The sequence below is a fragment of the Lepisma saccharinum genome, chromosome 6 (genome assembly GCF_977018435.1).
Source record: "Lepisma saccharinum chromosome 6, izLepSacc3.1, whole genome shotgun sequence".
NCBI classification, from domain to species: Eukaryota; Metazoa; Arthropoda; class Insecta; order Zygentoma; family Lepismatidae; genus Lepisma; species Lepisma saccharinum.
The window spans coordinates 41,912,715-41,970,693 of NC_139234.1; the positions used below are offsets into that span (position 1 = coordinate 41,912,715).

General features: G+C 37.5%; 1 protein-coding gene across 2 annotated transcripts; it reads left to right on the top strand.

The window, feature by feature from the left end:
* The first annotated feature begins 5,099 nt into the window (after window positions 1–5,099).
* Window positions 5,100–20,790, top strand: LOC145989365 (uncharacterized). 2 transcript variants are annotated; one of them, XM_083124705.1, is made up of 2 exons: window positions 5,100–5,620; window positions 20,264–20,790. In XM_083124705.1, the coding sequence occupies exons 1-2, from the start codon at window positions 5,131–5,133 to the stop codon at window positions 20,551–20,553; spliced, it is 780 nt and encodes a 259-aa protein (XP_082980831.1). In that variant the 5' UTR covers window positions 5,100–5,130; the 3' UTR covers window positions 20,554–20,790. The 2 variants fall into 2 exon arrangements, with proteins under 2 accessions (XP_082980831.1, XP_082980830.1); XM_083124704.1 differs by lacking the exon at window positions 20,264–20,790 and adding an exon at window positions 11,890–12,809.
* Window positions 20,791–57,979: the final 37,189 nt, after the last annotated feature.

A 57,979-nucleotide genomic window follows, 5' to 3' on the forward strand; every position in this document is an offset into this window, starting at 1 on the left:
CCTCCTGCTCCGATGTAATGTTTTGTCTAGGAGATGGAGGTCCGCCAATCTCATTCTGCTCAGCCATGAATCGTCGTCTCGGAGGACTAGGGCTACTTCTACCTTCACGGATCCTTCTTGGGTCAGGAGATCTACGTCTTTGGTTTTGGTAAGGTCGGAAAGAGTTTCTTCTAAAATCACGCCTGCCTCCTCTTTCATTAGTGAAACGCTGAGGGCGCTGATAATTACCTTCTGACCTCGTTTCTATGTTCCGGACTTTATAGTTTCTTGAGGGATTCTGTTCTTTTCCCTTCGGTTCATCTTTGTTCCTCCATGCATCTGGCTCATCGTAGATTTCAAAATCCTTCAGGAAATGAGTTAGGTCATCTACCGTTCTAGGCGCATGTGCTAAACAAAGGTTTCGCATTCTATAAGGAAGTTGTCCGATGATCAAATTAAGTACTTCTCCCTCATTAAAGTTATCACTCAGGTTTCTATAGGCCGCATAAACGCTCCAGGCAAAGCTCTCCATACTTTCGTGGACAAGTCTGGAATATCTCCTGTTTCTCACAGCTGTTAGCTGCCGTTGTCTAGCCTTCTCAGAAGCGAATTCTTCTTTGAACCTGGCGGAAAAGTCAGCATAATTCACGAAACTATCAATATTTCCTGCAAGCCAGTGTTCAGCTTTATCAGTGAAGACTCTAGGAAGCAACTCTAGCCTATAATGTTCGGGTACCTGCATAAGTTTAAAGCTGACGTTGAGCTCCCGAAGATATTTTTCAGCTGACTGAGCCTCAATGTCGCCTTTAAATTTAGGAATGTGGGCGATATCCGCCATTCTAGGCATCTTAAAATCTGGCCTTCTTCTAGGTGGCGATCCATCTGAAGTATCATCGTATCGAGGCCTCTTTCTTCCGTCAGCCTTCATTCTGTTGACAGCGAATGGAGGTTTCTCAGCTAACCTGGGCGGCTCATAAGGAGTAGCATCCGGATTCAGATCTCTATCCGGAGTAAAAGGGCTGGAATGAACATCTGGAGTGGGTTCTGGCTGAACATTCAATCTTTGGAACTGAATCTGAAGTTCACTTACCCTCTGGACAAATGTTCCTGTCTGATCTTGCATTTCTCTTCGCAGAGATACTTCGAGCTTCCTTGTCTCTACCCTAAGAGAATTCACCTTCTCTTCAGCTGCCTGCTCTACGTCCTTCCGCAGAGTTGAGGTCATTGACTCCATCACTTCCTTCTGTTCCTGCACGACTTTCTCGATGGATTCGGTCTTGTCACCCAAGTTTTGGACAGCTTTCTCAATGGACTCCACTGTAATCTCTACTTGTCCGCGCCACTGAGATAATGGTTCCAGTCTTTCCTGAAGTACCTCTTTTACTCTCTCCTCAACCTTTGCTATCTCTACCTGAGAAGTAAGTTGGATACTTTCTACTCCGGCCTTAAGACCTTCTATGTCAGTCCTCTGCTGGGCAAAGAGGGCTTGCAGTTCATTCCTACGCTTCTCTTCTTCTTCCTCTTTCTCTCTCCGTCTTTTGGCTTCTTCTTCCTCTTTTTCTTTTTGTCTTTTGGCTTCTTCTTCCTCTTTTTCTTTCTTTCTTATTTCCTCTAGGCTCTCAATTAAAGCTCGGAGAGTTTCAAAGTCTTTTTCCCTTTTCTCTTCAATTTCTCTTCTTTCTAGCTCTCTCTTCTCTTCAATTTCTCTTCTTTCTAGCTCTCTCTTCTCTTCAATTTCTCGTTTCTCTAGCTCTCTTTTCTCTTCAAATCTCTCGTTTCTCAAGCTCCCTTTTCTCTTCATGAAACTCTATTAGGGATCTAAGTTCTATCAGTTCCTTTTTTCTCAGCTTTTCAGCCTGAACTGCCTCTCTTTTGCGCACTTTCTCTTCCTCCTGTTTCTCTTTCCTTCTGCGCTCTTCGTCTTCAAGTCTCTCTTTCTCTCGGCGTGTTTCTTCTTCAAGTCTCTCCTTCTTTCTGTCTTCCCTATCTTTCGTCAGCCATTCCAATAACCAATGGTCTGATGGAGGATTGGTCGGCGGACTTGGTTCTTGTATTGCGGTCTCCGCTACTTGAGTCTGCGGAGCAGATTCACACGTCTGGCATTTAACTCCTACAGCGGGGAAGGTTGCCACATCTTTTCCATCACAGCTCCAGTGAATTTGGCGCTGGCACTGGCAACACTGGAAATGTGCTGCCTCTTCTCCCAGTTCTTCACAGCAACCATATCCAGACTCTGAATCCAAGGTCTTCCTCCCTCTACTTCTCAGGTTCATACCAGTAAATTCTTGATCCATGTTTAATACAGTCCACACTTTCACTTTCACTGGACAGTCCTTTTAATGCACGGTTCGGTTGGCTTCACTTAATTACACAGTTCTGTCGGGGCCCCACGTTATGGCGCCAAAAACTTTTGCAACGTCCGTCACACACTTACACACAATTACCACACTCTAAACACTTTAATTAGTAGGACGGCAAAAGTCTACCCATATGCGCTAACTTTTTGTCAGCCGCAGAACATGGACTCAGAAATATCTCAGGGCTTGCTGGGTGTAAGGAAAGACTATACCAGCTTAGTATATATATATATTTATATATGTTTATTATAGTCTCAACACAAGGGTGTCCGTTTGCACACTTACACACGTGTCTTTACCTGAAACCTTTACCACGCTCGTGCATTTACTTGTACCACACACGTGCTTTTACCTGTTCCACGCACGTTCACCAAGAGATAAGGGGGGGGGCAGAGAACATCCAATTTATTCCTCGCTGTGAGGCGCCAGGGGGAGTATGGGGACCTAATTTTATTTAGGGCCTTGGTCGCCGCTGACGTCACGGGTTCCCCTGTAAAAGAGAGTAGGTTGTGCGTAGTACCCCAACCACAGCCGGGAATTGGCCGAAACCAATCGGTACTCCCGAATAACGGGCGCAGGGTAAAAGGATTAAAGGATGCCGCGACACCCCGGCGTTAGCTGGGAGTTGGCAAGCCAACCGGTGTCTCCTATGAAGGGACGGCAGGTTAGAAAAGGAAGGTCCGGGTGCTCCCAGACAAGCCGGGCAGGTAGAACCTGGGCACCTATCAGCCTAAGCGAGTGGACCAGGTAGGTAGGTTGCTGCTAGGCTCTTCTTCTTCTTTCTTCTTTCTCCGTCCTTCCTTCTGGGATGGCTTCTAGTTCTCAGGCTGGGAGGCCAGTTAACCCTGGATGTTTGCCTGTTGACATCAGGGAGCCAACTGAGCTCCGGTCTCGCTGCGCTGGGTTTTATAGTCGCGGTGGCGCATGGGTGGTGAAAATTTTAACTACAAGTACGCGTTGCTAACTCATTTTTTTACATATTGCAACCTTCGTACTGAGAAACATCCGAGAAGTGACATTAAGAAAACACTAATGGGAAAATTACTAGATGCACGTGTTAATATAAACTAAAACTGTGCGCATTCAGACAATACAATTAATAATGAGCCTCGCAGGACTCTGTAATTCTAAACAACGAGTTGAACAGTGTATATGACAATAATTGATAACATTTTCTGAATACAGCAACCACGCAGGGTCTAATAATAAGCTAAGCTAATAAACGTAGAGGTGGATCCGTTAGCGTTTACAGAACAGCGACCACGTAGGGTCAAATAATACGTAGAGGTGGATCCGTTAACACATTTAAACTAAAAGCGTACGCCTCGGAGGGACATATAGCATTCATTCTTCTTAACAAAATATAATATGGCGACCACGCAGGGTCGTTACAAATTATTACTTTCTTTCACTTCAGATCCAAGAAATGTAATATAAGCTTAGCTGAGCGCTCTCGTGTAAAATAAATACTTCTCCTATATGAAGAAATTAGAATGTAGAAATGTTCATGAATGTCGTCGTAGAGCAAGCTGTCCTTTTTCCCACAATTGAAGCATGCGCAGCATGCACCGCATGCGTTCACGAGACGCCTATGCCTTCCAGACTATTTCGTGTATCTTATCTTCACATTTTCCCATCATAGATCATACAAGCTGTTCTTTGACTTTAGGAGGTTTCAGAACTGAACTGGTATCTTTGAAATGTAGCGTACTTTTGGCGCGAATTGTGTCTATTTGCGTGGGTACACAGGCATGAAAATGTGGCGCGGAAAGTGTAAACATTTTCAAACGCTAATAACTCAGGACCTATAACTGGTGCAGTATAGAAACGTACACAATAAGTTTCAGTAACAAAAAATAAAGCACAATTTACATTACAATTAATGTCATGTAAACCTAGTTTGGTAATCCATTGTTTTGGTAACAGAAAATAAATCATACTTTGTATTTGAATTACAATTGATGCCATGTATGCCTAATGCATTTTATTTATCTGGGTGAGCCACTTGCTCAATGAAAATTTCCACTTTTCCATTGTAAGGCCATATTGAATTCCACACTTCGATTAAAATGAATAAAAATATATTTGTATATCTAACAGTCTCTGGTCCATATAAATTCTATCCCTGGTGTCACTAAAGTACCCTGGAATTTCCTTTCGGAAGGGACTGGAATTGTTAAGGAGGATATTGCATAATTGTGTTCTAATGCGAGTTTGCATTTACCACGTTGCCGCCCCCCCCCCCCCGAGTTCTTTACTGCTGTCACTTGAAAATATTGATTTTCTCCAATTTTTCTGTAGCCCCATTAACCCCCTCCCTTCGTACGCCAGTGCGTGGCGATTACCTTCAAAGCACTAGGAAGTTTCCACTTTCGTTTGTAGGTCGCTGGAACTAATTATAAGTGCTTGTTTTTAGAGACAAAAAAAGGTAAAATGGAAAAAAAGACTTCCCCTGGATATCGTATCATATTTGCAATCCTCCTCTTTGTGAAATGTACTTTTCAGACAGATTCGCATTTCATGGACTAATTGATAAGTTTATGCAGAAGAAAGCGTCCCGTTTCGCCCCCTTTATCACCCCCCTTCCCTCTGTATCTCCATGGCACGGTGACCATAAAAACGGCAATTAAGAACTTCTTTCCGTCTGACGTTCAAGCCCAATACATTCCTCACCCATCCTCCAGATGTTCCTCTTAACCGCAAAGCCATAACGGCACATTCATATATAACGCACTGTCACGTAAAATCAGATTATCAGTTTGTTGGTGCCTTCTCATCACAGTGGTGGTGCGAGATGTACAGGTTGTTGGTGCTTGTAGTTGCGATAGGAGGTGCGTGCTCGGCCGCCAGCCAGTCTGGAAGGCGAGTTGAGGTCGAGAGCGAGTACCAGGACTATGAGGACAATGTGCCGTACACTGGAAGGCGCTTGGCGGACTGTCTCGTGGATGGTGACATGAACTGCCTGAAGAATAAAGTTTTGTCGAACCTGGACAAGATTCTCCAGATGAGGTCCTACAGGCTCATGGATGGGGTCGTGCTGGAGAATGACCCCAAGGCTGCAGGCAAAGATCCGGAACTGGAAGCTGTGGATGGCAGGAATCTTAGGAGCGAGGATGGATCTCTGTTTATGACCCTTGTGAGCAAGTTTTACAATATCATCAGCCAGAAGTCGCTGAAGTTGAATCTCTTCCCTGGATTGAGCGCGAGGTTGTCCAGAAGCAGCAAATCCAATGGACTGGTTGATATTTCCATTGGCAGAGGGGAAGGAGGCGGTGGATTTGGTGGTAAGCTTCATTTTACAAATTTCTATTTTCGCTAAACTAAAATTTTCTATCCCATTAGTATACGACAGTGTAGTACTCGATAGGGCTAAAATATTGGTAAGATAGTTAAGTACCTTAAATCTTGTGCTTTTTGCAATCCCAACTGTTCAGTTATGTTTTCAAAAATATATAATAATTTCCTGAATGTTAGTGACATTAGCATGCAATGTTAATTAGACATTATGCATTGTCTAGTGGATTTAACTATACTTATCCTAATAATACGTTTCAAGGGGGACCTCTTCTCTCGTCTTCAAGCTAACAAACTACTCCACGGCGCATCGGATATGTAGTAAAATCACAGGTCTGTCGCGGGTTCGATTCCCACCACTGACAAGAAGACATTTGTTCATCTGAAAACCAGAGAGGAGGTGCTCACTCGAAATGTAGTGTTACAATAAGTCTAGCTTTAAAAAAGCACTAGACAATGGATAATGTCCAATTAACATTACATGTTAAAAATATGTTTCTGCAATAACCACTAAATTATTATTATGTTTCAATATTAGAAAAATGATGCCCTGAGAATACCTACCTTGGTCCATGAATTCCCTTCTTTTACACGAATTTTACTTATATTGATAACATGTAGTATTACAAGTGGAAAGTGTTCTGTGGGAGCGTTATTTATTATTAAAGTTTGGCGGACACAAAACTGTATGTTTCTAAACCAAAGGAAATGGATAGGAGGAGTACCTTATGCATATTTTTAACTTCTGTACTTCCTTCATTTTAGAGACTATGTTTGATTGATTGATTGATTTAGTGTTTTAAGTAAACTTTATGCACAGAAAGGCTAATCGGGACTGGCCTACAATTTAAAGAGGGGTCCGAACTTGTGCCTCCACCGGCTATCGAACCCGGGACCCCTTGATTACAAGGCGACGACGCTACCACTGCGCCATCGGGGAGGCCTAGAAACTATGTATTAGTGCAAGTACAATAAATAATTCAGGCAATTGTGAGAAATCAATGCAACTATACCTATCTCATATATACTTCAAAATATGCATCATCATAATTTGCCTTAGTTTTGTCATTTCATTTACTGTAGTACAGTGTGGGACTAAACTAAAGTAAGTAACGGCCTCCCCGATGGCGCAGACTTGTAATCAACGGTTCCCGGGTTCGATACCTGGTGGAGTAGTTGTTCTGATCCCACTTTAAACTGTAGGTTCAGTACCGATTACCCTTACTGTGCATAAAGTGAAATAAAAACACCAACTCAACAACAATAAAGTAAAAATGTGAGTGCATGGTGTACATACATTTGAAATAATGTTCTCACAGGATAAGGTCCCTTCAGTGTTCATCGTTTCTAAAAATAGAAATGCCAACATTAATTAATTTCAATAGCAATCAATTAAAACAATATTACAGTACAATTTCCTGTTTTGGTCACCTTTTTTGGCTTACTCTGAACTTGGCACATATACGCTGACTTTGGCGGGCAAGGTACTTTCTGTCGTCGCAAAATTCCTCAAGAAGTATATACATTAAAAAACTTTTGTTGTCAATCTTGCTCTCACAATTTTTATATAAAGTTGACATCTCTGGTTTGACACTCTAGGTATTCAGGTTTTCAGTGCATGTATATACCGCAATAGAAAACTACATTATTTTAAAAACTTTGTTCTTCAAATGTATTTTGTGGAACAAACAAGAAGTTCATATCAAAAGGTAACTTGTGATCTTTCAAGACGTTTAAAATTAAAAGTAATTACATTGGCCTGGTAAGAAACGCAAGTAACTTGAACTAACATTGTTCCCTGAAAACCGTCTTCTACGAGCTGTAGACCTGTACCTAACATGTTAGCTTCTAAGTAAATAAGTGACATTTCGTAGCCACCTTACTATTTACTACTTAGGGGAGGAGAAACGTTTAAGTATGTTCTCTTGAATTTTGACAAATATGTAGTAAATCAACGTACACAAGAGCTTTGCGTCTTTCGTTATGTTATTATAATGTATAAAATATCTGGAGTGTATTTAAACAGAAGGACAATTTCTGACTACCATTTATAAACGTTCCATAAAGAAAACTCTGCTGCTAACACTGAATTGAACCTCTCGGTAGTGACAAAGAAAACACTATCTTCAAGTTGATACTACTGTACTACAGGTAGTACATTTCACTATCATCATTACTTCGGGGCAATATATATGAAAACATATTAACTTACTAATCTCACTAAAATTAATTGTAAAGTTATGTCAGAGTTAAAAAATATATATCTCATAATAATATATTAATAAATTTGATACACTGCCGAACATTTTTCTTGGTGTGTCTCTCAGATGTTATCGTTTCATGTGAGAGTGCTATCTGCAGTTATTTATTGTCAACTGTACTTGCAATGTTTGGACTAGGTTCATAAGGATCAAAGGATATTTTGAGCATGAATGTAATTTGAAGTTAATAAGTTGACCTTGGAAATTACATGGTTTGTTGAATACTTTTTAAATATGAGACCAAAAATTGTAGGTATTATTCACTGTGTTACTTAAGTCGTAACGAAACGCACGAATAGAAGAAGATTAACTGGACTCGTGAGCCTGGTGAAAATAATTGTTTAGCTACTTCAGGAACGTACTCGCTGTGTTTTCTTTATGTATCGTTTACACATGGAGTCCAGTGGGAGATCAGTCCTTCTGGCAGAAAATAAACTCTATTGCAGACGTTGTTGCTCATCATAATCATAATTTATAAATAGTTAAGGCACACTCATCTTATGCATGTTGCCTCATGTCGCTTTCTGTTCAAATTTAAGTTGTATTTTTCGAAGTAGTACAGTTTGAAGCCACCGTGCAGGAGTGATATATGCAAACTGTAGACGATTTTCAGAGAACAAACCAACCTCCTAGTACCTCCGTTTCGTACCTGAAACATCACACTAAAATCTACTTTAGGGATGTCATAGAACACTTCACATCCTTCATGATCAGACTTAAGGAACAGCTAATTGCCATTACTCGTTTAACAGGTTGGCCTTCCCGATGGCGCAATGGTAGCGTCGTCGCCTTGTAATCAAAGGGTCCCGGGTTCGATACTCGGTGGAGGCACAAGTGGTTCGGATCCCACTTTAAACTGTAGGTCCAGTCACGATTAGCCTTACTGTGCACAAAGTGGACTTAAAACAACAAATCAATCAATCGATCAAATCGTTTAACGGGTTAAACTAGTGCGACTTTTGAATATTTCCACAAGGACTCACTACCTAAGCATATTTCAGGGTAGCTTTATTGTCGATACTCCCTCGTTAGCATGTTCCTAGCAACTGGTCAGTGAGAATGTTAAAATGTTGGCACTACGTGACAAATATTATTATTAAGTTGTGCATTGCCTCATATTTTAAAAAATCTTTGCTGTAAGTAAATCGCCAAAACGAAATGTTTAAGGACGAAATGGTACACCTCTTTAACGGTGGAGAAAAATTTATGCAAAATGGATAGGAGAATATGTGGGGAGACAGATGGAAATTAGAAATACCATAATGGAAGAGTATGATCAACATTCATGCTAACCGTTCAAACTAAAGAGAATCAGGAATAATTCAAGAAGGAAATGTTTAGGACTTCAGGAAATAGGAAGTAAGGTGACAGAGACGTATAGTCGTACCAAGAAGAGAAAGACCGCTGTATATTCCCGAAATAAAGTGAGCAGTCATTTTTTTTACTTCTTTCGTAGTCATCGCAGAAGCAAAAGTCTCCTTTGTTTGTGAGGCTAAGTGGCCCCGTGCTGCCATATTCATAACGCCCCACTATTGTTTTTCTGTGCACAGTTTTCCCCTTCCTGACAACACTTGGCACCGAAGAAATATGACGATGGCGTGTTGAACAACACCGTACATTTTTGGCAACGCAGAGGTGGGAATGCATGGAAAGCAGCTGACTGCATCACCCACGCTCCCTTCGCTCGCCAGGGTTGAAAATTCAGCTCCAGAAGGTTTCTCTTTTCTCGGTAGAGCAGTATACTCGGGAGACCTTGTGAAGAATAATTAGGTAGGATAGTAGAACAACATTGCATAGGAAAATATGACGGAATTGTGAATAAGACATGAACGATAGCCTAAGTAAAGAGTTTTAGTGAAGATAAAATAGGTAGAAATTGCATGTAGGGTAGGATTCTGATATTAGATTTATTGATTATTGGATTTGTTTTGAGGGGCTTGTCAGAAGATGAGTGATGATATGGTGAAATTGATGAAAAAGACTTTCCCTACGAACATCCATGCTCAGGTCAGGATTCTAAACCGGTCTCCTGGCGTCGTAGCGCTCTGAGCTAAATACCCCGCCGCCACACAGTTTGGATTTGAAATTATATAATTAAGAAAATATTCTTTACATCAGACTTTATTTAGTTTAAGATGGAAGAAGATGTAAGCAGAACAGAAAAATTTAAAGATTCGAGAATTAGCATTAGTAAGGTTACATTATAGGGAAATGTAGGAGTCAAATTGTATAAAAGACCTTGGCCTTTAAGTAAAATTTTAGATTTTCATAGCAAGGACACAACAAAAGTTGTCAAGCGCATTGTGCTAATGTTAGAAATTAACACAATGCATTTTTAAATGTTTTTAATTTTAGCGGTAAATTTTCTAATTAAAAACGTTCCGTAGCTTGGTATTCCCCCCCCCCCCTCGGTTTTGCGTGTTTTTGCGTTTACATGTTTTACTTTTTCGCTCTGGTACGCATTGGGAACACTGGGTGCTGCTTGCTAGATTTTAAGCAAAGAAAGGCACTAAACCAGAACTGAGTGTTGCGTAACATTCCGGATGTGTTGTGCATTCCACATTTGTTTTCATCCACGATTATACTGCAGGAGGCCTTAGAAAGAGCGCTTCGCGGGCTAACAGCAGACGTCGCTCGCACACTGTTGCCGATACTCTCGCGTCGTCTGCTCCTCAGCCGAACAAACAGGCCGAGGTAGCAAGAGGCAGAGGTCACTCACCCTTCCAGAAGGGTGCAGCCAGCTAGCTGTGGCAACAGGGCTCGCTCATTCGCGGACCTGATTGGTTCTCGCAGACACACCCCATATTGTTGTCTGCTGCAAGCCCGCGAAGCGATCTTTTTAAGGCCTCATGGAGTTTCCCGTTAACTTGCCATGTCTGTAACAGCAGTGCTCAAGTGTTTTCCTTTCTACAGATGCCTATATAGCCTCCACGGTGGAGCAGTGGTAAGATCGAACGCCTTGCAATCAAGGTTTCTTGGGTCCGATACAAGGTGGAGACACATACTGTTTCGGATTCTGCTTTAAACTGTAGGTCCAGTTCCGATTAACCTGTCTGCGGATAGAGTAACCTTGGAAACAAAAGTTCCTTCCAAAATAGCAACGGTAAATTTGGTTTACTCTAAAATTTCATTGCTTCAAGAAAAAAAATCTCCAGTTGTTCCACTTCAACATTTGAATGAAGAGAGCTCAGAAGTAGTATCAGAAGTAGTACGTGTTGAAATAAATGAGATTAAGTAGTTTCACATCCTCAAATGTACACTCGTATACCTAGATTCCCTACGTATATGTTAAACTCAATAGAATCAATTAATCCAATCACCTATTTATTTTGAGAGGAATAATGAAATATTCAGTAACTTATAACAGTGGAATATATTATTGTTAGATATTAGGAAATACATTTGAGTGGTTGGTGTAATGATGTTAAGATTTTATTAAACGAGTTGGTTCATAAACAATACATGTGGAAAATGGCATCTGCACAATATGTTTGCACAGTAGTGCATCTTAGAATAACAACACAATGGCACAGTGAAAATTAGTGAAAATAGTATTGAACAGTGTTATTTTCGTCCAAGTACTTGCTGAATAATTATTTGTCAAGATCACAATGCACAAAAATTGTGATATACAATAATAAACGATTATGAGTAAGTGAAATCTGCACATTATGTTAGCACCGTAGTGCATCTTAGAATAACACCAGGTGGTACTGTGAAAATTAGTGAAAACTAGTACTGACCAATGTCAATTGCGTCACAGGACTTCATAATACATTACTTATTAAGATCACGATGCACAGAAGTTGTTAAAAAAATAATTTAAAAAAACAAACAAGAATCACATCACCTAAGCTAAAGCAACACAGAAGAACCAAACCACATGCACAGTAACACCCGTGCACCACAGCAGAAAGACAAGGAGAAGCACCCCCTCACGGCACCGGTTTACAAGTGGACTCTTGATGGAGGTTGTTCATGAAGTTTTAACATTCTAGGCAGCAAGAAAGGAGGTCAAGGAGGAGGATTCTTGGTGATTGGAATGTTCGGCTACATGCTTCTCGCCATTGGAGTTGCTGGTGCTAAGCTTCTGGCCATGAAGGCTCTGTTGGTCGGTAAGATTTCTCTGGTGCTCAGTATAATCTCGTTCCTGAAGAAGATCATGCATCACAAGAAGAAGAAACACATCATCCATCATCATCATGACAGCCACGATTTCCACGATGAAGGAGGTGACTTTGCAGACAGGCTGTACACATATTCGCAGAGCCCTTATGAGTGGGAAGAACAATAGCAGTAAAATTCATTAATTTAAGTGCTAATATTTATTATAAAAATGCATGAAAAATGCATTTAAAACAGATGAGTAATTCAGTTCAACTTAAGAAGACTAATATGTTCGACATTTGTTGCCTCAAGTACCGCAGGCACAAGAGAAACGGACCAAATGGGAAAGTTTTATTCAGAGTGCATGTCTTTTTCTGGTACTGTCTCAAAAACAGTGCAACTTTTCATTCTTGGCCTTTAATACTTCATGTTGAAATATACAGGGTGACTATAAGGTCCCATTCCATTGTAAGTAACGATTATAGCTATATGTTCTCTAGACCTCTTATGGAAGTATAGACGTACCCTGGCAAGCATTATCAACACATTATCGTCTATTTAAGTCCATGTCTCGTAGATACGTCCCAGAATATGGCGCATGTTTTCACCTAATACATTGTTTCATGTGCCCCATAGAAAAAGTTCATGGGAGGGGCAAGTTTGGGAAACGTGCTGCTCACTTTATTTTCAGACAATGGCGAACAGGAAGGGCATAAAAAGCACTGTTGACAAGACAGCTCTATGGAATGGAACTTTATGGTCACCTTGTATAGTGTCTGAGAACGTATCTTACATACCTTGTACGCTTCTAACGAATATGTCTAGAAGGATCTGATGAATTGCGTTTGAATGTAGCAGTGCAAGAAAGTATGTGATTACTGATTGACACTAGATTCGAACAGTTACAGGTCTTACATATTATTGACCGGTACAGTCAGCGGCAATAAAAATGAAACACCCATATTCTAAAATACTCGCTGCTCTGCAAGGCGTTATGTGTGTTGCCTAACTCTACGGCGGTGGTAGAAGTTGCCATTGAACGTTTCCTATTAAAATCCACTTTATCGCCGTAGACTTAGGATTGCAGGAAAGCAAACATTTCAGAATGTAGGTGTCCCATTTTTATTACGCTGACCTTGCATTCTCATTAAAAGTATCAATATAACAAAATATACCCTAACTTTCTTACAATAATACAATCTTAATGAGATGAAAATACATTGTTTACAACATGTGGTACATCAACCAACATTCACCGACAACTTTAAATTCAAACATTACTAACTACGTAATCCGTATACGAGAGGAACCATCTGCAAGAAACTGATTGTGCATAGGAATAAAAGTCAGTTGCAAGTATTAATATGAACATTTAACCTTACATTTTATTAGAGCATTATATCTTTATTTTATTTCTTAATATATAAAGCCTACCTTTAGGATTTCAAGCTAATAATAAAACATATTATTTAACTGGCAACGCTGACACCTAACAATATTAAACGCAAGTAGCTACTATTGTCTGTTTTATGTTATGCATTGAATTCGCTACACCTGATAAAAATAACAATTTTAATTGCATATTATTGTTTCATATTAAATTTCAACATAAATGTAAGCTCACTAAACAAAATATTTAATTGCCAGATGTAGTAAATCTGACATGCATAACTAAATTCCGATTTTCTGTATTTTAATCAGTTTTATTCATGTCGTTTTACAATAAAAATACTTTAATATTTCACAATGTTTTTTAATATGTTAAACCACGCCTCCAGTAATTATAATTAAAGCCGCCCGTAAAGAATTTTGATAAGGTTTCTGATTAATTTCAATCAATAAATCCGTTTGTCAGTTTAGTTAACAGAATTAACCTTAATATTTTTCATCCTGTATGATAGTAATGAAGTTTAGATGTCGCTAATTATATTATTTCATAAATACTTCATCCTACATACAAGTTCCACAGCCTTAAGAAAATCGAAGTAAAAAGTTACATTAAGTAAATATTGGATATAAGAAACAATGATTAAATTGGAAACCTAGAGAACATAAGTAACTCCTTTATGTTACTTGTCGTTAATCTTTCCTCCTTTTAGGCAAAACTGAAACTTTTCTGGCCTTGAAAATAAAATATACGTATGTTCAACACATGATTTCAATATATATATATATATATATATATATATATATATATATATATATCTGTTCATTAATTCTCTTGTTTCTTGACTGCAATGTGGTTTACAATTAAAAGAACGTAATTATGAGGAACAATTTAATGCATTATCGTGTGTTGCAGTACAATTATATTTCAATAGACTTTGCTTGAAGTAAACAAAATGAGATATAGTGAGATCATTTTCGAAACATCTCCAGACGACTGCGCGAGTCCAGTTAGCGAGTCTATCAACAGTGAAGAACGTGAGCAAGAGAGTTAGCGATAGGTGCTGGACTGAGATGACGTCAGAGGCTCACACTCTGATTGGAGGTTTGGGGAGTTATGACTCGCCCACAGGCTGTAATTACAGAACAGCGAACATGTTATGGAAATAATCTTACTCTACATACATAGTGCTTCGAGCAAGAATACTAAAATCAGGTGATAAAATCAATATTATTACTACCACAATACAATGCCCTGGAGAGATAGTAACACATTTACAATCTGCAAGGTATGATATGAAATTAACACCTTGAGCCGATGCTGTCAAAAAGAATGGGATTTCCTAATATGATTTATAATACTCCGTACTTTGTAATAGTCCAATTAACGTATACTATTATTATTTTGTTTTGCAATGGAAGGGCTTAGAATTATCTCAATATATATCCCGCTGGGTATGTGTTTGTTCATTGTTGACCACAGTTACAAATATTACTAAATACATAGTAAAGTCTTATTTCTTTCTCATTTCTGAATGCAATAACAAATTGGTTGGGAAAATCTAGTCAAAATACATACTCCTTTCCGTAATTAACATTAATTAATTTATTTAATATGTTTATGTACATATATAAGCAATAAGAAAATGAAATAAACCATTTATAAGTTAATGTTTATATTCTTATTTTGTCGAGAGTAATGCAAGGAAATTTAAAATGTACCATGTATTCATGTAGTGTTTTAGAATTTAAAATTTTAAAAATTGTAGAATGTGTTACTATGTATACAGTGTGTAGATAATGATAAAAATAAGGTTATGTACTACCTACATTTATGCTTCCAATATTATGTAGCGCTATAAGTAATCATCATAAATTATAACTTAATATATATACGTATAATCAGTGTCGCATTAGGAAACGAGTTACAACAAAAGACAACATTCGCCACATCGGTAGCCGAGCGAGTGTTCCACGTTCGAGTCCTGTCTTGCGAGTATTCTTCATATCTTTCCTATCATCCAATTGTCATTCATGGGTGCGAATAGATTTAAGATGCAGAAAAGTGACGTAAAATAACAAAAGTACCAAAGAATCCAACTTTCCAACCTTTGTGCTAGTCACACACATAGGCGTAGCTACGGGGTGTGCCGGGTGTGCCTAGGCACACCCTAATGGGCTGCTTTATCAAAGAGAATTAAAGACAGATATTTCAATAAGAGAGAAAATAAGTGGCAGTTTGTAAGAAGTTGAAAATGTCATTACTTGGTACAAACGTGTGCATTATCGCTGATGAAACGAGTGTCTGTAGTTTTTCGATTTTTTTATGTCATTGGAGAAGGAAGATATTTACTGCATTCACTCTGTACTGCAGTGTTTTTCTTCTATACCTGTCACAAGCTGCACGTGTGAGAGACAGCTTTCTCCAAGCTTTCCGAAGTTTAAACTAAATTAAGAGCAACTCAGATGCAGGATAGATTGGAAGCCCTGCTCTTGCTATTTGTTGAACAGGAAAAAGCTTAGTCTATTGATGTAAATGAAGTTATTGATGAGTTTAAGAACATTGTACCTCTTGACAGACGTCTCTTGTTATAGATGACGTGTATTTTGATGTATTTGTTTGTAACATTTATGAACATTTTTTGTGTGTGTAATTTCTATGCAATTTGATTTTTTTCTACTACATATATTCAGAAATTTTCAACACTGTCATTTAGTGAATTTATATACCTTTACAAACATCAGTTCAGTTAAAGAGCCAAGCGATTGTGTTGCAAAATATGCTATTAAAAAGGTACAAGACCTCATTTTTTTCTTTGTGCACACCCAAATATAAAGTTCTAGCTACGCCTATGGTCACACACTTTCCCCTTTTACAGAGCCATTTGGGTTTCCTAACCAAAGAAGATTGCATATTTGACGCTAGCGCCACAGCTTCAGTGTCAGAATTACTGATATTCATCTGGATCTATTGCCCTTTACCACTGACCTTTCGCCAACGAGTATTATACACTCGACACTATCGACTATGGTAGACCGGGGGAAATCAATTCACTTGTTCAAAACAATTGTTTATCATGGTGAAAATTATATTTTCTTGTACAAACTATATAGTCAATACAAAAAGTAGACTTCGAAGTATTCATGTAACCTTAATTTATAACCCATTATAACACATGTTGAACAAAAGTCTGTTATGACCCGACGGATCAGCGCTGGGGTAAACCGAGTCACACAGCTATTTTATTGTTTGCACATACATATTCCACATACAAACTGTTTGAGACCAAAGGCATTAACGCAATGTTCGTGATGCCACACTCTAAATTCCAGACATTGAATTTAGTCACCTACCTTCTGACTTCTTGTATTACTATATGTTATTTTGCAAAAGTTGCAAAGTAATTCTTCTTTCTCCTTCCACTCTTCATCAACTGCTTCTCTGGAATCTGGTATAGTTCTGTGTTTATTGCCCTCATTCCTCCATTTCTTATCGTAGAATAAAATTACTTGGAAAAATACATGCTCCGGCGTGATTCGCTCGAATACATAGAATATCAAATATCATTTCAATGTGACAATAATCGTACAAATATGTGTAAAATTAATCCTGGTAGTTTCAGCCCATAATCATCTATTCATTTTCATATATTGCTATGTATTGGTAAGATAGACTGAATTACATGTTAACATGGAGATGATGACTATGTTCACTTCAGCTTCAATTTCACTTCGTCTTTCACTTCATGAAGCATATTTGAATGTCCACTACTACAGACAAATTACTGTCGTACGTGAACTACTGGGCTTCGAGCGTATACCGATCGTTTGCCTGTTCGAGCGTTATTCGCTCGAGCGAATAAACAGTAAATTCCGTAAGCCATCTAGCGTCATCCGTGCGAACTCTTAGACGATTGAGCAAAAAAGCCTCGATGCAGCACTGTAGTCCCTACATTAACTAGGACGAAGAGATGTTGAAGTTAAAAAAAAAAAAACAGGTATTAATAAAATGTATTCACTTAAGCAATATTTCGTGTTAATAATGGACTGATAAAAAAAATTAAAACACTTGAATGACAAATGACAAACAATCCTCTTACCATGTGCCAAAACTAACACATATTCCACAGTTCTCTTCTGGACAAGTGATATTTTAATATGATGGAAAGCTTCTTCTTCTTTCTCCCCCTCCCCGCTACTCTCTCTCTCTCTCTCTCTCTGTCTCTCCCCCTCTCCTCTCCCGAGGAAGAGGAGAGAAGAAGGAAGAAGAAAGAGAGATAGAGAGAATGAGATAGAGAGAGAGAGAGAGGTGGGTGGGGGTGGGAGAGGAGCTCTCTCTCTCTCTCTCTCTCTCTCTCTCTCTCTCTCTCTATCTCATTCTCTCACTTCCTCTATTCTCAATATAGAAAGAATGAAAGAAAGAAAGAACATGTTTCTACTTCTCTTTCTTTCTCCCCCAACCCCTCTCAAGAAATAAAGAAAAAGGAGGGAGAACAGTATCTTCCCTCTTTCTCTCTCTTTCTCCCTCATAAAGAAAGAAGGAAACAAGGAGGACGGGGGAGGGGAGGAGGAAGAGAGGGAGACGGAAAAGAAAGAGAGAGAGACAGAGAGAGAGAGATAGGGAGGGGAGGGGGAGAGTGGAAAAGAAACTTAAGACCAAAAATATGAATAAATAATTCTGTAGTAAAAAAAATGAATGAACCAATTTACCCCGCTAAAAGAGACCAGAATTACCCCAAATTACATTGTTTAACAAATGCAGTCAGTACATACTGATACCATACAAGAGATACCACATCGCGCTACGACACGAGGGGTACTGGGTTCGAATCCTAGCCTGGGCATGGATGGCATGGATGTTTGTGAGCGCATTCATCAATTTTATCACATCATCACTCATCCCCATCATCGCAAATTAGCCAAAAGTGGCACAAAGAGCAAAGTAAACTAAAGCAAATCAATCAATCAAGAGAGACAGGTCAGCATAATAATCATATTTGATTGATTCATTTGCTTTATTTTAATTCGCCTTTTGTGCCACTTTTTGACTAATTTTCGAACATGGAGATGAGTGATGATATGATGAAATTGATGATTGGACACTCACAAACATCCATGCCCAGGCCAGGATTCGAACCCAGTACCCCTGGCTCGTTGAACTTTGAAAAAAAAAACTATAACAAGTGCATTAAAAAGCTTAAGTTTGAACACATAAAACTTAGATAGGCTGGTTTTTCACAACCTGTTAGAGAGTGGCACCAACAACAACCTTAACTGGTGGGAGCATTATGTTGATACTGGAATGAATTGCCAGTTATAAGCGCGTAACTATAAAAACCATCCGATTTACCCTGTGACCCGATTTACCCCGGTCTACCCTACAGGATGAATGAGGGCAAAGGGATATTTTATCAAGTGCGTCCTCTGCTGATGTGAAGCGTAAGGTGTAAGATCTGAAAGTCTAGAGGTTATAGTGGAATCCCTGCTCATTGTACAGAGAACACTTAACAAATGAAAGAATCTGAAAGTATAATAGCTAGAACGATTTCCTGCCCTATATACCGAAGGGCTGTTGAATAGACGTATTCGTTTTTTCGTCTCTGATAACAATATATATATTAATAAAATGTCTAAGAAACCACAATTGTTAGAAATGTCCACATTAAATGGCTCTCTTACGGCCACATGAAGAGATTACATGTTCCTGAGATATTTACATACGATTTACTTTATAACCCCCTACATAACATTACTAGTTACGTTCTGAGGTAAAGTACCGGGTCGCGACAATTAAAGTTGCCCTAACCAGAGCCCTCTGGCGTCCGTTCGAAGCAACTGATTGCGCTGAAACTTAGTATAGGGCTGTGGAAACCTTGGGAGGCTGATGAAAAAAATAGTTCAAATTTTCACCACCAGGTGCAAATGTTGCGCTGAAGTAACAGCAACTAGTACTTTGAGTTGATGCAGGTACAGCATTGTTCAATGTGCCCCTGTACATGTGAATAACCCTTTGGAAGCTTAGGACAGTGTGAACAATGGTCGCATGGAGCGTTTCCCAGTCACTGTGCACCAGATTTCAGCACTTGAACTTTTTCTTTTAACTTTCTGGAACAATGGACATCTGGAGGAAGACAGGGGTTGAACTTCTGCGTCGACCTCACCCAGAGGCATCTTTCATTTAAAGTTACAAAAACTAGAAGGATTATTTTTTTACTGTTAATGACAGAAATAAAGTTAATTTTCGAACAGAATAGCTATAGTGAAAACTGCCTTGCATCGAAGAACAAATGGAGTGTAAAATACAAGGAAAAGATTGTATTTTCATATTGTACAATTTAATCCAAGGCACAAATGGTTCCATAGTTTAAAAAAATCCAAAAATTAGTTTCTCGTTAGAGGTTCTAGCTTTTCTAGTTTCTAGTATCCAAGTTTTATCAATGAACTAAACCCTCCTACAATAATTTATGGCAATGCTCATGGGGATACCCTATGTAGCAGAAAGGTCCTTTGATATTTGAATCATCACGAAGAGTATAAGGAATTAGTCAGAAGGTAATATCGGACTTCAATATCTATTTATTTGCAAATATGTAATAACAACGAATTCTCGCACTCTCACTCCAAGATTTGGCATAAAGGGAGGACAATAAGTACAGTAACGGACATTTCTGGATTGTGACGATACCATTGGAAGATAACGTTCCTTACCAGTCCATTCCTTTATCTTAAAAAGTGTTGAGCTTTTTTCACTCACATTCAGCACTAGAGTCACCGCTTCAAGGTAAGAACTACAAATATGTTGATGACTTTATTTTTAGTCAAGTAATCTTCTAGCTTCCCTGTTTAAGCATTAACAAAAATTATTATTTGTCTTATCAGGTGGTAAGAAGGGTGGCGGCGGAGGAATTCTCATTGCCGGTATGTTTGGATACTCCGTATTGGCTATGTGCGTCTTTGCGGCTAAAATGCTGGGTATAAAAGGTATAATAGTAGCCAAAGTTGCCCTCGTCCTGGCTTCAATTGGGTACCTCAAGAAGCTGTTCTCATCCGAGAAGAAGAAGCACGTCATTCATCATCATAGCCACAGCAGCCACGAACATGATGCAGATGATAGAATAATGACACCGTACCCACAATACCCTTATGAGTGGCAAAATCCTGTGCAGTAAATAAGATGGCGCCATTTGCCAATTTTGTATTCAGTGACGACGACCATTGACCGAAGAAGATATCATGTTGATTCTGGAAGATTTAATCACATTCATTTTTCACAGCGATAAACATTAGCGTACATTAAACCAGAAGATTCTTATTTTCTAATTGTTTGATATTTCTCTATGGCTTATCTGATTAATTAATAACTAAAATACTTTAAAATTATTAGGGATACTGATTCACAATAATGGAAGTTATAGTACTGCTTTTACCGTACATCTAAGGTTAATTTTCATTTGTGCCAATGTGGGGGGTAGTAATACAATTAAAATTGCACATACGTAATTTATGATTACATAATGAAATACAACTGGCTTTAACATTGTTTACCCGCATATAACATCTTACTATAATTTTATAAGATATAATAGTATTTGCTTGAGAAACTGTCTAAGATAAATACAACAAAAATATATTTTTATACTAATTGGTACAAATTCATGTAATTATATTGGCATACATATTAGCGTGCACTAAACACAGTGTATTAACGTAGTATTTTCACAGTAACACGATTTCAAGTATGATAATTTATTAGTTTACGTTGTAAAACGATTTCTTTCATTGCTTCGAAATTTACTGTAGTAATAACAATTAGTCATGCATTCCTAAAATAATTTGTTCCTTAGCCTATATAATAGATGATACATATATATTATTTATTACTATATTATTTATTACTATATTATTAGTTAATTATACTGTAGTTATTTATGCTTCTTTACAATGCTTGGCACTAAAACTTTATGCAAGTCAGGAAGAGCAATTAAATTATTTTGTATAGATGGCATACCAAATTTACCATTTGTAGACCTTGTAAAATCTACAATTTTACTTATTTAATTGTAAAAAAGCAACAAAACTTAAAAGTTAGTTTTTGAAATACATAACATGCAGTTAATTGCATGTACATTTTAGTAAGGGTCTTAGACATTGAATGGCTTATTAAGTAATTGGCGTATTTCAAATATTTAACTAATAGCACATGTATTGAGGATTGGTTATGTGCAATGAAGCGAAAATACTTCATGCATTTTGAAATTGAATATTTTATGTATCGTCAGTCAGTGAATAACTCATTACATTGTATTAGACATGAGGGAAATATGTTATTACTTAGGAGTTCATTCCCTCCGAAAATTCTCTCCATCAATCTGTCTGTAAAAATATTCATTTTCTAACGGTTGCTTCAATTCAAAGCCACTCCAATTGCCCCAGCATCAAATATAGATTAGGTAACTGGCCTTTAGTTGCTTCGTGATTACCATTTATCAAATCGCCACGATGTGATAAATATGAGTTTTAAAATTGACAAAAGAGCTTATTCTTATAAATCTGCCATCTATTGCTTCTCGTATTAATATGAATGTAGCGGTGACAAAATATCTTAATAGTTTATCACATTAAAATATTAACAATTTATTTATAATTGTATTTATTGTTTATATTACGTTAATGTTTATTGCTGCAAAAACTCACCTTCACTTTTTCTTATTATTATCACCTATCTAGTCAATGTAACTTTATTCTGTAATATTTATTAAAAGTATTAATTAAATAGCTATTGAGAATATATGTAAATATATATTTATTATCTTGATTAAATAAATAATTTAAAAATGATGTATTTCTGTGATTGTATTATTTTCATGCTAGAATTAACAAATATCAACTGAAGAATAAATGTTCCTGCTTTGAGTTAGAATAACATTGGAAGTTAGTAGTTTTTACAGACATTCTAAGCGTGGATTGTACCTGAACTCCGTCCCTGTTATCTTTGGAGCCACGCATAGCGGAAGTGAAAAGGGGAGGGGTGATCGAGTGCGCAGAGCGAAACAGTACAAGCTGCTGCGAAGGCTGGTAGCTACAGTCGCTTTCCCCCCTCCACGCAATCCCCTTCCCTCTGACGTGTTCATTGGTGGAGCCGTGTCGCGTCACTACTTGCGCAGACTTGTTTTCGTTCGCCTGCTCCATAGATAGCCTGGACATGGTATAATTCCTTTAATTTCTCATTCGTCCTCTTAATTAGCCCTTTGTGGTTAACCTTAATGGTTAAAAAGCGATTCCGAATGAATCATTACAAAAAATCAACATTTAGAAATGTATTTTTGTGTATGAATGGATAATAAACCTTTTGGATAATAAACCTTTTATTATCGTGTTGTGGAAACTTATATTGCGAGCTGCACAGCTATGGTCAACGTATGGACAAAACAACGCCTAAACTAACACATGAGAAAGGAACTATTTGCCAAAATTACCTACTTTTCGTTTACATTAAGTTCTTTCACTCTATGGATTTAGAATAACATATTTTTGACAGCTTGGCAACATGATTTGGTGCGCCATCTATATTGTTCTTGAGCAAGCAAGCACCTGTTTTATTGTGAAGATATACGAGGTCTGACAATTAAGTTCACGAAATTACCACCTTGCGCGTACGTTGGCAGCACTGTACAAACAGTTTGGTAAGATTTCATAACCTTGCTATATCAGCGGTGCATAGTTTCCCAAGGGATCAGAGGAGTACTTCGAAGGTGTCCATAGTGATATTCAGCAAAGACGTGTTGCGTTTTAACAATGTTAATTTGCAAATGCTTAATTCAATGTAATGAATCAAAACTACACTTTGCAACACACGTTTTAGTCAATACGGTTTTCTAGGATGAGTTCGCGAACTTAATTGTCAGACCTCGTATGTCAAAAGGATGTTTACATCAGGAACCAGCAAAGGCTGTCATGGACAATGATTCCAGACGTTGTATCAAATGCATCGACCGTAACACCCCATTCGCTCTCCAAATCTGGCGGTCAAGTGAATGGTGCATCCGGATTCGACACTCGGGAAGGTAAAAAGAGCGTGAAGCAAGCTAGTTACGTCAGAAGGCAGCTTCGACTCTTTTTCTTCTTCTTCTTTCACGCACGTGTGACTGTGTGCAATTAAATGACACCCTGTAACGTAACCTGGCGAATTCGACACGCGGCATGCTTCCAGGATTTAAACTGAGCACACGCCAGCAAGACGATGTGCTGAAGGAACAGATGTTGCTAGTTGGTGCTTAGGTAAGGTTAAGCGTCGCTTTACTTCCTTTTTTTGCTAATCGCGACGATGACGATTGGGTTAAATGGAAGAAGGGACATTCCCAAAGAACGCCCCTGCCCTGGCCGGTATTCGAATCCGGGAACTTCGGTGGTGAGATCGAATATTGACTGAGCCAGCAGAACATATATTGTGTAAACTTTTATGATTATAGTCGTAGGTTTTTCGTCTATTACAAGCATGTTCTAACTTCCAAAGCTACATCTTTTGCTGCTTCTAGAATAGTGTTTTAGTAGCATTATTTTAACTGTCTACATCTACATATACCAGGTGGTTATAATTGAAGTGGCGGTGTTCAGAGTGGTACAGCGCGGGCTGTAATGAGAGTAGCAGTCTGAAACTTCGTAGATATGCTAATGAAGCAATGCGTTCGCGAATTATATATATAAAAAAAAAAAAAGTTCCAATTCTCGCCACCAGGGTAAAAAAATGCTCTATTCAGTCTTAGTTCTTCCTTATTTTCTTCTACCTTCCTAACTGCATATTCTAAGGTTAAAGTAAAAAAGGTAAAGCGACAATGTATCTTATTTTGTTAAAATATAAATGACCGCTGTGAACCAATCGGTATGGCGTCTGACTGACATTCAGAAAATTCGGGTGTGTTTCCCTGTATAAACAACCTCCAGTAGGAATTTTCCAGATTATGTCTCTGCATAAGAGCGGCTCTGGGGTTCATCTAGCCTGTATTAAATGGGAACCTCGGGTCAAAGCTGTTAGTTAGAGGCCGAAGCGTAGTACTGACCCCATCACCTCCAAAATGGCCGAGATCAAAGAATGTGTGGGGTCCTACATACAGACTCGTAGCCAGGCAGGGACCAGGGGGCTCATCCCTCCCCTGGAACTGCTGTCAGCCCCCTGGCATTGAGGCCAGCCCCCTTGACAGTAGGTAAAATAATTTTGTGCAATTTTCGTCGTCACCATCTAATCAAGGGGTCCCGTTCAATACCCAATGGAGGCACATAGTGCTTCGGATCCTACTTTAAAACTGTAGGTCCAGTCCCGATTAGCCTTACTGTGCATAAACTGGACTTAAAACACCAATTCAATCAATCATATTTTGTGTAATTTGTTTGCAGTGAACAGTGAAAATGTAGACAGCAGAATTGATTTTGCTCATAACTTTGGTGAAATATAAATTAACAGAGCATGAACAGCATCTATTACATTCGTTCATCTTATTTAAAAGATGAAGTGTAAGTAGCGGCAAGTCTTTAGGAGATTCTCTTCTCTACACTTTAGAAACCTCCTTCACAGGGAAGCTTCTTCATCTGTGCCTTCACTGTCCCTGTTGCAACCTCCCGTTTATACAGAAATCTGTGACTTTGATGTCATCATGCAAATCCCCTCCGCATCTGAGTCAAAGGTCAACAGCTCCCAAGGTTTAGGAACAAAGGGGAGTTTTATTGTTTCTGCTGGCGGGGGGGAGGAGGGGTAAGCTAGGCTCTATGATTGAATACTGTCCATTTTTCTTGGGTGATATAAATATCTGTATCATCAAACGTAGTATGGAGTGTGTAGCAAGGTATCATTTCAGGCAATTAACACTTCAAGCGATAATTTAAAAGATATAGAAAAGAAAATGTAGTATTTGTGTGATATTTCTAAACTTTATGTAACTTAATGACCCCCCACGTAATTTACATTCATTTAAGACAAACTTCCGAAAAATGAACTTGGTTTACAAAGCCCCCCCTGATAACCTGTGAGCCCCCCGGAGAGCAATTCTAGCTACAGGCCTGCCTACATATCAAGTACCAGTAATTGTAACTGATTTACTCTTTCTGTAACTCAGTTACTTTTTGAACCAAGTAACTGTGAATGAGTTAATTTTTAAAAAGTAACTTTACTAACAATTACATTATGATGTATTATATATACATGATGTACAACATCATGTCCCCTCCTTAACTCAAACATAAGAACAATCATGGACCCCGAACACAGGATGTTTAAATATACAAAGTGGACTGGCGAACAGTAACGAAGTCCCCCAAAATAATGTTTAACACGAGGGAGAATGGGTGAGAATATTTTACGAGAAGGAAGTTAACCAGCACAGTTACTCGATATCTTGTCTTCCAATGCAAGATTGTGGTTTGCCGCCCGCCATTTTATTTGCATTTTCTTCTTACGTCATGGCTTGTGATATTTCCATCCTACAAATTTTAAAGTGAGGAAACTAAGAAAAAAAATATAAAGATTATATTTAAAAATTAGTAGTTTACATTTCTGATTTTAAAAAAGTTTAGCTATAAGAGTATTTCACTTATGTCTTGGTGTCTGAAGAAAATATTTCAAAACATACTACCTGGGAAACAGAAAATTCCAGCAGCGTGTTAAAAGAATATAGCTCTGTCAAGTGTAAAATTCTCCTCCGCACATTCTTCTCAATATATACGTATACATATGAACAAAAATGGATCTTTATTAAGTTGAATCATCATTTAAAATGATAGTATGATTTTACAATTGTATTTCATGAATAAGCATTTGCTTTTACTTTCAATTGGGTAGGATATCAACATATCTGCATTCGTAATTGTGGCATGTTTGCATTCTTATCTTATTAGATTTTAGTGCATACAAAGTCTCCGTCAAACAGTAAAACCAAAGCCTTTAAGTGCCATTGTAATGCTAGAGGTTGTACGAGTTCCCATGCGATGTCGCTAGTAGCAGGTTACGAGTGACATATTGACGCGCCTGTCATCTAGCGGCAGGAAATCAAACTATATAAACCAGCTAGAAAGAAAGTTATATGTTGTAATGTTTTTCGTAGTGGGAAAGCGATCCGTTACACGAATACGTTTAAAACAAGCCTGATCTTGAAGATGAACAATATTCCTACTAAATTTTCGTTAATAAATGAACGCAAAACCACACAATTTTCGTTACTGCTATTATAGTGGCTGGATCTACGAATAAAAAAATCGTAAGCAAACATAATTTTCTTTATTATGATTAAAAATGTGTTTATTTTGGATAAATGCTAGAGATGAATACTACAAAATATCTAATGAATACGATACTGTGAAATACATCCTCTACTCATTAACAAATTAAGATTAATGATTGGATAGTACTGCGTAAATAGGTTTATATAACTTTAAATCTCTCTGACTTTGCTACTGTGAGAGGAACATTAAGGTACAGTTAGTGGCAAGAATAAATGGAACATCTATTTCCTGAAATACTGAGTTCCCTGCAGTGCGTTGTGTGTGTTGCCTAATTCTACGGCGATAGCGGAACTTCCTATTAAAAAGTTTCCCTTTAAGCTGATGGCCGTAGAATTGGGCAACACACACAACGCACTGCAGGGAAGCCAGTATTTCAGGAACTAGGTGTCCTATTTTATTGCTTGTGACTGTACATGAAACAAGCCGTGCACAAATCAGGACAAAATGGCGTCATCTTCATTATAAAGCTGCATCAATCGTCAATAATGAACAAGGAGTGACCTTCTCTGTAGGTACCGAAATGCCAACCTCTCTTCCTAGGATGCATTCTTGTAGGCTAAGCAGGCTCTGGCGACTGGGGACACAGCCTCTTGCGGAGGTAATTCTGATGTCTTCCATATGTGTTTGTTTAATCCTTTCATTCATCTAATCTTATCCTTATTCATCCCTTCATCGCGATTAACCAAAAGTGGTGGTGTTTTCAGTAATTGCATGATGTATACAGTTTCGAAACACACCTTTTGTGGCACTGAAACAGCAGCAGTGTTGCCAATGCACAGTCTTAATTTCTAAAAACAACGATTTTCCTAGTTCCCCCTTTAAAGACGTCTCATCCGATTGGCTATCGGTAGAAATGAACATTTCTTTTGTCAGTGCCATAGATGCCGAGCTAATCCAGCTAACCAAACTGAAAATTACCGACGGCATGTCTGTACATGTGTGTTATGTGCCATTTTTCATGCTTTGTAAAAAAATTCATTTACACTTCCCGTTACATCTGGCAACATTGCGTGGACACTAATGAAATCCAATCATTGTTCCCCGGTTTAAAATTATATGCATGAACAAGGCTTCAATTTGGTATAAGGATTATATGCGTTCCACTTCTGGTTCCTTATCTAAAACCTTTACTTCAAAATTAAGAAAGGCAAAGAGCCCCTTCAGAAAGATTAAAACAACCTTGTTGTTGCAACATTCAAACTTTTAATTATTATATTTAAATGCCATCCATTTGTTGGAAGTTTTAGACAGTTTGCATACAGTGTTTCCATAGAAACGTTTAATTATTGACCCTTTACCCAAAAATATACAGTGTGTATATAATCGTATCTGTGACGTTATTTCTTGCGGCGAAACAGTGCACGACAGGGTTGCAAGGAACACACAAATTTTGTGGAAATTGACAAACTACCAACCACATGATTAGGTGTAAGACGAAGCGAGAAACGCGTCCAGTAGACCAAACATCATAGCCTACCAGCCAGAAGGTCAGCAGTCATCTCAGGGGAAGGGCGAAGTGAACCAACTATGAGAAATGGTAAAACGTATTGAAAATGAAGTGTCAATATTGGATTTTGTCTCAGCCTACATGTCAAATATCAATAACAATACATTTTATTGGACTTACAGCTTACAGGTGGCTGTTTACGCCCATCTACATGTCAAATATTTGCAAATCTCGTTGCAAGGTTGATATCCACAGGTTTGTGTCCAGATGCCTTGTGGTACTCTTGTGCTGATAACGGAAGTATCCGAGGTTCACGTTGTTACATTACGGCTAAAACACGTACAACCACAGTAACAATCTAATTACGAATCAGTGGCGAATATACTACCCTGTTCACAGTTTCAAACTATTACATGTGTATCCGGTGCATAGATAAACACAGTTGTCAGACAGCTTGTATTACTACTACTTATATCCCTGTTTTTTCAACCATTTTTGTCACTTGCCTCATAATGCCTTGAATATACATTATATTATGTGTTGCTTATCTTTGGAATTTTGAGTTCTTTCATTTCTATTTTGTCATCTGTTCAGTGTGTCACAGACAGCTAGTATCAGAAGGACGAAGTAGATAGACTAAATTGTAGATGACAACTTGGTAACTAGATTTGCAAATATTTTACATGTAAGGTGAGACAAAATTCGATATGACCACTTCCACTTGAATTCTGTTTTCTCTCTACCATTTTTCGTATCGTTTGTTTACTTCCTGTTAGGTTAAAGAACGTGTTTTCTCGTTTTCTTTTACGGTACATAATGTGACTGATTGTAGCTATGTCATTTTTCACAGAATATGAGTGTTCCTGACAACCCTGGAACGCATCGCTTCACGACGGGATATGACATCACAAATGCAATCAAATGTTGTGTGTGGTTGCCAGCATTCAGGCGGCAAACCGGGCTTTTTTGAACGACTGTAGCGCCGAAATGATGCACCAAGGAGAAAAATGTTACTGAGAAATATTGTTTGTTTTGATGTACTCTATACGTTTTCGTGGTCCGTGGGAGCCATTAAAATGACACCCTGTATATATGTGCAGATGCATTATAACAGGCATTAGGACTTCAGAACTTGAAGCGTCAGTGGCAGAAGCCTCCTACCAGAAACTCCAATACCTGTCAACATAGATGGAAGTCAGGACAACCCAAGACTTCTAGCACCAATCGCCAAAGTGAAGTGAATTCGGAATGTGCACACTGAGCTAATAGGCTATACGTAGAATTCGAAGCACAGCCTAATTCAAGTAATGTTGCAGTAGAAATACAAATAGGATTACAACTCTTACCCGGTAAGTAAAGAACACAAAATGCGAGTTGTAAAAATACAATATCACCATTTTGTTTTCATGTTCAGACATATAATTATTTTATTATTATGATGTACAGTCATGGCCAGTGCTGGTTTCTCACAATCCCATTGACTCTCTGTAGGATTATTACAACTCACAAGTGTTCATTACTCTGCTGTTCCTCCCTATATTTTAATGTATTGGCGATACTGCATAAGCGACCCTTGTGTTTTAACGTTTCGACGTTAAAATAATATATGTTCATTACTAGTACTTGATTCATGCTTTGAATTAACACTGCATTTTTTCACTTAGAGAAGTTCCTGTTCTGTGAGAAAATATATACTTTCTCATATTACTTACCATAGCTTCTTTCATGCATCAGAATCCATGGTGTAAACGTGCAGTATTGCCAGGTCGAACATTTGCTTCTTAAAGGGGATATGTGAATTTCCATGAGGAATCGCTTTTCTTTATTTCGTGTTCATGACTTTTATTTTATTTTTGAATATTCAAGTTTCTATTTTTTTAACTACAAAATATTTTTGTGATTTGAAGTTGTCTTTCTCCAGTTTTTATGTGGGAAATATAGGGTTTTTGATTATTTTATTGTGATTTCGCTGCTTTTGTTTTGTTGTGTGTCTGGTAATAATACTTTCGGTGTTGTTTTGTTGCTTGGCGGGTGGTGGGTTGCACTTTGTTGAAGTTCGTGTAAATGGCTTAGCCTGTTGATTTTTATAATTTAAAATACAAACTATCATACTGGGAGAGGTCGGTGGGCGACTATCTTGGGATGGGGACGGAGGGCAGAGGAATGGGGGGAGGGTAGTTAATACATTCAAATATTAACTTATGGTGGCAGGTCCATCTATTTGGTGTTAATTTTGTTGTCTATACTGTAGTAGAGCATTTGCGAAGCTCCAGTTGATCGGTGGGGAGGGATACGGAGGGCAGAGGAATGGTGGGTGGAGATCAGAACTTTTGTGTCTGAAGTTATGCATATAACTTCTGTTAGAACCTTTCTGACAGAAGTTATTTGCATAACCGAAGTTAAAGTTTATAAAGTCTTGGGAGGGTAGGTGGTATTAACTTTGATGGAGAAATATTGTTTGTTTTGATGTCCTCTATACATTTCCGTGGTCCGTGTGTGCCATTAAAATGACACCCTGTATATATGAGCAGATGCATTATAACAGGCATTAGGACTTCAGAACTTCAAGCGACAGTGGCAGAAGCCTCCTAGCCACAAACTCCAATACCAGTCAACATAGATGGAAGTCAGGACAACACGAAACTTCTAGCACCAATCGCCAAAGTGAAGTGAATTCGGAATGTGCACACTGAGCTAATATAGAGCTCGAAGCACAGCCTAATTCAAGTAATGTTGGAGTAGAAATGCAAATAGGATTACAACTCTTACCCGGTAAGTAAAGAGTCCAAAATGCGAGTGGTAAAAATACAATATCACCATTTTGTTTTCATGTTCAGACATATAATTATTTTATTATGATGATGTACAGTCATGGTCAGTGCTGGTTTCTCACAATCCCATTGACTCTCTGTAGGATTATTACAACTCATAAGTGTTCATTACTCTGCTGTTCCTCCCTATATTTTAATGTATTGGCGATACTGCATAAGCGACCCTTGTGTTTTAACGTTTCGACGTTAAAATAATATATGTTCATTACTAGTACTTGATTCATGCTTTGAATTAACACTGCATTTTTTCACTTAGAGAAGTTCCTGTTCTGTGAGAAAATATATACTTTCTCATATTACTTACCATAGCTTCTTTCATGCATCAGAATCCATGGTGTAAACGTGCAGTATTGCCAGGTCGAACATTTGCATCTTAAAGGGGATATGTGAATTTCCATGAGGAATCGCTTTTCTTTATTTCGTGTTCATGACTTTTATTTTATTTTTGAATATTCAAGTTTCTATTTTTTTAACTACAAAATATTTTTGTGATTTGAAGTTGTCTTTCTCCAGTTTTTATGTGGGAAATATAGGGTTTTTGATTATTTTATTGTGATTTCGCTGCTTTTGTTTTGTTGTGTGTCTGGTAATAATACTTTCGGTGTTGTTTTGTTGCTTGGCGGGTGGTGGGTTGCACTTTGTTGAAGTTCGTGTAAATGGCTTAGTCTGTTGATTTTTATAATTTAAAATACAAACTATCATACTGGGAGAGGTCGGTGGGCGACTATCTTGGGATGGGGACGGAGGGCAGAGGAATGGGGGGAGGGTAGTTAATACATTCAAATATTAACTTATGGTGGCAGATCCATCTATTTGGTGTTAATTTTGTTGTCTATACTGTAGTAGAGCATTTGCGAAGCTCCAGTTGATCGGTGGGGAGGGATACGGAGGGCAGAGGAATGGTGGGTGGAGATCAGAACTTTTGTGTCTGAAGTTATGCATATAACTTCTGTTAGAACCTTTCTGACAGAAGTTATTTGCATAACCGAAGTTAAAGTTTATAAAGTCTTGGGAGGGTAGGTGGTATTAACTTTGATGGAGAAATATTGTTTGTTTTGATGTCCTCTATACATTTCCGTGGTCCGTGTGTGCCATTAAAATGACACCCTGTATATATGAGCAGATGCATTATAACAGGCATTAGGACTTCAGAACTTCAAGCGACAGTGGCAGAAGCCTCCTAGCCACAAACTCCAATACCTGTGAACATAGATGGAAGTCAGGACAACACGAAACTTCTAGCACCAATCGCCAAAGTGAAGTGAATTCGGAATGTGCACACTGAGCTAATATAGAGCTCGAAGCACAGCCTAATTCAAGTAATGTTGGAGTAGAAATGCAAATAGGATTACAACTCTTACCCGGTAAGTAAAGAGTCCAAAATGCGAGTGGTAAAAATACAATATCACCATTTTGTTTTCATGTTCAGACATATAATTATTTTATTATGATGATGTACAGTCATGGTCAGTGCTGGTTTCTCACAATCCCATTGACTCTCTGTAGGATTATTACAACTCATAAGTGTTCATTACTCTGCTGTTCCTCCCTATATTTTAATGTATTGGCGATACTGCATAAGCGACCCTTGTGTTTTAACGTTTCGACGTTAAAATAATATATGTTCATTACTAGTACTTGATTCATGCTTTGAATTAACACTGCATTTTTTCACTTAGAGAAGTTCCTGTTCTGTGAGAAAATATATACTTTCTCATATTACTTACCATAGCTTCTTTCATGCATCAGAATCCATGGTGTAAACGTGCAGTATTGCCAGGTCGAACATTTGCTTCTTAAAGGGGATATGTGAATTTCCATGAGGAATCGCTTTTCTTTATTTCGTGTTCATGACTTTTATTTTATTTTTGAATATTCAAGTTTCTATTTTTTTAACTACAAAATATTTTTGTGATTTGAAGTTGTCTTTCTCCAGTTTTTATGTGGGAAATATAGGGTTTTTGATTATTTTATTGTGATTTCGCTGCTTTTGTTTTGTTGTGTGTCTGGTAATAATACTTTCGGTGTTGTTTTGTTGCTTGGCGGGTGGTGGGTTGCACTTTGTTGAAGTTCGTGTAAATGGCTTAGCCTGTTGATTTTTATAATTTAAAATACAAACTATCATACTGGGAGAGGTCGGTGGGCGACTATCTTGGGATGGGGACGGAGGGCAGAGGAATGGGGGGAGGGTAGTTAATACATTCAAATATTAACTTATGGTGGCAGGTCCATCTATTTGGTGTTAATTTTGTTGTCTATACTGTAGTAGAGCATTTGCGAAGCTCCAGTTGATCGGTGGGGAGGGATACGGAGGGCAGAGGAATGGTGGGTGGAGATCAGAACTTTTTTGTCTGAAGTTATGCATATAACTTCTGTTAGAACCTTTCTGACAGAAGTTATTTGCATAACCGAAGTTAAAGTTTATAAAGTCTTGGGAGGGTAGGTGGTATTAACTTTAAATCTTTCAAATAATTGTCATATTTGGTCGATGCACTCAATGACTTTCATCTGGGAGTTTCTGGGTAAGAGTCCTGTCTTTTCTTCATTTTGGCTAATCACCATATTGAGATTGAGAATGAATGACACAGTGGAATAGTATCTAGGTTCCTTATAATTTCCTGCTGTGGTACAATGACCAGTATAACCTTATCTCATCAATTTGTTGAAGTCAAGTTTGTGTTTATGTAAAGTATGCACGATGCAGCTTGCAACATTCTTGGCATTAACCTTCCAAAGGAAACAAAAAATCATTTTCACAATTTTCAATTATCAGATCACGCTTAACTGGCAACTAACTGTTCTATACCTCCAATATCTGCAGATTCATCTGCTATATCAGGAAAAGGAGGAGACATCTTACATTTTACTTGCAACTTTTGAAGGAATTACTTTCCCCACTTAAATGAGATTTTGGTTCTCACTTAGGTGATCTTGTCTAGTTTCTGGATGATCTGGAATCCCTTGATTGCGCTCTAGAATCCAGTAGTTCATTGAGCTTCCCTTTACTTGAATGCTTTCCTCTGAGAGCCATTCCTTCTGTACCACAGAGATTGATTGATGACAGTACTACTGTATGTCCTTCTTTATGACTCACAACAATTGTTCCCTGTGATCTTTATATAAAATAACAGAATTTGCTTCAAAAATTGTATTTGTATTCTCTAAAAATCACATGCATGTTTGTTCACATATCTTGGAGTTGATAGGATATGTGAACAAACATGCATGTAATTTTTATAAAATACGTACAAATTCAATCTTTGAAGTTAGTAAAATATATTTGTTTTGATACTTACACTTTACAAGAAAAAGACTATGAAAGCACAGATAAATGTATTATACCTGTAAGTGTTCAAAAGATGTCAGAAGTTCCGATTTGAACCGTCTCGTGTATAATTATACAGTACAATACTTTTAAGTTCTTTTGGATTCTGGGCCGTGTAATCTAGCACTGCTGCTCCGATTCAACTTGAAACCAGGGCCTACCCGATGGCGTAGTGGTAACGTCGTCGCCTTGTAAAGAGGGGATCCATGCGGAGGCGTATAGTGGTTTGGATTGGGGCCACCGAGATACTTAGGCTATATACGGGCCTCACACCAGCTTCCTTGACGTCACAGGATTAGTCAAGTATAGTTCATTTACAGCATTTAACAAAATTATTTTTAAGAGTATAATATTTATTTTTCTGACTAAATCGTCCTTTCTAATTCGCTCAGAACGTTGCTATCACATCAAGAACATTTAAAATGTTATGTAGCTTAAGTAAATACGTAAATAATATTGATAAAAGTAAAATCCAATCTTTACCGTTCTGCATAATGTACCTTTATTTACCAAATTATTTTTTTGATTTGATTTAGTTTATTTTACTTCGCGTTTTGTGCCTCTTGGCTAATTTGCGAAGATGGGGATGAGTGATGAAATGATGAAATTGATGAATGGACATTCACAAACAACCAAGCCCGACCGGGATTCGAACCCGGGACCCTTGGCGTCGCAGCGCGATGTGCTAACCACTCGGCCACAGGGTCGGGCTATTTACCAAATTATCAAGGAAGAAAGGCGATAGAGATAAAATGTTATCCTACAACTGAATCGTACTCTAAATTCGTAGCTACATAATTGCTATTGAATTTCTGTGGAATAAACACAAGCTTTACATGCAAGATAATTTTGTAAATGTTTACGTACAGAAGGTTCAGGAAAGAGCTTGTAAGATTGGAATTTCTTATTAAATAAACTTTCCAACTTTGGAAACTCAATTTCCGTGTGTAATTTGAATAAATTTTTAATGTTCTAGAAATCCGGTAAATATTTGGCTGCACAAGTTTGACTGGGTTGGTTGTAGGTTACAATTTTAAAAAATCAGTATTAGTATTACAATTTTTACATCAAGCAAAGAGAGAAACCTACACATATACTAATAGCCTAACCTATTCGAAATACGTGTATGCTAAGCACACTAACCTTAAAGGATCTAACAGTAATTCAAGCCTATGAAAAGGGATTTAAGACCATACGGAAAATAAGAATATTAATGCAAGCAACTTACTTTAATTAAGAAGTCCAAAGCAAAAGGAAATATTCTATCAGGAGAATATTGTATTCTAAAATCCTTATAATTATATCCCTTTTGGTAGATAAGCTAGATATAGTAAAAATCAAGAGAAAATGTCTTTTTCTAGGATACGGCGTAAGTTTTAGGAATATCAGCGTGTGTTTCATTCATCCCTAACAACGACAATTTACTTGTAACTGTACCTTGACATGTATTGAAATCGTACCATGCAAAATACGCTGACATAATTATATGTTGATAATTATATTTTCTCCTCGTACTTGGGATATTTAGAACAGGTTGAGATAAAATTTCACATAATTTTAAAGCAAATACGTTACATGAAATCACAATAATTGACTGTACAAGTGTACGAAACGAATCGTTATTCTCTATATACGTACTAGTAAATTTTTACTTTAGTAACTTGTCTACAGATTTTCTTTCTACATTTCCAATTACTTTAAATGCTGGTGACGCAAGTACACATTTTCTTATAGTTCGCTAACTACATCGCAAAAAACATAACATAGTTAGTGAACTATATAAAAACGTGCACTTCTGTCACCAACATTTAAGGTTTTTGGAAATATAGACAAGTTGTAGAGAAGTTGCTAAAGTGAAAATTTACTATCCTAAAGAATAACGATTAGTGCATTTGCATAGTCAGTCATTGTCATTTCATGTAACACATTTGCTTTATTTACATTTATGCTCTGTGGAAAAGTAGAAGAGCGAGATATTATCACAGAATATTATCTCAAACTTTTTCTAAATATCACAAGTACAAGGGGAAAATATAATTATCAACTTACATGCCAGCGAATATTGCATGACACGATTTCAGTACATGTCCAGGTACAGTTAGAAGTAAGTTGTCGTTGTTAGGGGTGAATGAAACACACGCTGATATATATTTAAACTTACATCTGAAAAATAACTTGTCTATCTTGTCTCTTAGTTTTTACCATTATCTAGCTTGTTTATCCAAAAGAGATATAATTATAAGAACTTTAGAATACTATATTCTGTTAATAATTTTTAACAATAATCTCCTGATAGAGCATGAGGTTTATTGTGTCCTGTTGCTTTTTGCTTACGACTTCTTAATTAAAGTAAGTTGTTTGCAAGTTGCAATAATATGATCAACGAGTTTCATTTTCCGTGTTACCGCAAATCCTTTTTCATAGGCTTAAATTACTGTTAGGTCATTTTAGATTTGTTCTTAGCCTCTAGGTATTGCGAATAGGTTAGGCTAGTACGTGTGTTGCATTAGTATATTTACACTTTCTCTCCTTGCTTGCATGTAAGATTTTGATGCGAACAATGATTTTTTTAAAAATGTAACTTAAACCAAACCACGGGAACTTGTTCATCCAAATATTTACCAGATTTCTAGAAAATTAAGCATTTATCAAATTAGACACGGGAATTGAGTTTCGAAAGTTGGTAAGCTTATTTAATACGAAATTCCAATCTTACAAACTCTTTTCTCAACCATATGTATACGTAAAACGTTTACAAAATTATCTTGCATACATAACTTGGACAGTAAGTTCTCATTCCACAGCAATTTAATAGCAATTATATACTAGCGACGATAATTCTTTACGAACTTACAGTAAGTTTAAAATGTAGAATGAAATTTTATCTATATCGCCTTGTTTTCATTGGTAATTTGAAAAATAAAGATACAATATGCAGAACGGTAAAGATGGGATTTTACTTTTATCAATATTATTTACGTATTTTTCAATGTCATGTAACGTTCTTCAGGTGAAAGCAACGTTCTGAACGAATAAGAGAGGACTATTCACTCAGAAAACTAAATATTATACTCTTACAATGCACTTTGTTAAATGTTGTGAATGGACTATACTTGACTAATCCTGTGACGTCACGGAAGCTGGTGTGATGCCCGTACATAAGTATAAGTATATCGGAGGCCCCGAGTAGATGCAATGAAACATGATTTTGGGCTGAAACTGCGAGGATAAATATTTTACATATAGTCCAACCAAGGTTATTAGAATTATATAAGGTTGGGTCCTATAGCCTGTGTGTCTATGATTATTGTCACATTCCTATTCGACTTTATGCGGAGAGAAGAACTAAAATTCTGGACGAAAGAGCGTCATCATCCAAACCCAACAAAGCAGAATATAGGTCAAAGTGCGCCAAGAAGACATGTCCACAAAACCCCGCGTCTTGATCCATAATAATATGCTGCTAAATGTAACTTCACACCTACTACAGGGAGGTTATTTCAGTCGTTCACCGCCAGAGTGACGGCCGTTCCGCGGACTCTTCATGCAACAGGTCCCGGCAAATTGCGTTCAGGAAGTCCGTAACAGAAACCGCTTGTTTTGTAATGTTTCCACTTTTCACAATTACAGTTACAATTACAATTGAAATAAGCACGTACCTTGTCGCACGGATGCAGGAAAAGGTGTCCTCCCAAATACAAATATTTCTGGCACCTTATTTCTGACATCTAATCTTAGATTAGTCATCGCTACTTTATTCTCAGTTGTTGCGACAGCGCCTGCAGCTTATCGGGGGTTGGGTGAGTTGTCAGCCGCGAGAAGGCGCTTCATACTGCACGTGTCGGCAGTGATGCCAACCGTAGGGACATGTCCCTACGCATAGGGACTTTTCACTAAATTTCGCCCGCGTAGGAACGTAGGGACAGATTTTGCCAAATGAGGGAAAACGTAGGTACTTTTTTCAATCTTGGTAAATTACATTTTATGAATTAGTTTATCTGGATACTTTAGCGAGGAGGAGAAAAAAGAACTAACTAACAGATCTCCATCAGAATTTTGGAACATGTTATCGGTTACCAAAAACTTTCAAGGCAAGTTCCTTTTTGAAAACATTTCCACTCTCGCGAAAATAGTGCTAACATTGCCGCATTCTAACGCGGAAACGGAAAGAATATTTTCAATGTTAAGTGATACAAAAACAAAAAAGGGAAATAAAATGGGACCAAAATTGTTAAAGAATGCAGGAAATACAGCATCACCAACCAACATCTATCTCTTCACAGCAGCAGCATGTATGACTTCAAATAACATAATCAACAGTAAACGACTCAACGTTATTCATTAGGGGTGTGCTGGATTCTTTACTTTAAAAAGTCGTTAATTCTCGACGTTTTCTGCCTTGTAAGTTTCTGGAACTTATCGAAAGTTGTAAGTTTTTATTCTAGAAATGCAAAAACAATCACTTAAAGTGAAAATGACTTGTAAAATTCGAGATTTCCAGTGCTTCGGGAAATTTCGAACATTTCCCGTCCAGAAAATTTTCCGACTTGGTCGGAAAATTGCAAATTTTTCAGTCCCGAATGTCGGGATTTAAAAAAATTACCGTCCCGATCCCGTCCCGACCCAAAAAATTCTGTCCAGCACACCCCTATTATTCATTAAGGCAAGAATTTACAATACCGGACCCTTCTGTAATTTCTATGCTACGTCTTATACTCACGAAATAATTATTCGTGATTATTTATCTCAAGTTAACATGTTGGGGTGAGGGGGAAAAAATGTTCATTAACGTGTAGAAGTTGTAAAATAAGCTTTTCAATTCTCGCAATGATTCTCCGTATACAAGTATGGTAGCCATATTTGTTGATATGAACAAATTAAAATTAGTTACGCTGTCTACAGCGTTGCCACACTGTTGATTTCATACTTGGAGAGCATGGATCGTGTAAGAATGGCGGAAGAGAACAGTAAAAAAGTTGTTAATGTTGTACAGATTATTAGGTGGAGTGTGCAGGAGGATGACTGTGGGCTAATTAATAAACTTATGGATTTCAGTATATTGCCCAAAGAACGTGCTTACATGTGACAGCGACAATCACGATGTAGAAGAACTGATTTGATTACAGGTAAATTTGGCAACAGTACATCAATCATAAAATTGCAGGATACGAAAATGGCGTCTTCGATGATGAACGTTTGCCGTTAAAGTGCTACGAAAATAATATTTTTTATCGGTTCGTAATCACAATTACCGCAAAACCATTCAGGAATAGCCCCACTGACCATTCTCGGTAAGTTTAGGTTAAGTTAGGTTAGGCAAACATAGTTAAAATTTGGGCTCGAAAAAAACATGCACGGGTAGCCCAACAAACCATTGACGGATAGCCCCACGAACCATTCACGTACGGTTAGGTTAGGTTAGGATAGGCAAACATAGTTAAAATTTGGGGTCGTAGTAATATCAGGAATGTATATTTCGTTTTTTAAGTATTGGAAACACAAAATCTTCCGGTAAATAATAAGCAATCGTGCCGATCGCGGACCACTCAATGTCACTTATTTTGCAATTTCTACACGTGACCCCCCAAATTTTAACTTCAAATTCGTGATTAGGAGGCCTCAATTAGTGAGTATGCGAAATATTACAAAAAATCGGGGAGAGGTCCTGTATTGTAAATTCGCTCCTTCATTAATTGTGGAAGCACCGAGCAGAAAGATTTGGTAAGTAAATGTGTATATTTTATCTTCTGTTTGCATGCTCATGAGGTGTTTTTTTTTTAGTCACTTTACTTGGCGTAGGGACATTTGGTCAGTTGTAGGGACATTTTGACTACGTCTGTAGGGACATTGCCGAAAAATGGTTAGCAACACTGTCGGCTACCAGACGTCAGTGTTCGTTCATGTTCAATTCTGTTCATTTATCAGTACGCGTGTTGCTTATACTGTGTTATTGTAATGTGCTTACTCGTGGCCAGTGCTTTATTGTGTGTTAATTGTTATTCATTCATTACTTATGTCGTTAAACAAATATAGTCTTGAACATAGAGTTTTTATGTACGATAATTACGTGAAAACGAATTCTTGCAGAAAAGTGGTCAGGGATTACGATAGACAGGATCTCTTGAACCTAAGAAACGTGTTGTATTGCTGTTGAAGGAAGTCATTTTCAACATCTCTTATAACACAGGAGGTTAGTGATCATCATTATTATTACTTTTAAATATCATTTTACTCTTTCGGTTTGCTTTATGCGCCGGGATGCTGTCTTCCCTTTCTGTCAACTGAGGATAAAGTAGCGATGTCTAATCTAAGATTAGATGTCAGAAATAAGGTGCCGGAAATATTTGTATTTGGGAGGACACCTTTTCCTGCATCCGTGCGACAAGGTACGTGCTTATTTCAATTGTAATTGTAACTGTAATTGTGAAAAGTGGAAACATTACAAAACAAGCGGTTTCTGTTACGGACTTCCTGAACGCAATTTGCCGGGACCTGTTGCATGAAGAGTCCGCGGAACGGCCGTCACGCTGGCGGTGAACGACTGAAATAACCTCCCTGTATTAATTAATTAAGTGTTCCATCTAAATGTAGAATAAGTAGATCGGATCTACACCTGCGTGTATCTAACCGTGTTATGCAATGCGTATATTAGACATTCTTTTACATACATATTGCTTAATAACCTGGCCATGCGTCATAGGGGAATCACACAACAGTTGGTGTGAAAGAATTGTTTTCTCAAGAATTTCTACACAGCGAGCATAAGAAAAAATTCGTAACTCGAAGGCAGGGCATCAAAGTTGCTGAAGGCGGTCGGAGTGTGGTGCTGACCACATCACCTCCAAAATGGCCTAGATCGAAGATGTGTGTGGGCCTACCCCCACAAGCTGTATGCACGAGGAACCCGTCCCTGAAAAAAAGAGCCTCCTGAGGACTGTTATTCATGCGATATTCGAAAGTGATGAAAGGTGTTTTCCGGAAGTTGTTGTACTTAACCTTCCATTCATATTTTTTCTCTTTTCATTTAGTTAAAGCGAGAGGTGATGGGCTTTAGTACTTTCTCACGACCAAGGTCTTTGGAGACCTTGAGAGAGTTGTTCTATCGAGATGTGAAGGACCTTGAAACACTCTCTTGACCTCTCAGCATTCACTGTAGAATCTTAAGATTCTAGAGATGAAATTCCACTGCGGCAAAATGCAGGCGACATGTAGCAGTAGCATGCGACCTGAGTCGCGCGCGGTTGCACTCAACTAGTGCAACACGACATGGAGCGTGTGACAGTACGTCTTGAATACGATGAACCGCGTTTCTATTGCGACGTTGTCCAGCCGAGAGAACGCTAGTCGCATGCTACATGTTGCCTCAGTAGAAATGTGCACTCAAAGAAAGGTGAGAATAACATAATGAAAGAATAATTTCAATAAAAGTTAATGCTGATTGACCATTTCTGCAATCGTAGAGCCATTCATATTTCTTCCTAAGTTTTCAACCCTGTCTGGTTTGCTCAAGGAGTCCCTTATCATTTCTCTCATCACTTCATATTTTCTTCTTTCTTCTTCGTAATTTCCTTCCAACGCATTTGTCTTTACAGAAGTGGACTGTTGAACTTTTTTATGCTTCCACGAATTTGCATTTCTCAGCCGTCGTGTGTAAAAATCTACCGTCAGTCATTTTTGGGGGTTATTGCTAACTGCACCTATTGTATTACGAAACAACATGATATCTCCTTCTATATAACAAGTTTGTCGTTCTGAAGTCGATATCTGACACTATGCTGTTGTAGCAAATATTTTCTTGTGAGGAAATGTGAGTACAGTTCTTATTAATGTGGCACATTTACAATACACATAACATTTTATTTTACTTTCGCTGTTCCTGGCGATGTTCATTGCAGTAATTGAAAGGGAATTTCCTGAAGAAACATGAGAACATTTCACACGCCATTTCAGATCAATTGGGGAGAGTTGGGCAGGATAAAAATTCCCAGGGTTGCACCGTTAACAGCGTTGAATGTTAGCATGTGGTACACATATAGCTTATTAGAAATGCGTTTCGTTTTGTTCAATTCATTCATTAATAGGCAATTTATAATTTGAAAGTTTCTGACTAGTTGAAATTAACCACATTTTAATGGTAGAGTTGTTACTTTGTGTGAAAGCAGATTAGGGGGGGGGGGGCAAAAAGTCAAGGGCCCCAGGCCAATAGGGCGCCCAAAACGTAACAAGAGAAAAGGTTGAATTTGTGTGTGTATATTACGGTGCCCCATGAAATTATTGGTGCCCGATTAAATAGCCATTGTTACCAGTTTGCAAAAAGAATATGCCACATTCTTTTGCTCGCTTCACACGCAGAAATAGGCTATTTTATCTGGTGTGTTCATGATGATGTGATACGTAACGTAGTATACCAATGCGTAATGGTGTGTATAAATCAAAATCTGTCAAAATCTGGAAATATCTTTTTTCTTTTTTTTTAATGCGTTTCGAGAAATGGTAGTAGTATAATTGATGCTATAACAAGCACCACTTATAAGTGTAGAAAAGAAGAGGTTAATGATTGAACAGCCCGATTTGCCTACACTTAAAACAATGCCAAGAGGGGCTTATACCCCAATTCTTCAAGTGTGATATGCTCTTAATTTTAAGAATTCTGAATTCTAGTGTAGAAAAGAAGAAGCCTCAACAGACAGATTTGCCTACACTTAAAACTATGCCAAGTTCCCATATGATCTTATTGTTTACAGTGTGTTTTTCTGTCAAAATCCCAGGAATCTTGAATTTTAGTGTAGAAATGATGAGCCCCCCTCAGATTGATTTTGCCATGTGTATATTGATATAAAGCTCATAGCTCCTGGGTTCTGAGACCCAGTAGAGTGTGGTGCATAGCCCCATGGTTTTTATTGTCTTATAATCAAGAGGCTTCTGGGTTTGAGTTCTGATAAAATGTGAAGCCTCCCCTGATTGCAAAGTGTCAATATTGTTGCCTTGTAAACAAGAGGCTCGGGTTTGAGTCCTGATAAAATGTGTAAGATTGAAATACATGTGGCAAAATAATATCTCCACACGTGAGATTTTGAGAATATTCACTGCTAGTTGATATACAACTGATAGCTCCCAGATCTGAAACCTGGTAAAGAGTGTTAAACAACAGCATAATAGAGCAAAATTATTTTATATTGGGGATCACCAGAGCCTAGTTACTGCTGTTGTCTGGGTATAAAAGCACCAGATCAGCCACTAACTGCTGTTATAATTGTTTTGGCATAGTTCTGTTTTTTTGGACCAGGAAATTTTATATAAATAAACAATAAAAATGCCAAATCAAAAATATTTCAATCAATGCAAAAAAATATATCTAGTTCTAATTGGTCTAGGCACCGGTTTAATTGTGACCGTAAGAAATGCAGAAAAACCACAAAAATGTGTCCAAGATGTCATAAAATATTAAGCAAGGCATATTACAAATGGCACAAGTGTAATTCTTATGTACAGTCATCAACATTGCCCCCACAACCATCTACATCTGGTCTGAAAAGGAAGCATGAAGCACCTGTTAATGCTAGAGCAGCAAAACAGCCACGCTATGCACTACCTATCCATAGCAGTTTTAATGGGCAACTTAGGGATTGCCGGTTTGTATCAGAGCAAAAATGTGGTATTAAGAATTTTTTGAACAGTATAAATCCTGATGTGCAGGCAATTCTAAATGCACAAAATGGCTCTTATAAGCTGTCCCTCAAATTGTTTACACAATATAAGAAACCAAATGGCACAAAATTTACACAGCCCCACATAACAGAAACTGTACCTGTATATTCAAATACAAATTCAGACAAAATAATAAGCAGTTTGATAGATCAATTGAATATTAAACACTCTGAATTTGCAGGAAAAGAGTCGGGATGGAGCCTATGCGGATCTCCACACAAGTTATATATTAATATTTCTGAATTCAGCCCATTACAAGGTTCTACATATCTGCCATTACCTGCCAATATTAAAAACAAAAAAGCCGTGGTTAACATAGAAAATACCGACCAGAAATGCTTTTTGTGGTGTATTTTAGCTGATTTGTTTCCAGTTTCAAGGAATCCTCAGAGAATAAGTCATTATAAACAATATGAAAATGATTTTAATGAAGCAATGGAGGGTTTAGAATATCCAATGTCTGTTCAGAATATTGATAAATTTGAAAAAAAGGCCCGGGATATCAATGGTAAACAATTATCTATTAATGTATTTACTTGTTCTACTAGCCGTGGAAATTGCTTGATAGCACCTCTCAGAATCAGTACATTTGATGATGATTCTGCTGTTCCGATTGATCTGCTCTTAATTGAAGGGGATGGCACACACCATTACACTCTGATACATAATCTTGAAGCTGTAGTCAGAACACAACTAGACAAATCTAATAGAATATTTAAGTTGTGCCGAAGATGTTTAACTGTATTTGATGGTAGAAAAATAGTGAATGGGGTTCGTGAAAAAAATGCAGAAATTGCTAAACACAAGTTAATTGAACATTTAAAATATTGTGGCAACCATAAACCTGTTCATATGGTGATGCCAATGCCAAGTGAAAATGCCAAATTCAAAAAATTTGAAGCCTTGTTGGAACACCCAGCATATATAGTCTGTGATTTTGAATCAAACCTCAAACCTCTTGCATTCTGTAGCCCAGACCCTGAGGAATCTTCAATTACACCATACCAGTTACATAAACCTTCTAGCTTTTGTTATATAATTATACGGGATGGTGTTGTTAGTAAAAAAGATTTATACTTGGGACCAGATGCCATCAAAGAATTTGCACATAGAATAGAAAATGAGTGCCGTGACATAGCATCTAATGTCTTATTAAAATCAAAACCCATGTTGCCTTTAACAGAGAAACAGATTGAAGATTTCAACAATGCAGAAAAATGCCCGGTATGTGATTCTGAATTTTCAGATACAAATATCAAGGTGAAACACCATTCCCATACAGATGGTAAATTCTTAATGGCCCTGTGTAATAGCTGTAATATTAAGATCCAGAAACCAAAATTTGTCCCCATATTTTGCCATGGTGCATCCAATTATGATTTCCATCATCTGATCAGGTACGAGGGGTTTGACAAGCAGAATTTAAATATTTTAGCTGAAAATGATGAGAAATATATTGCTATTAGCAAAATAATTAAAGTTAATGGTGTTCCTATTCACTTAAGATTTCTTGATTCATACAGAATTCTGTCTGCTAGCCTGGCTACACTGGCCACTCACTTATCTGATGATCAATTCAAAATTACATGTGCTTTGTTTCCAAATCAGGACCTGAAATTAATTAGGCGGAAGGGTGTATATCCATATGATTATGTTACAGATTTTTCTAAATTTGATGAGTGTTCTCTGCCACCACAACAACAGTTTTACAGCAAAATCAGAGCATCTGGAATCACTGATGATGATTATCACCATGCCCAGTTGATGTGGAACAATTTAAAATGCCAGACATTTGGTGATTATCACATGGCATATTTAAAACTTGATGTCACTCTCTTAGCTGATATACTTCAGGCATTCAGAAAATCTTCCATGCAAAATTATAAACTGGATCCAATGTATTTTTACAGTGCGCCAGGCCTAGCATGGGCTGCAATGTTTTTAAACACTAAAATGCAATTGGATCTGATCCAGGATCAGGACATGTATCTGTTTATGGAGCAATGTATAAGAGGAGGCATGGTGCAATGCTCTCAGAGATATGCCAGAGCAAATAACAAATATATTCCCGATTATGATCCAGCACTGCCATCAAATTATATACTGTATGTAGATGCCAATAGCCTCTATGGTTATGCTATGATGGATAAACTGCCATATGCAGGGCTTGAGTGGGTTGAAGATTTCAATATTGAAGATCTTAAGGATTTTGATGACAGTGACTATGGCTTCTTCTTAGAGGTTGATCTGACAATTCCTGATGATTTACACAACAAATTTTCTGATCTGCCCCCAATTCCTGAGGTTGAGTGCTCACCTGGCTCTAAACAGAAGAAATTGATGCTGACTCTGGAGCCAAAACAGGGCTATGTCATATATTACAAAAACCTCCAGTTCCTGATGCATCATGGTGTTCAAGTGACCAAAATTGGCAAAGTTTTGAGGTTCAGGCACTCAAGATGGTTGAAGCCATATATTGATACAAACACAGAGCTTCGAACATCTGCAATGAGCCAATTTGATAAGGCCTTGTTTAAATTGATGGTCAATTCTGTGTATGGCAAAACCATTGAAAATGTCAGAAAACATACTGATGTTAAAATAATTACTGACCCCAGCCTGAGCAAAAAATTGACTGCAAAGCCTAATTTCAATTATAGAAGAATTTATGATGAAAATATGGCACTCTTCAACATGAAAAAAACAAAGATTAAATTTGATAAGTCTATTTATGTAGGGGCTGTGATATTGGAATTGGCCAAATTACATATGTTAAAATTGTATTATAATGTGTTGTAGCCTTTTCATAAGGATCGTGTAAAACTGATGTACATGGACACAGATAGTTTTGTTCTTGATATTCAGACAGAAGATGTTTATCAAGATATGTCACAGCCTGAATTGCTTGAATATTTTGATAGCAGTGAACATACAAGAATTCAACCCCACAACAAAAAGGTGCCTGGCAAGTTAAAAGATGAGACACTTGGTGATGTTATTGTGGCATTTGCTGGGTTAAGAGCCAAGATGTACAGATTTGAAACATGTAGTGGTGTTGTTGCCAAAAAGGCCAAGGGCATTGGCAGAGTAACTGTAGACCAAGAGCTTGAATTTAAAAATTATGAAGATTGTCTCAAATCCCAGAATTTAATCAGAACATCAGAATCCAGAATTCAGAGTGTGGATCACTTGTTGACTAGCAATATTGTAAGAAAAGTGGCTCTGGACCCACATGATGATAAGAGATGTATTTTATCATGTGGCATACATACTCTACCATGGGGTCATTGTGATTTGAGAAGTGGCAATCAATGCCCAATTACAGAGCATGATTTGAAATAAATAAACATGCCTATGAACTTATTTGGGTTCAAAAAACAGGCTATTATGGACCTGCCAACACCACAACCCTCTTCTGATATAATATCTAAACTAAGTGCTTTGTTAATTATTCATCTGAACAGCATACTTACAGATGTTGATGATGAAACAGGTAAAACATTGTACATATTTAACAATAATTTAAATCATTACCAATTACCTGTAGGTGGTCAATTACAATTTATTACAACTCCTGAGGGTGATGTCAAAATTTCAGTAGGGAGAAATATTTATAGAATTAAGCACTCAAACATGATTTCTGGCACTGTATATACTGTTTCTACTGGTGACTGCTTATATATTGAGGTCCCTGGATCCTATGACAAGCTTATACCTTTTTTTATAGAATTAAGAATTAGATATTCAATAATAAATAACTACTTAAACAAAAATGCCTAATGATATATTTGGCCATACAAGACATGAAGATCGCAGTGATGAGATTCTGATGCTTGATGTCAGAGTCAAGAAATTAAGAAGTGATTTACAAGCTTTACAAACTACACTCAATGCCAGTCTTCAACTAGAAATTACAAATTTACAATCACAATGCATGGACCCTCTTCTTAAAATTGACTCAGAACTCAAATTATTGCTTCAGAAATATACTGATTTGGCCACATTGGATAATTTTCAAAGTTTAGAAGAAGCTGTAGCAGATCTTCAAGCCAAATTTAAGACCCAGGCCACCAACTCTGAGCAATTGAAACAACAATTGGAAGAACAGATTAATAATGTCCAGACACAGCTCCAAACAATTGTCAAAAGCATAAAATCACAAGAAGATTTTGATCTAGTGATTTCCACTCTAAAGGAACAGATTCAGTCACTCCAGATACCTAATCTGGACCCTCTGAACAATGCCATAGCCGAGGTTAAAGAAAAAATTGAGACACTTGAAAATTTTATGAACAACTTGCCATCTTCTGATGGTTTGAGTGCAATAACTCGGAGTGTTGCCAACATCAAGCTGCAACTTGAAACATATGAAGATTTTGGAAAAATTCAAAGTACCATAACCCATCTTGAGGGTACAATAGCAGCAGTGGAAAGTGATTTGACAAATGTACAAGAAACTCTAGAATCCCGCCTGCCCGGTATTGTAGATACCCTTGTTAGTGTCCAGCAACAGATCACAAAGCTTGAAAACCTCAACACTGAATCTGAGCTATCTCATTTTCATCACTTGATTGATGATATCAAAACAAAACTTGAAATTTTACAACAATCAACACCTACTCAGGCAGATATAGCCCTGCTCCAAGATGCTATGCAAAATGTGGCTGATGCTTCTGAATTAAACAATGTGAAATTTGCACTTGAATCTTTGCAAAATACTGTATCAAATCTTTCTACATCACAGGAACTTAAAAATATTAAGAGAGCTGTGAATCGCATATTGAAATCAGAAGATATCAAGAATATCCAAACAGAGATCAAACAACTCACTCAGACAGTGGCCACTCTACCAACCAATCAACATATTAATGAACTGCATGCCCTGTTTGAGGATATCAGAAGAGAGGTCCATGATCTTACTGCTCAAAATTCAAAATTGGCAGTTGTTGAAAATTTACAGCAAATTGTAGCTAATATCAAGCAACAGCTAGGGACCATGGAATCCAATCAAGCAAATGCTTTGTCTGTTTTTGCCACCCAGCTACAAGAGATTGTGCAACAATACAAGAAACTTGTTGTGGACATAAAAATCAAGCCAGGCCATGATGATGTTGTTAGGACTATCAATGAGCACCTTGAATCTGTAACAAGTAGATTGCTCACAGCAGAAAAAGAAATAACTGGCATAATTGAAAATCCTAAACATACAGTAATTCTTGAATTGTACAGTATCCCCAACAAAGAATATGATTCACCATTTACACCAGGTGGCAAAATATATATGCTGTCCCCTGCACAATTTTATTACCAGTTTTTTGTTGGGGGCACACTTAGACCAATCAAGATCAAATATTGGCTACAACCACAGGCACACCACTACCCTACCCTATCAATAACAAATGCTGATAACAAAGCAAAAATCACCAGTGTAGAATTAGAGGATTTTACAGACCCCAATACATTAGAAACATCTTATGTTGAAGATGATGGCTCTCTGGAATTTAAAATACAAATAGGGGACAAATTATATTTAGAAAATCCTGTAGTATCAGCTCCTGAACACCCTATAGTTGCAATATTCTTGTTTACATATTATGTCTAGACAAATTATTGTTGGTGAATTACACAGACAAGCCAGACATAATTATAAGAGACTGCCAGTAGTCACAAAAAGCATAGATGATTTATGGCAGAGCGACTTGATTGAGATGTCAAGTGGACAGCTGAAAAACTTAGACAAAATCAACAAGGGCTACAAGTATCTACTCACTGTCATAGACACATTTTTAAAATTTGCCTGGGCTGTGCCACTCAAATCCAAGACTGGAAAATGTGTTACAGAAGCCATCAGAACAATCATCAATCAGAGTGGAAGATCACCGCGCTATTTGCAAACAGATAATGGCAAAGAATTTTATAATTCTGTGTTCCAACAATTTATTAAAAGCCAGTCAATACAACATTACTCGAGTTACAGTGATCTCGAGGCCTCAATTTTAGAGAGATTCAACAGAACCCTAAAAAATCTTATGTATAAACAATTTACCCTCCAAGGTAATTATAAATGGATTAATATTCTTCCAGAACTTCTACATAAATATAACAACTCTGTCCGTTCCACAATCAACATGAAACCCTCTGAAGTAACTTCATCTGATGAGCAAAAATTGATCAGCACTGTTTATTATCCTAAATATCAGCCAACAACAAGAAAAGCCAAATACAGGGTGGGTGAACAAGTAAGAATCAGCAAATATAAGCACTTATTCAAAAGAGGCTTTACAAGAAACTGGAGCACTGAATTATTTACAGTGGTTCAAGTTAAACCTGGGACCCTTAACACATATATAATAAAAGATCACCGAGGAAAAAATTCTCAAAGGCCGATTCTATGAAGAAGAGCTCAGCAAAACAGCCTGACACATATCTCATAGAAAAAATCATCCGCAGAAAAGGCAACAAGCTACTTGTCAAATGGCTAGGACTTCCAGAACACAGCTGGATCGATGCAGACAAAGTGATAATATGAACACCTGGGATGTTATAAAAAGGCTGCCAGAACCTGAACAGCAGAATAAGAGAAATGGCAAGTTGCTGCCTGATAATATTAGATGTCTTATTGTTGGGCCATCGGCTTGTGGTAAAACTACACTAATGATTGATAATTTTTTATTGGCACCCAACTGGTTAGACTGGAAAAACAGGCACTTGTATGTGTTCTCTAAGAGCTTGGAACAATTAAAATATCAACAGCTGATGAAGCTATATGATGGACTGGATATAGCCACTTTTGAATCAGATGTTAAGCCACTCCATGAATGTCTTGTTAACTCTGTTGTTGTGTTTGATGATATTATACTGGATAATCAAAACAAGGTTAGAAACTTCTTTACACAGGGCCGGCACAAAAACATAGATTGTTTCTACCTGGCACAGACTTTTTCAAAAATACCGAAGCAACTGATCCGAGACAACAGCAATTTTATATGTGTGTTTCATCAAGACCATACCAACCTCAAACATATACATGATGAATATGTAGGTGGGGACTTGAGCTACAATGATTTTTCCAAGATTTGCAGTAGGTGCTGGAACCAGGACAGTTATGGGTTTGTCACAATTGATATGACAAGAAAACCCAATAGTGGTAAATATAGAAATAAAATCAACAATTTTCTAGACATTGAAACATATATAAATAAACATGAAAAGTCCAATCATTGATGATCTTAAATTAAGAGATTATCTTGTAAAAAGATTTAAGGGATGGAAATCAGAGAACCGAGGTTTTTATGAGCAACACAAGCGCACAGAACAGCCTATTATTGACGCTATTGGTGAATTAGGTAAAAATATCAAAACTGTTACAGAGCAAAATCAAAATTTGATCACAGAGCTTGTACCTGTAGCTGCAAGAAACATATTAGATTATTCATTCACCCCACTTTCTAGTATTCATACACCTAGTCCTGTTGGTCCTTGAAGAATTGAAGCTACTCAGGATCCTATTGAATTGGGTCTTCTTGCACAAAAATATTTAAGCACACCTAAAGACAACAAAGATAAGGTTTTTGGCTTATATGCTGACACAGAGCGTGATGGTAGCATCATACATAGAATTGGCAATTTCAGAGTAACATTTATGGGGGATGACCTGATTGTATATTCAGAATCTCGTCTTGGAGAAAAAGGTGCTTTTGTTAAGTACCCCGGCACACCTGGATTGTGGGAACTGATGACTAGGAAGAGACCTGGCAGCTATACAGATCAAGATTATGAATATTACAAAGAAATATTAATAAAATCAGATTCTCTATACCAGAACAATGATCCCACACAAAAAAGAGTCAAGTCTAGCAGTGGAGCAAAATACAACAATTTAATCAAGCCCATATGGTCTCAGATCAAGACTGTTAGTGGAATCAAACAATACAACACCTTGCCTAAAGAATTTGTGTGGGTTGATGATGTCAGGAAACTTGTAGATAGGTTATTGGTGATAGCTGGGGAGGAAAATGCTGGCAACCACAATTTTTACAATGAAAAGGTTGGAATTATGGACATGATAAGCACAAAATTGTCTAATTTTATAGTGAATGACACTAAGGGGATTGGATATCTCATAAAAATTATTAATACACTACCACCCAAATTTTGGAATATTTCTGAGGGTCGGGGGCTGGTTAATGACATTATAAACAAGCTGCCATTTGAACTACACATTCCAGGCTATCAGTATTGTGGTCCAGGCACAAAATTGGACCATAGATTAAACAGAGGTGATCCTGGTGTTAATCCCCTAGATGCTGCTTGTAGAGACCATGACATAGCATACAACACACATTCTGATCTTGACAAGAGACATGTTGCAGACAAAAAATTAGAAGAGGCTGCATTTGGTAGATTTGTAAGCAAAGATGCTTCTTTAAGTGAAAAAATAGCAGCATTGGGGACCACCATAGCTATGAACACCAAACAAAAACTGGGGTGGGGGTTGTGAATATGTATATAATAAACCTACAATGAAGGCCAAGGGTGTTATGTATCAGATACCTTATGCAGGTCTGAAATCTCTTGGACCTATTAATAATCTTCTAACCAAAAAGCAGCGCAAGAAGAAAAGCTCTTGTCTTGCCAAGGGCCATGATATGAAATTGTTGCTTAGTACTCCCCAATTAAATAAATTACAGCAATCCAGGAAAAAATCACATGGGGGGGGATTTATATTTACTATCTCGGCCATCTTAGCTGCTCTCGGGGCTGTTGGGAGCTTGGCTGGGGGATCAGCTGCCATAGCAAAAACAGTAATAGATGCCAAGAAAAATAAGGCAGAATTAGATGAGCAGAGGCGCCATAACCTGGCCATGGAGAAACAAGGCAAAGGTGTTAAGAGAGCCATGAATAAGTTTAAAAAAAACAAGAGCCGCTTACAAACCAAGATATTGAAGCTTTAATCAAGCCACTGGGCATCAAAAATTTTAGAGGTGTGTACATGTCTGATTCTTTACCAGAACAACCACTCAACAAAGAGTGTGGCATAGTTAATTTGGATAAGTACAAAAATCAGGGCACTCACTGGATCTGTTATCTTAAATATTTAAAAGATGAGGCATTTGTGTTTGATTCATTTGGAGGTGTTCCACCTGAAAATTTAGTAAAATATCTAAAATCAGCTAATCTTTATTACAATAATGCCCGTGTTCAAAATTTCAAAGATGTTAATTGTGGACATTTGTGTTTATCTGTTCTTAGATATAAGTCTCAAACAAATAAACCATCAATTGAAAATTTTCAAAAAGCCTTGTGGTATTTAAAACATCATGGGGGTATTCCATCTCACCAGCCAAAATTCAATATTGAAACTCAAATTGCATGATGACATAGTATATCCCAAAACAATAGCTCTCAGAGCATTTTATGGCATGTACTTGATCCCTAATATTACACACCACAACAACACAATTGCAGTAGGGGATCAAAAAATTGTCATCACTCCAGGGCAATATAATCTGTCCACTTTAAATGCTCAGTTACCCAGAGGTATAGTTTTAACTCAAAATTCTGTCACTCACAGAGTAGAGATTGTATCTGCTACAGAAACAGTGGATCTGGGTACTATAGGAGAGCTGTTAGGATTTGAGAATAACACAAAACTTGAACCGGCCATCAAACACACTGCTATTAATATACCTAAATTCTTAGCCATAGAGACTCTGAATATTCACTGTAATGTGGCCGAGGGTATGATCACCAAATCAAATGGCATAGGCACTCACAAACAAACTGGCATCATTGCAACAATCAAACCTAATTCTGAATTTATGGAGCCCATCATCTACAATCCATCCCCAACATTATATTTTCCTGTGTGTCATAATAGAATAGATAATATTGAATTGATGGTCACTAATGAAAAAGAAGAATTAGTTGATTTTGCTGGAGCCACAACAACTGCTATCATAGAGATTAATATTTAAATAAAAATACATACAAGAAAAAAATGGAAAATATTGAGAGTTATGAGCTACAATCATTCCCCCCAAACAGGAGGACATTTGCAAATTTAAATCAACCCAACACAGAGATTGAGGTTGATCTTGATGTAGGGGATGGCTTTATACACCCCCACAGAGCAGATCTATACATCAAATTTGATGTTGTAAAGCTCGATGGTACAGATTATCCGGCAAATTCAAATATAAGATTGGTGGATAATTTTGTGCAACATCTGTTCTCTGAAATTGAGATCAGAAAACATGGTGTTGTTATAAACAGAGTAGATTATCCGGGTATTACCTCCACAGCTTTGGCCACACTAAAATTATCCAAAACCGAGGCTTCTTACTACAAAATAGGTGGATTTGAGGCTGGTGATAAGATATTATCTAAAAACCACACAGTGCTGTTCCCCATGCGCCTGTTGCCAGGATTCTTCTCAGATTACAAAGATATTATGTGGAAGGGTGGTTTAAGAATTACATTTAGAAGAGCTGCCAATGATAATAATGCTTTGATGAGGTACAGTACATTAAACTCTACAGGGGAAGCTCTGCCTAATACCCTACCTGATGAGGGCAAGTACCTTATTCAGACTATGGAGCTAAGATTGCCAGTTGTTGAATATGAGGCCAGTTATGCTCTTAAATACAAAGCAGATATTCTAAAAAATCCACAGATTCCTCTACAATTTTATACATATCAATGTGTACAGAAGCCTGCAACTGGTACCTATTATGAGTTTGATGCTACAAATTCATTCTCCAGTATACAATATGACATGCCAGATTTTGTGGTGGTACTGTTTCAGACTGGAAGACACAATATTCAGGAAAAAAATTCAAGTAAATTTGATAACTGCAACATCAAGAACATATATCTTAAAAATGGCAGAAATGAGGTATTTCCTAGAGAAAATTATAATTTAGACATGTCCAAGGATGATTTCCTTAAATTATATGAGGCATTTTCATCATACAAAAGAGTCACTACTGGCAATACTGACATGTATTACACACCAGATGAATTCAAAGCACAGAGACCCATGTTTGTCATCGACACTTCAAAAAGAAAACAAGTTGTTGTTAATGACAGGACAAACATTAAAATTATCTGTGAATTCCATGATACACTCACCGATGACACCATATGTACTGTTATTCTCATAGGTGAAAAATCATATGTTTGTGATGTAAGAAATGAGAGAGTCACAGAGCAATTCTAGAAGTCCGGCTCAAACCCAGAATCCCCTTGATTACAAGACAATAATACCAACACTTTGCCGTCAGGGAGGCCCATATACTCTTCCAGGTTTGAAACCTGGGGGCCTTTTGATTATAGAACATATAGGCCATGGAATTATGTCTACAGCACTTCTGCCTATTGCAGGAAAGCTCAAATACAATTCAAAGTGGGACTTTGAAATGTGCAATGAATATTCAGAGTCTCTCTCGGGTACATATTATCACAACTGAATCCAATTCAGGCTTGCGTGTTTGTCATGCAAGAGGCCAATATTCTCTTTACTAAGAATTTCCCTTGGAGTTAATGACATGATGGATGGCATGCAAGAGATAAAATCTACACTGTGCCCTTTCAGGGAAAATTGCATGCCAGCAGATATAATCTCCCAGGCGTGCATAATTAATTGCTTGCCGGGACATGTGACTGATCAAAGATTCGAAAAAAACATGCAACAGCCTGCCCTTGTCCTATTGTATTGATCGGGAAGTTTTGCTTGCATGAGAATATAAGTATTTTTCGCTTAATTTCAAGTATAGCCAATACAATATCAAGGTGGGCATATTTTTGACAAGCTTATAGACAACAAACTGAGAGATTCAGCCTTTGTACACATGGCTAAATCAATCTGAGGGGGGGCTCATCATTTCTACACTAAAATTCAAGATTCCTGGGATTTTGACAGAAAAACACACTGTAAACAATAAGATCATATGGGAACTTGGCATAGTTTTAAGTGTAGGCAAATCTGTCTGTTGAGGCTTCTTCTTTTCTACACTAGAATTCAGAATTCTTAAAATTAAGAGCATATCACACTTGAAGAATTGGGGTATAAGCCCCTCTTGGCATTGTTTTAAGTGTAGGCAAATCGGGCTGTTCAATCATTAACCTCTTCTTTTCTACACTTATAAGTGGTGCTTGTTATAGCATCAACTATACTACTAATGGTTATTAATTTTCATTGACTTGCTTTATTTTACTTCGCTTTTCGTGCCACTTTTGGCTAATTTGGGAAGATGAGGATGAGAGTGATGATATGATGAAATTGATGAATGAACACTCACAAAAGTAGAAAAAGTGGGGGGAACTGCCCCCATACCCTGCTAATCGTCGCCTCTGGTGCTGCTTTATTAAAGATACCACTGCATTAACGATTTTCCCAAATAGGCATATTTTATAAACTGCATCATAATGCATTGTAAATTGCCAAAAGAACAGAAAAATGAATAATGAGAAATACGCATTTTGAATGTTTATAGGATATTAAGAAATGTAAGGTTGGGAGTATCGTATCATTCTACTGATACTGATTGGGATCGAACCTGCCACTCCCAATGGGTGATGTAGCTAATCATCATTCATCCTCGTTAATGGTGAGAGCACTTGCCATAGGAACAAGTTAAATGCTTGGCAGCGAAAGGCACAAATGAAATAAAATACTTAAACAACTAGAAATGGCAAATAGTCACTCGTTCGATTTTGTGAACCTTTGAACCCGAATCATGCATGTAATGGTTAGGATAGTTACCTGTCTACACTTAGAAGAATGATGATGAATTTAGTAACGTAGAGTATAATGAAACTGAGCTCTCTCTAGGCTTCGTTGCTGCTTGACCTAAGTCAGGATAACTCCTCCTTCCAATCTCTCCCCAAAGGGGCTCTTCTTCGTTTTCAATCTAATCGCAAAGTGAGTCGCTTGCCAGTCTGTCCGCTCCTCTCAACACATCTCACTCAAGACTTCCCTTACGCTGATCAGTGAGTTTTTACCTTCCTATTATTGTAAGCTGCTCACTCCTTGCTTACCTGTTGTAAACCTTGCATCCACAATATATCAGGAAGTGGAAGTCTGCTTAACACTCGACTGTGCATAATTCAAATACCTGAGAGGACTGGACAGCTGGTGTAAACAAGTGAATGAACTTAGGTGAAATAACGCTTAGAGAAAGTTAAAATAAAAAATAATTAGATATTATGATAATATTTAAAAGTAATTTAGAAATAGTATATTTACATTCTAAGAAAACACGGACTGGTACACAAATACAGCTATCGAACTTGTAACATCGAAAACTTGACCAAATTTCCATTGCCAAGTTCAAACTTAACGTCCATCTACCCTACCTCCAAGTCTCTTGTGAACACGTAAAATATGAACACTATGCCGTGAAAACTTAAGTGAAAAACAGCTGCTGTTGTCCCGGCTCGGTGAGGTTGGTCAGTTTCAGAATGATCTTTCTTTAATCCACAAGGCTGGATATTTTTTTGGCAGGGAAATCTCTGATGACTGGACCATTAATGGACAAGAATGATTTTTCAATTATTTTTGTTACATTGTTAAGAAATGGTATACTGTAAGCTTTCAATCCCATTTTCTTTGAGGGGGTTAAGAACATCCCTGGCAGGGATAAAAATATATTTATTTTGTCGGGGATAATTTTTTTGTGGGGCGAATTCCAAGGCATCCTCCACGTTAATTGCGCACTGTATCAGAGATTATATGTTGTAATGAATTAAGTTAAATGTTTTAATATCCACGCATTGTAAAATAAATGTTTAGTTTTCGTACTTCATTCACTTAAAACGATAGTTCTTTCCGTTAAATGTACTACCGCTTGAGTGATGTACAGGGATTTATTGTACATATAGCTGTGATTTCGTAAAGGTTTTCAGTACCTCCCTAAATTCATCCGACAAAAATGTACCAGAAATACATTTGTCTGACAAGGGCAAAATGCCAATATTGAAAAAAAATCAATTTTAGGGTAAGGTGACGATTG

Excerpts from the sequence above, each read along its gene's own strand:
- LOC145989365 (XM_083124704.1), top strand. The coding sequence starts at position 5,131 with ATGTACAGGTTGTTGGTGCTTGTAGTTGCGATAGGAGGTGCGTGCTCG. Across the intron at positions 5,621-11,889 it reads AGGAGGCGGTGGATTTGGTG|GCAGCAAGAAAGGAGGTCAA; the intron begins GTAAGCTTCATT and ends TTAACATTCTAG.